A 72,089-nucleotide genomic window follows, 5' to 3' on the forward strand; every position below is an offset into this window, starting at 1 on the left:
ATGAATTTTATTGCACTATCTGCCGCTTACAATGTTTTCTGATGTTCTCTCACAAATTCTAAGTGAGAAAGAATTCAAAGGTATAGGGTATGAGACTAACACTATGTATGATCATCTCATTTTCCTCATATCTCAGGGACAACATAAGGGATCGGGCAAAACTGCTCTGTGAAAGACATTCTTTGAAGATGGAAACAACTGCGCAATGTGTGACATTAAAAGACCTTGATGCTCCCCCCATCCCCACCAAAATAAACTGCAGCCTGTGCAGTGACATGGGGAGTCCAGCAGATAGTGGCATTGTATCACTTTAAACAGAAGATGGAGAGAGAGAGAGAGAGGGGGGTGGGGGGTGGGGGGTGGGGGGGGGGGGGGGTAGACAGACAGACAGATAGAGAGGTTTCACCCCCAAAACAATAGAGACCCCAATTGGGCAGAGACACAGACATACACAGAAACATAGATACATGGAGATATTCTCAGGCTGACGCAAACTCCTGAGGCAGGGTATGACCCTCATGGGAGACAGTGAGTGACAGAAACCATCGAGGGTGCTGGGACCAACTGGAATACTGAGTATCACTCCTTCAGTCTGTCCGTGTATAAACTTGTGTTTGTTTCCGTCTGACTGTTCCCCTTCTCTCTCTGTTCTTCTCTCACTCCCCTTGTCTCTCTCTCTCCCCCACCTTTCTCCATTCCCACTCTTCATCTCTCTCTCCCTTACTCCGTCTCCCTTTCTCCCTCACCCTCCCTTTCTCCTCTTCCTTTTCCCCATTTCAAATCTGTAAGTGCCCACCACATTTTGTATCCTCTCAAAAATATTTGATCCCTCATTTCACTCTGCTCCCAAACTTAGGCAGTTTCCACAAATATTTGCCTCACCAAATGTGCACCCCAAATATTTTGCTGACCCCAATACTGCACTGAGCCCCATTCTCTGGGGCAGAGGTAAATAAGTCTGTGTGGATTGACTGGCCTGTGACTGACAGCAAGATCCTTGTGCCAGAATTACAGAAGTTTTACATCACAGAGGGAGTTCCTTCAGCCTGTCATGCCTGCACTCCCCCACAACATTCCCCCCATACTAAGATGGCCCATGTCCTGTCCAGCTCCTCAGGATTTGCCCAAATGGCATAATTGACTACTCTTCATGTTGAGACTGCTCCCCTGCTCTGTCTCACACTCTGCCTCTTGTGCTGCCCCTCCTCCATCTGTCTCTCCTACCACAACCCCTCCCTCTTCTCCACTCAAAAAAAACGTAAAACACTCCCCCCTCTCTCAGGATCTCCTGGCACCTCCTTTTTAACCACTCTTCCGCTCAGGAATTTTAGGGCATCGCCACTGTCTCTTCCCCTCCCCTCGCAGACTCACAGACCCTAGGCTGAAGGACATGGTGCAGAAAATAACTGGCTTTTTGACTGACTCCTGTAATACACGGCAAGATCCCAGCTTGTAGATATCCCCTGGCCACACAATCAATGAGAAACATATTTCATGTGCCTTCCACTCCCCACATCAATGTATTACCGACGCGAAACAAGACTCAGACAAGTATTTGAATTGTCCAAAACCAAACTTTATTTAATCACACATGGGGAGAGGTACTATGAACAAATATAGGACGCATCTCCAAACTTATCCAAATTACAGTCTTTTATAACAAAAACCATGAGAAAGCCTATACATGACTTATTCACTTTAGTAACAAGCACAGTTATAATATAATGCCACGCTTATAAAAAGGAATGAAGCTACATTTTTACAGTTTCAGAGTTAGTATAGTACAAGTCACAGCTTGTTCAGATCACAGACACTGTGTGTTCCTTCCCAAGGATTCGAGCCAAAAAGGCCTAAACTTATTCAGGCTCTTTGATTATGACTACAATATATCTGCTTGATTAACAAGTTATTTGCTATAAAATGGTTACTGCTTTATGATTTTAGCTAAATGTCTCTAGTGTTAATAATAATACATTTTAATCCTTAACTATTTTGTCATAGAGTCATAGAGACGTATAGCACGGGAATAGATCCTTCGGTCCAACTTGTCCATGCCGACCAGATATCCCAAACCAATCTAATCCCACCTGCCAGCACCCGGCCCAAATCCCTCCAAACGCTTCCTGTTCATATACCCATCCAGATGGCTTTTAAATGTTGCAATTGTGTTAGCCTCCACCACTTCCTCTGGCAACTCATTCCAAACTCTGAGTGGGAAAGCCGCCTCTTAGGACTCTTTTATATATTTCCCCTCTCACCCTAAACCTATGCCCTCTCATTCTAGACTCTCCCACCCCAGGGAAAAGGCTTTGTCTATTTATCCTATCCATGCCCCTCATGATTTTGTAAACCTTTATATAGTCACCCCTCATCCTCTGACGGTCCAGGTATAACAGCTCTAGCCTATTCAACCTCTCCCTACAGCTAAAATACTCCAACCCTGGCAACATCCTTGTAAATCCTTTCTGAAACCTGTCAAGTTTCACAACATCTTTCCGATAGTAAGGAGACCAGAATATCCTTGCAATTTTCCAACAGTGGCCTAACCAATGTCCTGCAACATGACCTCCCAACTCCTGTACTCAGTACTCTGACCAAATGCCTTCTTCATTATCCTATTGACTTGTGACTCCACTTTCAATGAGCTATGAACCTGCATTCCAAGGTCTCTTTGTTCAGCAACACTCCCTAGGACCTTACCATTAAGTGTATAAGTCCTGCTGTGAATTGCTCTTCCTAAATACGGCACCTCATATATATCTAAATTAAACTCCATCTGCCACTTCTCAGCCCATTGGCCCATCTGAGATCCCATTATAATCTGAGGTAAACTTCTTCGCTGTCCACTACACCTCCAATTTTGGTGTAATCAGCAAACTTACTAACTATACCTCTGATGCTCACATCCAAATCATTTATTTCAATGATAAAAAGTAGTGCACCCAGCACCGATCCTTTTGGCACTCCACTGGTCACAGGCCTCCAGTTTGAAAGACAACCCTCCACCTCCACACTGTGTCTTCCAAGTTTGAGCCAGTTCTGTTTTCAAATGGCTAGTTCTCCCTGTATTCCATGAGATCCAACCTTGCTCGCTGGTATCCCATGCGGAACCTTGTCAAATGCTTACTGAAATCCGTATAGGTCACATCTGCCACTCTGCCCTCATCAATCCACTTTGTTACTTCTTCAGAAAACTCCATCAATGTTGTGAAACACGATTTCCCATGCACAAAGCCATTCCTAATCAGTCCTTGCCTTCCCAAATACATGCACATCCTGTCCCTCAGGATTCCCTCCAACAGCTTGCCCACCATCAAGGTCAGGCTCACCGGTCTATAGTTCCCTGGCTTGTCTTTGCCACTATTTAAGAAGAGCGGTAATGTGTTAGCCAACCTCCAGTCTCACCTGTGACTTTTAATGATACAAATATCTCAGCAAGAGGCCCCGCAACCACCACCTTAGATTCCCACAGAGATCTAGGGTACACCTGATTGGGTCCTGGAGACTTATCCACTTTTATGCATTTCAAGACATCCAGCACTTCCTCCTCTGTAATATGGACATTTTTCAAGATGTCACTATCTATTTCTCTACATTTTATATCTTTTCCACAGTAAATACTGATGCAAAATACTCGTTTAGTATCTCCCCCAACTCCTGCGGCTCCTCACAAAGGTCGCCTTGCTGATCTTTGAGGGGCTCTATTCTCTCACTCATTACCCTTTGTACTTGATGCATTTGTAATTTGGATTCTCGTTAACTCTATTTGCCAAAGTTATCTCATGTCTCCTTTTTGCCCTCCTGATTTCTCTCTTAAGTATACTCCTACTGACTTTATAGTCTTCTAAGGATTCACTCGATCTATCCTGTCTATACCTTACATATGCTTCCTTCTTTTTCTTAACCAAACTCTCAATTTCTTTAGTCATCCAGCATTCCCTATACCTACCAGCCTTTCCTTTCACCCTAACAGGAATATATTTCTCTGGATTCTCGTTATCACATTTCTGAAGGCTTCCCATTTTCCAGCCTTCCCTTTACCTGCGAACATCTATCCCCAATCAGCTTTTGAAACTTTTTCATAAAAGCGTGAAAATTGGCCTTTCTCCAACTTAGAACTTCAACTTTTAGTTCTGATCTATCCTTTTCCATTACTATTTTAAAACTAATAAAATTATGGTCGCTGGCCCCAAAGTGCTCCCCCATTGACATCTCAGTCACCTGCCCTGCCTTATTTCCCAAGAGTAGATCAAGGTTTGCACCTTCTCTAGTGGGTACATCGACATACTGAATCAGAAAATGTTCTTGTGCACATTTAACAAACTCCTCTCCATCTAAACCAGTAACACTAAGGCAGTCCCAGTCCATGTTTGGAAAGTGAAATCCCCTCCCAGAACCACTCTATTATTCTTCCGTTAACTGAGATCTCCTTCCAAATTTGTTTCTCGATTTCCCTCTGACTGTTAGGGTGTCTATAATACAATCCCAATAAGGTGATCATCCCTTTCTTATTTCTCAGTTCCACCCAAATAAATTCCCTGGGTGTATTTCCGGCAATATCCTGCCTATGTTCAGCTGTAATGTGTCCCTTATCAAAAATGCCACTCCCCCTCCTCTCTTACCTCCCTTTCTGTCCTACCTGTAGCATTTGTATCCTGGAAATTAAGCTGCCAGTCCTGTCCATCCCTGAGTCATGTTTCTCTAATTGCTATGATATCCAAGTCCCATGTTCCTAACTATTCCCTGAGTTCATCTGCCTTCCCTGTTACACCTCTTGCATTGAAATAAATGCAGTTTAAGTTATCAGTCCTACCTTGTTCTCTGCTTTGTCCCTCTCTGTCCTGACTGTTTGATTTGCCCTTGTTCTTAACTGTACCAATCTCAGATTGACATCTTCCCTCACAATATCGCTGAGTCCCACCCACCCACCTTACCAGTTTAAATCCTCCTGAGCAGCTCGAGCAAACCTCGCTGCCAGTATATTAGTCCCCTTCCAATTTAGGAGCAATCCGTACTGATTATTTCTACCCCAAAAGAGATTCGAATGATCCAAAAATGTGAATCCTTCTCCCGAACACCAGCTCCTCAGCCATGCATTCATCTGCTCTATCTTTCTATTCCTGCCCTCACTAGCTCGTAGCACCAGGAGAAATCCAGATTTTACTACTCTCGAAGACCTCCTTTTTTATTTCCTGCCTACCTCTCTGTAATCTCCCTTCAAAATCTCAACCTTTTGCCTTCATATGTCATTGGTTTCAATGTGTAAAATGACTTCCTGCTGGTCCCTCTCCCCCTTGAGAACATTCTGCACCGTCTCTGAGACATTCTTGATCCTGGCACCAAGGAAGCAACACACCATTCTGATTTTTCGCTGCTGGCCACAGAAACGTCTGTCTGTATGTCGGACTAGACAGTCCCCTAACACAACTGATCGCTTGGAACCCAACATACGTCTCATTACACAGAGCCAGTCTCAATACCAGAATCTTGGCTGTTCCTGTTACGTACCCGAGTGTCCATCATCCCAGACATTTTCCAAAACAGCATACTTGTTTGAAATGAGCCACAGAAGACTCCTGCACTACCTGCCTCCTTCTCTTACTTTTCCTGGAGTTAACCCATTTGTGTGACTGAATCTGAGACTTCCCCCCTTCCTATAAATGCCATCCATCACATCCCCTTGCTCTTGTAAAGTCTTCATTGCCTCTACCTGCCTCTCCAACCAATCCATTCTATCTGATAGGATTCGCAACCAGCAGAAGGAAAGGTCAGTCAGAAGAAGGAAAACGAGGAGGAATGGCTAGAAAGAGAGTCAGGAGATGGGAAAAGAGGTCATTTGAAGTTGCAGAACTCAATGTTGAGTCCTTAAGGGTGTAGGCTGCCCAGGCGGAAGATGAGATGTTGTGGTCTGATTCACTGTGGCAACAGAGGAGGGTCATGTCAAAGAGGGAATGGGAAATTGTAGTGAGCGGTGATTGGGAGGTCAGGTCAGCCCTTGTGGGCCTGGCTGAGATGTTCAGTGAAATATACCCTTAGTTTACTTTTGGTCTCACCAATGTAGAGAAGACTACATCAGGAGCACCAGATACAGTAAACTAGGTTGGACGAGAGGTAGGTGAACCTCTGTCCCAGGCAGGACCGTTCAGGGCCCTGGATAGAGATGAGGTGGGTGGTGTGCCAGCAGACTTTGCATCTCTTACTGTTGCAGGGGAAGGTACCAGGGATTTGGGGTGTTAGTGGCGAGAGTGGCAGAAACCAAGAACTGTCGAAGGGAATGGTCCTTGCGAAAGGCAGACAGAGGTGTGGAGTGGAAGATATTCTTGGTGGTGGGGTCTAGATGGAGTTTGTGGAAGTGTTTAAGGATGATGTATTGGATACAGAGAGTGGTGAGGTGGAAGGTGAGGACAAGGGAGACCCCGTCTTGTTGCTTTTTGGGTAAGGGGGAAATGTGTTTCGAGCAGTGGAGTGAGGAATTTTCCTGAACCCCTGCAACCGTAAAAGATGCTAAACCTGCCGGCACATTACCCTACTCCTCATTTCCATCCAGGGCCCCAAATAGTCCTTCCAGATGAGAGGTTCATCTGCCTCTCCTCCGACCTAGTTTCCTGTATCCAGTGCTGCCAAAATGGTCTTCTCTGTATCAATGAGACCAAATGTAAACGAAAGGCACGTTTTGCCGAGCCTCTCAGTCAGACCAACAAGGACCAACTTGAACTCCCACTCACTGCCCACTACAATTCACCTTCCAATTTCATCTACAGCTTGACCATCCTTGGCCTCGCCCATTGCCACAGCGGATCAGACTGCAAAGTGGAGGAACTGCACCTCATCTTCCGCCCGAGCAGCCAAACGCCAGGAGGACTTAACATTGAGTTCTCTAATTTCAAATAACCTCCAAGCCCATCCCCCGATTCCCTTTCCAGCACCCTCCTCTTCCCTTCCATATCTCTGACCGAGCCTGCCTTCCAGCTGCCGACTGGATTCATTCCTCCCATCAACCAAACAGGCCGTACCCTCCATTTGTGGTCACTACTTACCCACTCCGCCCATCTCACCACCCACCCTTTATCTGAAGCTCCCCTTCCCCAACACCCTGCCCCCAGCCCTGAAGAAGGGTTATACCTGAAAAGCTGCCTTTTCCACCTCCTGATGCTGCCCGGCTTGCTGTGTCCTTCCAGCCTCCAGCCCGTCTGCCTTGAATTCCAGCATTTGTAGTTTTTTTTCACTCTAACAAAGAAATAGCTCAGGCAAATCAAGTGAACTGTCAGATGAACCGACCAAGTCTGGAAGATTTTCTCCAGTGGAACAGTGGATCACAAGAAGACCATAAACACCACAAGATGTAGTAGCAGAAGTAAGTTAAAAATCCCACAACACCAGGTTATAGTCCAACATGTTTAATTGAAAGCACTAGCTTTCGGAGCTCCGCTCCTTCATCAGGTGGTTGTGGTGCTCCAAAAGCTAGTGTACTTCCAATTAATCCTGTTTGACTGTAACCTGGTGATTTTTAACTTTGTACACCCCAATCCAACACCACCATCTCTAAATCAGCAGAGGTAAGTCTGCTCCAGCATTCAATCAGATCATGACTGATGTGATCATTCTCAATCCAACTTTCCTGCCTTTAGCCCGTACCCCCCTCCCCCCATTACTGAAGATGAACCTGTCCTTCACCTTGGAAGATCACATTCCCAGCTCTTATACACAAGTTGTGACCAACCGTGAGATCACTTGCTTGGAATAGTCAAAGTAAAATGTCCATATAATGTCCTCGCAATAAGCATAAAATAAATAAAGTTGGTAGCTTTGCCTAGTTATTATCATTGAATCTGAAACGTTACCTTTGCTTTATCTCCACAGATGCTCCCAAACCCGCCGAGTTTCTCCAGCGATTCCTCCTTGCGTCACTGGGCGGGGCCTCACGTCCTATTGGATGGAAACACGGGATTGACGGGCATTCTGACCAATCGGAGCTAGACAGGAGCTAAGGCCCGCCCTAAGGGGGGGAAGGACGCTCGCGGTGTCTCGAGGCCCGCGGCCGTTTAACGGACTCGGCGTGAACGAGCGGCGCGGCACCGAGTGTTGGCGCTGCTCACTGTTTATACCCGGAACCGAGAAATGGCCTGTGGTTTCGGCAAGAGCGGAGTGAGTGCTTTTTTAATCCTTCCAGGTGGAAAAGAAGATCGGCAGGTAGGACAGGTCACGGGGACAGGGCTCAGCCGGACCCACACTCCCCTGTGCTGTGTGCACGCCCCTCCTCACCGGGCCCGCTCTCCCCTGTGCTGTGTGTACACCCCTCCTCACCGGGCCCGCTCTCCCCTGTGCTGTGTGTACACCCCTCCTCACCGGGCCCGCTCTCCCCTGTGCCGTGTGTACACCCCTCCTCACCGGGCCCGCTCTCCCCTGTGCCGTGTGTACACCCCTCCTCACCGGGCCCGCTCTCCCCTGTGCTGTGTGTACACCCCTCCTCACCGGGCCCGCTCTCCCCTGTGCTGTGTGTACACCCCTCCTCACCGGGCCCGCTCTCCCCTGTGCTGTGTGTACACCCCTCCTCACCGGGCCCGCTCTCCCCTGGGCTGTGTGCACACCCCTCCTCACCGGGCCCACTCTCCCCTGTGCTGTGTGTACACCCCTCCTCACCGGGCCCGCTCTCCCCTGTGCTGTGTGTACACCCCTCCTCACCGGGCCCGCTCTCCCCTGTGCTGTGTGTACACCCCTCCTCACCGGGCCCGCTCTCCCCTGTGCTGTGTGTACACCCCTCCTCACCGGGCCCGCTCTCCCCTGGGCTGTGTGCACACCCCTCCTCACCGGGCCCGCTCTCCCCTGTGCTGTGTGTACACCCCTCCTCACCGGGCCCGCTCTCCCCTGTGCTGTGTGTACACCCCTCCTCACCGGGCCCGCTCTCCCCTGTGCTGTGTGTACACCCCTCCTCACCGGGCCCGCTCTCCCCTGTGCTGTGTGCACACCCCTCCTCACCGGGCCCGCTCTCCCCTGTGCTGTGTGTACACCCCTCCTCACCGGGCCCGCTCTCCCCTGTGCTGTGTGTACACCCCTCCTCACCGGGCCCGCTCTCCCCTGTGCTGTGTGCACACCCCTCCTCACCGGGCCCGCTCTCCCCTGTGCTGTGTGCACACCCCTCCTCACCGGGCCCGCTCTCCCCTGTGCTGTGTGCACACCCCTCCTCACCGGGCCCGCTCTCCCCTGTGCTGTGTGCACACCCCTCCTCACCGGGCCCGCTCTCCCCTGTGCTGTGTGCACACCCCTCCTCACCGGGCCCGCTCTCCCCTGTGCTGTGTGCACACCCCTCCTCACCGGGCCCGCTCTCCCCTGTGCTGTGTGCACACCCCTCCTCACCGGGCCCGCTCTCCCCTGTGCTGTGTGCACACCCCTCCTCACCGGGCCCGCTCTCCCCTGTGCTGTGTGCACACCCCTCCTCACCGGGCCCGCTCTCCCCTGTGCTGTGTGTACACCCCTCCTCACCGGGCCCGCTCTCCCCTGTGCTGTGTGCACACCCCTCCTCACCGGGCCCGCTCTCCCCTGTGCTGTGTGCACACCCCTCCTCACCGGGCCCGCTCTCCCCTGTGCTGTGTGCACACCCCTCCTCACCGGGCCCGCTCTCCCCTGTGCTGTGTGCACACCCCTCCTCACCGGGCCCGCTCTCCCCTGTGCTGTGTGCACACCCCTCCTCACCGGGCCCGCTCTCCCCTGTGCTGTGTGCACACCCCTCCTCACCGGGCCCGCTCTCCCCTGTGCTGTGTGCACACCCCTCCTCACCGGGCCCGCTCTCCCCTGTGCTGTGTGCACACCCCTCCTCACCGGGCCCGCTCTCCCCTGTGCTGTGTGCACACCCCTCCTCACCGGGCCCGCTCTCCCCTGTGCTGTGTGCACACCCCTCCTCACCGGGCCCGCTCTCCCCTGTGCTGTGTGCACACCCCTCCTCACCGGGCCCGCTCTCCCCTGTGCTGTGTGCACACCCCTCCTCACCGGGCCCGCTCTCCCCTGTGCTGTGTGCACACCCCTCCTCACCGGGCCCGCTCTCCCCTGTGCTGTGTGCACACCCCTCCTCACCGGGCCCGCTCTCCCCTGTGCTGTGTGCACACCCCTCCTCACCGGGCACACTCTCCCCTGTGTTGTGTGTACACCCCTCCTCACCGGGCACACTCTACCCTGTGCTGGGCGTACAATCTGCCCTCACCGGGCACTCTCTATCCTGTGCTGGTTGTATACTCATCGTCACTGAGCTCACTCTCCCGGTGCTGGGTGTACACTCCCCCCTCACTAGGCCCATTTTCCCCTGTGCTGGATGTTCACTCCCCCTGACCGGGCCCACTCTCCCCTGTGCTGGGCATACATGTCCCCTCACCGGGCCCACACTCACCTGTGCTGGGTGTACACTCCTCCTCACCGGGCCCACTCTCCCCTGTGCTGGATGTACACTCCCCCTCACCGGGCCCACTGTCCCTTGAGCTGGGTGTACGCTCCTCCTCACCGGGCCCACTCTCCCCTCTGCTGGGTGTACATTTCCTCTCACAGGGCCCACTCACCCTTGTGCTGGGTTATAATCTTCCTCACCGGGTCCACTCTCTCCTGTGCTGGGTGTTCATTCCCCCACACAGGGCCCACATTCCCCTCTGCTGGGTGTACACTCCCACACACCGGGCCCACTTTCCCCTGTGCTGGGCAAACTTTCTCCCTCACCAGGCCCACTCTCCCCTGTGCTGGGTGTACACTTCCCCTCACCAGGCCCACTCTCCCCTGTGCTGGGTGTACACTTCCCCTCCTCTGTGCTAGGTGTACACACCCCTCACTGGGCCCACTCTTCCCCTGTGCTGGGTTTACACTCCCCCCTCACCAGGCCCACTCTCCCCTGTGCTGTGTGTACACCCCTCCTCACCGGGCCCACTCTCCCTTGTGCTGGGTGTGCGCTCACCCTCACCGGGTCCACTCTCCCCTGTGCTGGGTGTACACCCTGGCTCACTGGGCCCACTCTCCCCGTGCTAGGTGTGCACTCCCCCTCACCGGGCCCACTCTCCCCTGTGCTGGGTGTACATCCCTTCTCACCCGGCCCATTCTCCCCTGTGCTAGGTGTACACTCCTCCTCACCGGGCCCACTCTCCTCTGTGTAAAGTATAGGGTTAAAATTGTGCAGCATAAGGGAAGAGGTGTAAGCTTTTGCAGAAGCAACATGATAAAATTGGACTGCACATGCAAATACTAAACAGTGAGAAGTGAAAACAGGTAGAATTATCAATGACTAATAGGGTAGAGGAACCATGCATCAGAGTGTACCAGTAACAGGAGAATTATGTGCCAATCGCAGGAGGGATGTACTCAATGGACGGAATTTAGTTTGGCAGGATGATCACACGAAGACAGGAAACTATGCCAGGATAGTCACAAATAAGGAATTAGATAAATAAGAGTAAGGGGCGACAGGCTTAGAATAATGGGAAACAGAAGCGGAGTGAAGCTTGAGCTTATGATGGGCTGCGTGCTACAGCAAAAGTATCCAATGGGGTAAAGGGGGAGGACAGAGAGATGCAGCTGAACTGCATAAATCAGAATATAACCCTCAGATCGGGGGGCCTATTCATTAGACACCCGTCTTGCAAGTATGTTTCAATCAAATTCGCTGCTTCAGAATTTGACTGGAACGGAAATTTATTGATATGTGAGCTTTGTTTTTTACAATTATTAGCCGAGTGGTTCTATAAAGGGCCTGTACTGCACTGCAATGTTCTGCGTTATATGAGTCTAACATCCTTTATTAGACGAGCGTTTCCATTACGGGCCTGTACTGCGCTGTCATGGTCTATGTGTCTAACTTCCTTTATTAGCTCAGTAGTTCCATAAAGGGCCTGTACTGCGCTGTAATGTTCTATGTACAATGAATCTAACATCCAAAATTAGCCAAGTGGTTCCATAAAAGGCCTATATTGTCCTATTATGTTCTCTATTCTATGAGTCTAACATTGAGTATTAGCGGAGCGGTGCCAGAAAGGGCCTGTACTGTGCTGTAATGTTCTATGTTGTAGTAGTCTAACTTCCGTTAATAGCCGAGCAGTTCCATAAAGGCCATGTACTGCGCTGTCATACTCTATGTTGTAATAGTCTAACTTCCTTTTTTAGCTGAGTGGTTCCATGAAGGGCCTGTACTGCGCTGTAATGTTCTATGTTCTTTGAGTGTAATGGGCATAATTAGCTAAGTAGTGGCAAAAAGGGCCTGCACTCTAATGTTCCATATTTTGTGTTAGTCTAACTTCCTTTATTAGCCAAGCGGTTCCATAAAAAGTTATACTGCGCTGTAATGTTCTGTTATATTAGTCTAATTTCCTTTATCCAAGCGGTTCCATAAAAGCCCTGTACTGCGCTGTAATGCTCTATGTTGTATTAGTCTAACGTCTGTTATTAGCCAAGCGAATCCATAAAGGGCCTGTACTACACTGTCATGTTCTATGTTGGATTAGTCTAACTTTCTTTATTAGTAGAGTGGTTCCATGAAGGGCCTGTACTTGTGAGATGTGATTTCCCATGCACTAAGCCATGTTGACAATCCCTAATTAGTCATTGCCTTTCCAAATACATGTACATCCTGGCCCTCCGCATTCCCTCCTACTACTTGCCCACCACCAATGTCAGGCTCACTGGTCTATAGTTCCCTGGCTTGTCCTTACCACCCTTCTTAAACAGTGGCACCAAGTTAGGCAACCTCCATTCTTCTGGCACCTCACCTGTGCGATCAATGATACAAATACCTCAGCAAGAAGCCCAGCAATCACTTCCCTGGCTTCCCACAGACTTTTTGGGTACACCTGATCAGGTACTGGGGATTTATCCACTTATGCATTTCAAGACATTCCGTACTTACTCCTCTGTAATATGGACATTTTTCGAGATGTCACCATCTATTTCCCTACATTCCATGTCCTTTTCCACAGTAAATACTGATACAAAATACTCATTTAATATCTCCCCCCTCTCCTGTGGCTCCACACAAAGGCCACCTTGCTGATCTTTGAGGGGCCCTATTCTCTCCCTAGTTACCCCTTCGACCTTAATGTATTTGCAAAAACCTTTTGGATTCTCCTTAATTCTATTTGCCAAAGCTCTCTCACGTCCCCTTTGTGTCCTCCTGATTTCCCTCTTAAGTATACTCCTACTTAAGTGAAATGTTATAGTGTTCTCGTTTTTTTATTTCAGCCATGTCATCAGTCTCCATATGATACTCTCTACCTTGTTCCCACTCTTTCCGATAATTGCCCGTGTACTATTTAAAGATATTTTCGAAGTAACTTGTTCAGAGGTGTTACTATGCATCTGAGGAACTGGTAGACCTTGAACCAGTGCCTTCTGACTCAGAGGTAAGGACACTACAACTGTGCCAAAATAGCTCCTTCTTTTCCTAAGTGAAGGTTAACCATAAATCTAATCTCATGTGCTCTCTTCACTCCTCTTCTGACCACCTCCATGCTTTCCACCTACAGTTCAGGGTTAATGAAGTAAAGAAAAAAACCTAAAACTGACATGAGAAGTAAATTTTATTAAATATGTTTACATAACATGAGTCTGAATTCCATTTAAAAGCACAGGGGAATGTTCAGTCAACTGCTGCAGTCAGGTATTTTGCAAGCAGCTGTTTTTAGCCCAATAAAGGGAATAGAACCTTGTGAATCCGTAGTTCAACTCTTCCAGCTCAGCAGTCATGCAGTAATCAACCGTAAAGTTCTCAACCGCTCCTATCATACCTGCCTGCACCACTACACCTCACAGTGAGTTCTAGACACCTACCACTCAGTGTAAAAAAAAAAAAAAAACTTGCCCCTCACATCTCCTTTGAACTTACCCTCTCTCATGTTAACTGCATGCCCCCTGGTATTGGGCATATTAACTTTGGGGAAAAGGATTCTCACTGTCAACTCTATCTCAATTGAACAGACTTCTATCAAGCCTCCCCTCCACATCCACTGCACGACAGAAAACAACCCAAGTTTTTTAATTCGCTCCTTATAGCTCATATCCTCTAATCCAAGCAGCATCCTGGTCACTCTCTTCTGCACCCTTTCCAAAGCCTCCTTATTCTTCTTATGTGGCAACCAGAAGTGAACACAATGCTTTAACAGAGGAACAACATTATCTACTCGCCAGGCCTCGCGACCTCTCCAGTGACTAAGGAGGATACCAAGACCATGGTCAAGACCCCAGCAATTTCTTGGCTCACTCAATAACCTGGGTTAGATACCATGAGAACCTGGGGACTTATTCACCTTTACACTCTTCAGGTGACCCAGCACTACTACTTTCTTGATCTCAAAATGCTGCAGCATATTAGCATGCTCCACATAAATCTCACTATTCCCCACACCCTTCCCCTGGATGAATATTGATGCAAAATACTCATTTAAGATCTCACCCACATTCTCTGCCTCCAAGCACACATTTCCTCCTTTATCCTTGAGTGGTCATTGGTTATACTTATCCGGAGTTATCCTCTTATTTTTAATGTATGTATAGAATTCCTTGGGATTCTCTTTAACTCTAAGGGGTCATTTCAAGGCCCCTTCTTGCTCTCCTAAATTCCCTGTTTGAGTTTTTGTTCTTTTCTTTCTTTTCCTCACAGGCCCTGTTCAATTTTAGCTTCTTAAAACTTTACATATGCTTCTGTTTTCCCTTTTGATGAAATTCAAAACCTCCCTGTTATCCACGGTCCCCCTTACCTTGCCATCCTTATCCTTCCTCCTTTCTGGAACATGCTGGTCTCAATATAGAAACCCTGCGAACTTCACTGCAAACATTGCTCCAGCTAGATAAATATCCATTGGTCATTGCTTTCTCTTTCCTCACACTCAAGTCAATTTTGTCTCCAAGTTGCCACAGCTGCTTGTACTATGACCTGTAACCATCCTCACTAATCTTATGGAAACGCATGTGTATTACATCAGTAACACTGCCCTCATCTACTCTTTCCGTTAATTCAAAATCGTTCAGCAAGTTACCAATGCACAATTTCCCGTTGGTGTTTCCTAACCACCTCACCTTTTCCCACGTGACCACAAGCTTTTCCCTAAATAAAGGTTGCTAATACTTCTCCCATTACCAGAGTCAAACTGACAGGGATGGAACTGCCAGGAATGATCTCACAACCCTCTTCAAAACAAGCCTGCAATATCAATCCTCCAGTCTCCTGACACCTCCTCCCAGTCCAGGGGAGGCTGTGATATTGGGGCCAGTAGCTCCACAGTTTCTCCTTTCACTTCACTCGGAATTCTCGGATGTCTCTCATCCTGTCCCGGCTTCCCGCTAACCCCGAGTGCCAACACAATTCGGACGGGGACATTCACAGATCAATGTGGACTTCAACAGTTTCCTCATTTCCCCATGCCCCACCTCACCCTAGTTCCAAACTTCCAGCTCAGCACTGTCCACATGACCTGTCCTACCTGCCTATCTTCTTTTACACCTATCCATCTCACCCCCCCCCCCCCCCCGACCTATCACCTTCATCCCCTCCCCCACTCACCTATTGTACTCTATGCTACTTTCTCCCCACCCTCACCCTCCTCTCACTGATCTCTCCACCCTTCAGGCTCTCTGCCTCTATTCCTGATGAAGGGCTTTTGCCCGAAACGTCAATTTTACTGCTCCTTGGATGCTGCCTGAACTGCTGTGCTCTTCCAGCACCACTAATCCAGAATCTGGTTTCCAGCATCTGCAGTCATTGTTTTTACCTCGTTGATTTTAACCTTAGTGCAAATCCTCTTGCAAGGATGCCTGCCTTGAAGTTTTCCTCCTCTCTCTACAAGAATCTCAGGCAGTCCCTCTCCCACTCCTAGGTCATTTCCTCTGCCCTGAAGCTCTTCAATCAAATAAACTCACTACCACAGCCACATTTGCTTCCTCAGTGCCGGCCTTCGTAACCAACTCATCCCACACGGACTCCGGACCACCTTTAAACCAGCAGAGTTCGGACCCGAACAGGACAAACAGTACAGACTACAGATTCAAAAACACCAGCAACGGTTCTCCTTCAAGATCCTCCATTCCACGCTCACAGCAATGCGCCAGCACCTAACCTCTCTACTGTCAGTCCTGCCTCAGCTGAGGGCCACACTCTCAATTACAAAGGACCCACTCTGTACTACATCCTCAGGAGAATTCATACTCTCAACAGTATTTCAACTCCATCTCAAACATCAAAAACTGTAAGTACAACAAACTTTTATGTATCCATCTCCATAACCAGCGCTCCTCAAACATTCCCGTATATTCACCTGGCCTCTGGAACTGCTCGGACGCCATTAGCCATGCGGCTGGTGCAGCTGCCACCCCCACACTGATTGATGTCACGTCCGCCCCCATCATGGCCGCTCCCACAGCCACTTCTGCCCCTCACAATTCCTCGTGCACCACACGTGACATCACTTCTGCCCCTCACATCATCGTTGATGTCACACGCTCAGTGACTTCCGCCCCCTCCCCACTGCTGTGTTTGCCACCACTTCCAACCCCAACAAGGCCACTCACCTGCATTCTGCTGACACACCTCCCCCACAGATCCCACTGTCACCATCCCCGCCCCCCAGAACCCTGAGGGGAACACCACTCCTGCTCATGACTCCATCCCCATTCCCCCCACCACCATACCCACTTCAGTTACAGGTTCCGCCCCCACTCCCAGGTCCACACCTACACCAGATCCCAGATCTGCCGAGTTTTCACCATCCCTCCAGACCTTCCCCTCACTGAAGATGAACAATCAGTCCTCAGCAAAGGACTCACCTTCATCCCCCTCCATCCACACATCAAAGAATTTAGTACATGCCGTGATGTCGAACACTTCTTCCGCTGCCTCCGCCTCCGAGCTTACTTTCACAATCAGAACTCCCGTCCACCTTCGGAGGACCCCTTCGCCCACCTCCAACACACTGCATCCACCTGGACACCCCGCGCTGGCCTATTACCCACCCTTGACCTCCATTGTCCACTGCCGCCTGGACATTAACAGCCTCAACCTGCCTACCTCCCCTCCCCCACTCCAAACTCTCACCCTCAACGCGCAGCCCTCCAATCCCGACCTCCCCATCAAGCCAGCAGATAAAGGAGGCGCGTGGTAGTCTGGCGCACTGACCTCTACACCGCTGAAGCCAAACGCCAACTCGAGGACACCTCTTCCTACCACCCCCTCGACCATGATCCCACTCCCCCCATCACCAAACCATCACCTCCCGGACCATTCAGAACCTCATCACTTCAGGAGATCTCCCACCCACAGCTTCCAACCTCATAGTCCGGGAAACCCGCACTGCCCGGTTCTACCTCCTTCCCAAGATCCACAAGCCTGACCACCCTGGCCGACCCATTGTCTCAGCATGCTCCTGCCCCACTGAACTCATTTCTACCTACATCGACACTGTCCTATTTCCCCCCTAGTCCAGGAACTCCCCACATACGTTCGAGACACCATCCACACCCTCCACCTCCTCCAAGACTTCCGTTTCCCCGGCCCCCAACGCCTCATCTTCCCCATGGATATCCAATCCCTCTACACTTCCATCCACCATGACCAGGGCCTCCAAGCCCTCCACTTCTTCCTCTCGCAACATCCCCAAAAGTACCCTTCCACCGACACTCATTCGTTTGGCAGAACTGTTCCTCACCATTAACAATTTCTCCTTCGAATCCTCCCACTTCCTCCAGACCAAAGAGGTAACCATGGGCACCTGTATTGGCCCCATCTATGCCTGATTCTTTGACTATGTAGAACAGTCGATCTTCCGTAATTACACCGGCACCACTCCCCACCTCTTCCTCTGCAACATTGATGACTGCATTGGCGCCACCTCGTGCTCTCGCGAGGAGGTTGAGCAATTCATCAACTTCACCAACACATTCCACCCTGACCTTAACATTTATCTGGAACATCTCCGACACTTCCCTTCCCTTCCTGGACCTCTCCATCTCCATTAATGACGACCGACTTGATACCGACATTTTTTACAGACCCACCGACTCCCACAACTGTCTGGATTACACCTCTTCCCACCCTACCTCCTGCAAAAATGCCATCCTGTATTCTCAATTCCTCCGCCTCTGCTCCCAGGAGGACCAGTTCCACCACAGAACATACCAGATGGCCTCCTCCTTTAGAGACCGCAATTTCCCTTCTCACATGGTTAAAGATGCCCTCCAACGTATCTCATCCACATCCCACACCTCCGCTCTCAGATCCCACCCCTCCAACCGTAACAAGGACAGAACACCCCTAGTGCTCACCTTCCACCCTACCAACCTATGCATAAATCAAATAATTTCCGCCACCTCCAAACAAACCCCACCACCAGGGATATATTTCCCTCTGCACCCCTTTCCGCCTTCCGCAAAGACCCTTCCCTCCCTGACTACCTGGTCAGGTCCACACGTCCCTTCAACCCACCCTCCCGTCCTGGCACTTTCCCCTGCCACCGCAGGAATTGCAAAACCTGCGCCCACACCTCCATCCGAGGCCTGAAAGGAGCCTTCCACATCCAAAGTTTTACCTGCACGTCCGCCAATATCATTTATTGTATCCGTTGCTCTCAATGCGGTCTCCTCTACATTTGGGAGACTGGGCACCTCCTCACAGAGTGCTTTAGGGAACATCTCTGGGACACCCGCACCAATCAACCACACGTGTCCGAATATTTCAATTCTCCCTCCCACTCTGCAGAGGACATGAATGTCCTGGGCCTCCTTCACCGCCTCCTCCCTTACCACCAGACGCCTGGAGGAAGAACGCCTCATCTTCCGCCTTGGAACACTACAGCCCCAGGGCATCAATGTGGACTTCAACAGTTTTCTCATTTCCCCTTCCCCCACCTCACTCCAGTTCCAAACTTCCGGCTCAGCCCTGTCCCCATGACCTGTCCTACCTGCCTATCTCCTTTTCCACCTATCCACCCCCCCCCCCCCCCCCCCCCGACCTATCACCTCCATCCCCTCCCCCACTCGCCTATTGTACTCTATGCTACTTTCTCCCCACCCGCACCCTCCTCTCACTTATCTCTCCACCTTCAGGCTCTCTGGCTTTATTCCTGATGAAGGGCATGACCACAATGAGAGCCTGGATAGCTACCTCAGCCCAGCGAGGGTCCAGCAGTTTGTGCTCACCATGGGGATGCAGACAGCTTCCCCAGAGACAGGACAGTCAAATGGACAACGATAACCCCATAAACTGGGATTAAAAAAGGTTCATTTGCTATAGTATAACAGGGCACCCACTCCGTAGGTGGGTTCTGCTGAAGCCACAGCGAAATAATAAGAGACTGGATGGTTAATAAAGGGAACTGTAAATAGGATAACTGTAAATTCGAGTAATTCAATCTGTTCTTTGCAATGTTAAGACATGCAATGTATATATCTATGAACGACATGACAAATTGTACAAGTACCAAAGATTTATTTCTATGAATAAAGTATATTTTGAAATTTAAAAAATGATGAAGGGCTTTTGCCCGAAATGTCGATTTTACTGCTCCTCGGATGCTGCCCGCACTGCTGTGCTCTTCCAGCACCGCTAATCCAGAATTTAGAGGGCTATGGGCCAAACACCGCCAAATGGTCCTGGTTCAATGCCGGAAATCCGGTCAGTCCGAATGGGGTCGGGTCAAAGAGCCTGTTTCCACGCTGTGTGTGATTTATCTCTCATTCGGTTTGATTCCACTCACTCCGCCCTTCTCCGGGTCAAACGTGCGTGACCTCCTCCTCAGTATATCTGCACGTTAGCAGTTTGTTGACTCATACCGAAACTGTTTTCTCAGCCTCAGTGGAAGGATTTTAGTAAAACCCTCTCACTGTGTCCAGGCGAAACCCCACAGCGATAGCGCCATGGCCCCGCCTCGCGGTGACCGATTCAAACGATGACGCCCCGCCCCCTCCCACCGCGAGCTCGCGCAGAGGCGGTTAAACGGCCGCGTCTCGCGGCTGCGCGTGAGCACTCAGGACGGGCCTCAGCTCAACACCCAACTCCGATTGGTCACAATGTCCATCAATCACACGGTTTCAGCCAATAAGGAATGCAGACCCGCGCGTGGAATGTCGTTTGGAGGTGAATGTGGACAAAAGAGAATTCGCTGGAGAAACTCGGCGGCCGGTTTGGCGGGATCCGTGCAGGTAAAGCAGAGGCAATTTTTCTGATCCAGTGCTCCTTCATCAGAATTGATAGTAACTAGGAAAGGTACAGATAGCGGGGTGAGGGCTGTCACTCCCGCAGTAGGTGGAGCTGGAGCTCAGGAAGAGAGAGAAGAGCAGTCAGACAGAGAAAGAGCTGGCTCACTGTGAGGCAGGGAGAGAGAAAAGCTGCCTGAAGCAGCCCGTGTCATGGCAAGGGCCTGGACTCTGGGGAAAGGACATTGCACAAGGTGCTCAGCCTCTAACATGGTTGAGCCTGATATTGCCTCCCTGGTACCAGGATCAAGGATATCTGAGTGAGCAATATCCCCAACATGGAATTGGACCAGCAGGACGACATTGTACACGTTGGAGCTAATGACAGAGGAAGGAAAAAGGATGATATTCTGTACGTAGAAAGTTAGGCAGGAATTTTTAAAAAGGAAATCCTCAATGGTAGCAATATCTGGGTTACTCCCGGTGTGATGAGCTCGTGAGGGGATGAATAGGAGGATAGAGCAGATGAACGTGTGGCTGAGGAACTGGTGCAGGAGAGCATGGTTCACATTTTTGGATCATTGGAATCTCTTCTGGGGTAGGAGTGACATGTAGAAGAAGGAGGGATTGCACCTGAATTAGAAGGACACTAATATACTGGCAGGGAGAGCCAGGAGCTGCTCAGGAGGATTTACATTCGTACGGTGGCGGTGAGACTGGGGGATAGGGATCTGCCTGAGACTGGTGCAGTTTGGAAAAGGTAAAAGTCAAACAGTCAGGGCAGGCAGGGAATGAGGTAGGAGTGATAAGTGAACCTGCATGTATTTCAATGCAAGGGGCCTAATGGAGAAGTCAGATGAACTCAGGGCATGGTTAGAAACATAAGACTGGGATATCATAGAAATTACAGAAACATTGCTCAGGGATGGACAGGACTGGCAGCTTAATGGTCCAGGATACAAATGCTATATGATGGATAGATAGTGGTGTTTTTGATAAGGGGGTACCATTATGGCTGTATTTTGGGTGGATATTACTGGAAATACATCCATGGAAGTTATTTGGGTGGAACTGAGAAGCAAGAAAGGGATGATCACCTTTATTGTGATTGTACTTTCGATCCCACAGTCAAGGGGAAATTGAGAAACAAGTTTGTAAAGAGATGGTTTAAAGGTGACAAATGTTTTTCCTTTTTTGAGACAGGGAATAGGAGTAATACTGGGAATTACAGATCTGTCTTACTTTGTGGTGTGCAAATTATTGGAGAGGATTCTGTGAGACAGGATTTATAATTACTTAAATACCATATTTTGATTAGAGATAGCCAACATGGCTTTGTGAGGGGCAGGTCATGCATCATAAGAGGAATCGCTAGAGAGACTCGGCAGGTTTGGGACGATCTGTGGAGATAAAGTGAAGGTAATTCCAAGTGTGGTCTAACCAGAGCTGTACAGAGCTGCAGCATAACCTTGCAGCCCTTTGCTAATGAAAGCCAACACACCAGATGCCTTCTTAACAATCCTACAATTCCACACTTATGGAATCTTTGAGGATGTGACAAAGCACTCTCTGATAAAGATGGACCAGTGAATATGGTGTTTATGGATTTTAGCCAGGCATTTGATAAGGTTCCCCATAGTAGGCTCATCCAGAAAGTAAGGAGAATGCGTGGTGGTGCATTACTTAATAGTCAGGTCTTGGGAAATGTTGCTGAACAGAGACCTTGGAGTCCAGGTTCATAGTTCCTTGAAAATGGAGTCGCAGGTCGATAGGTTAGTGAAGAAGGCATTTGGTGTGCTTTCTTTTATTAGTCAGAGCATTGAGTATAGGAGGTTGTCGGTTATGTTGCAGCTGTTAGGCAGCTTTTGGAATATTGTGGGCAATTCCAGCCTCCCTCCTAAAGGAGGAATGTTGTGAACTTGAAAGGGTTCAGAAAAGATATTTATAAGGCTGTTGCCAGGGTTAGAGAGTTTGAGCTGTAGCGAGAGACTGAATAGGCTTGGGCTGTTTTCCCTGCAGTGTCAGTGGCTGAAAGGTGACCTTTATAAGACTTATAAAATCATGAGGGGCATGGACAGACAGGGGCTTTTCCTTTGGGTATGGAGTCTGGAACCAGAGCGTGCAGGTTTAGGGTGAAAGGAGAAATATTTAAAGGGGTCCTGAGGGGCAATGTTTTCATGCGAAAGGTGGTGCATGTATGGATTGAGCTGCCAGAGAAAGGCTGGTACAATTACAACAAGTAAAAGGCATTTAGATGGCTAAATAAATTGGAAGCATTTAGAGGGATATGGGCCAAGCGCTGACAATTGGGCCTAGATTAATTTAGAATATCTAGGTGGCATGGAGGAATTGGCCTTTCCTCACAAGACCTTCCCTCCTTACCAGGCAACATCCTAGTAAATTCCTCTGAACACCTTCCTTCCCAAGTTTCCGCATCCTTCCTATTACGCGGCGACCACAACTGTATGCAATACTCCGAGAGGCTGCACCAGAATTTTGTATCTCTGCAGCATGACCTCGTGGCTCCAAAACTCAATCTCTCTATCAATAAAAGCTAACACACCGCATGCCGTAACAACCCTATCAACCTGGGTGACAACTTTCAGGAATCTATTTACATGGACACTGAGATCTCTTGGCTCACGTACACTGCCAAAAACTTACCATTAGCCAGTACTCTTTATTCCTGTTGCTCCTTCCAAAGTGAATCACCTCAGACTTTTCCACATTAAACTCCATTTGCCACCTCTCAGCCCAGCTCTGCAACTTATCTGTGTCCCTCAGTAAACTGCAACATCCTTCGGCACTATTCACAACTCCACCGCCTTACTGCCTTGCTGTCATCCGCAAACTTACTAACCCATCCTTCCAAGCCCTCGTGGAGGTCATTTATAAAATGACAAACGTCAGTGGACTCAAAACAGATCCTTGTGGAACACCACCAGCAACTGAACTCCAGGATGAACATTTCCCATCAACCACCACTCTCTGTCTTCTTTCAGCTAGTCAATTTCTGATCCAAATTGCTAAACCACCCTCAATCCCATGTCTTTGTACTTTGTGCACTAGACTACCGTGGTGAACCTTATCACCCACCTTACTGAAATTCATGTACATCACATCAACCGCTTTACCCTCATCCACCTGTTTGGTCACCATTTCAAAGAGGTAAAAACAAGGATTGTAGATGCTGGAAGCAAGAGTCTAGATTAGAGTGGTGCTGGAAAAGCACAGCAGGCCAGGCAGCATCTGAGGAACAGAATCCTGATGAAGGGCATTTGCCCGAAATGTCAATTTTCTTGCTCCTCGGATGCTGCCTGACCTGCTGTGCTTTTTCAGCACCACTCTAATGTAGACACCATTTCAAAGAACTCAGTAAGGTTTGTGAGGCACTATGCACCCTTCACAAAACTGTATTGACTATCTCCAATCAACGGATTCCTTTCTCGATGATTATAAATTTTATCTCTTTATAACCCTTCCCAACACTTTACCCACAACTGAAGTAAGGCTCACTGCTCCATAATTACCAGGGTTGTCTCTACTCCCCTTCTTGCGAAGGGGACAACATTTGCTATCCTCCAGTCTTCTGGCGCTATTCCTGTAGACTATGTCGACCTAAAGATCAAAGTCAAAGGCTCTGCAATATCCTCCCTGGCTTCCCAGAGAATCCTAGGATAAATCCCATCTGACCCAGGGGGCTTATCTATTTTCACACTTTCCAGAATTGCTAACACCTCCTCCTTGTGAACCTCAATCCTGTCTAGTCTAGTAGCCTCCATCTCAGTATTTCCCTTGACAACATTGTCTCTTTCCAGTGTGAATACTGACAAAAAAAATTCATTAAACACTTTTCCTATCTCCTCAAACTCCATGCACAACTTCCCACTACCATTCTTGTTTGGCCCTAATCTATCTCTAGTCATTTATTCCTGATTATACCTATCAAAAGCTTTAGGGCTTTCCTTGATCATATCTACCAACAACTTCTCATGTCGCCTGCGGCCTCCTCTTAGTTCTCTATTCAGGTGTTTTCTGGCTAGATTGTAACCCTCGAGCGCCCTTTTTCTCCCCATAACAACTTCCCTGTTACGCTTGCTCAGTTCCAGAATCAGATTTGCAATCCTTTCCTCTCCCTCTGGAACTAATCCGTAGGCCGATTGAAAACTCTCAAAAGGGTGACTTCTCCTTTCCTATTTCTAATCTCAGTCCATACTACCTCAGTGGACGAGTCTTCAAATATCCTTTCTGCCACAGTAATACAGCCCTTGACTAACAATGCCACACCTCCCCCTTTTTGGCCATCTTCTCTGTTCTGACTGAAACATCTAAATCCCAGAACCTACATCACGAACTTTGGCACCTGAGAGGCAACACCCCAAATGTAAGTCTCTTTCATTCCCTTTCTGACCACTTAATTCGGGAGTCCCTGGTGACTAATGCTCTGCTTATTCCCCTCCCCCCCAGCTAACTTCCCTTCTGAGCAATAAAGACAGACACTGTGCCAGAGACATGTACTCTATGACTTACCCCGGTAAGTCATTTCACCACCACCGGCACCCCCCAACCCCAACACTATCCATAACAATATACCCTTTGAGGGGAATGGCTACAGGGATCCCTGCACTGTTTTCTGGTTCCCTTTCCATCCTCTTACTAACCCACCTGCCTCTTTGTTGTACCTGTGGTGTGACTACCTCCTTGTAAAGCCTCAATAACCCCCTCCACCCACCTGAATGATCTGAAGATTATTAGATGTATTATTATACTTCTGAATGGGCCATTGAATTTAATTTTAATATGGATCTCGCTCTCTGTGCACCTTCTCTCTGCATTGTAGTCTTTGCTTTGTTGTATTACCTAATGCACTTTGTACAGTATAATCTGCCTGTACTGCAGGCAAATAGAACTTTTCACTGTATCTAGGTATATGTGACAATAATCAAATCAAAGATGCTGGTGGGTGGAAAGTGTAGACTGGTGGAATCGTCACTTGAGGCACTTACTGGGATAGACATGGTCCTTAGACATGTCCCAACCATTTCCCACACTTCTGCCATCACCACCCCTGCTCTTCCCTCCCACAACACTGACAAGATCCCTTTGTTCCTTGCTTTCTATCCCACAAGCACCTGCATCCCAAGGTTTATAAGCTGCTATTTCCAGTAGTTCCAATGCAGCTGCCCCATGACCACTGGCCAAAAGTGTTCAGACAATTGATTGACATAGTATAAAGGACATGCCCCTGGAAATATGATTGAATAATGTGTTGGGGCAGAGAGAAGTTCTGAGGGTACTTCTCAACAAGCAGATGTCGTCGATAGCAGATCTCCTTAGTCTGTCCCCAGAAAGCAGTCTTCATTGAGCAGTCCTCATCAGGCAGATGAAAGATGGAGCAGAAGAAGAGGAGGAAGGTCACGGGAAGAATTCGCTGTCATCTCCATGAGAGATGCAACCCCACCACTTTAACAAGTGCCGTCTGTCTGTTTGTCCTCTGGTATCAGTCGCTGATACCAATTGTCACTTTGTTGTATACTTTGTTTATCCAGTTAACTAATGTGACATATCTAAACTGATGCTTCTTTGCAAACTCAATAAACCATGAGAAAATTACTTGGGCATTGTTGACTGCCTTTTTTTTCAAACATCTCCCTAGCCAAGGGAACTCTCTTCCTCCTCACAACAGTACACTGGCAAAAGACATCAATGATGGTGAACAATTTGGAAGAATTGTGTGAGATGTCAAATGAGGCCTTTCTTGTCGTTGCGATTTACAGGTCAAATTTACCAAGCAAATCTTGGAGGCAAAGATGAGATTATTACAAGTTAATGGCAAGGAACACATTCAGGCTCATTATTACTTATCTCGCCTCATTTAATATATATGTTCCTATTCTACCCCCTGCCAAAAAGCAATGAGGGGCTGCGAACTCTGAACACAAAAGTAAGTGAGTATCTGCGACATTAGGTGGCTGTTTGCTCTTCCACACATCTATCTTGGACACATGGCATTAACATCTCAGGGCATGCCCAATGGGCGACAGCTACTTGCACCCAATGCATGTAGATACTGGCATTCAACCTGTAGCATCTGACACATGCCAACATTTATGCTTTGTAAAATCATGGGGGGCAACTTTTTGTTATACAAGAGAGATGTTCATACATTACCATCAACTGGCGAACTGCTGTTGGATTGGTGATTCACCCCAATCAAACCTGTGCTGTACCAGGTAGGACCTGAGGGATGGCCGCATCAGCCTGAGCCAGGGGAAGGCCTTTGACAGGATATTGCACTCCTCCATGTGGGGTGTGGTATCCAAAATGGCTTGGGGGGGAAGGAAATTTGTAATTAGATCTGACTGCTCTCCACCAACATCGTTAGCTCAGTCTCAATCAATGGGTGGGAATCAGAAAGCTTTCCCGATCAGATCCAGAGTCAGGCAGTACTGCCCATTCTCTTGTGCCTTGTCTGTATGTTTAGATTAGATTACTTAGTGTGGAAACAGGCCCTTCGGCCCAACAAGTCCACACCAACCCACCCAGACCCATTCCCCTATATTTACCCCTTCATCTAACACTACGGGCAATTTAGCATGGCCAATTCACTTAACCTTCACATTTTTGGATTGTGAGAGGAAACTGGAGCACCCGGAGGAAACCCACGCAGACACGCAGGGAGAATGTGCAAACTCCACACAGAGAGTGGCCTGAGGCAGGAATTCAACCCGGGTCTCTGGTGCCGTGAGGCAACAGTGCTAACCACTGTGCCACCGTTCTCTAGAGCCTTTTGCTGAGTCATTGAGGAAGGATGTGAGTGAGAGGGGAACTCTTCCAGGCAGCCAGGGCCTGCAGGTCAAAGCCTCTCTGTATACAGATGACATGCAAATCTTAAATAAAGTACATCCCTCCTCTGCACTCTGTATTATATTCTCTCTCTCTCTCTCTCTTTCTCTCTCTCTCTCTCTCCCTCTCTCTCTCTCTCTCTCTCTCTCTCTCTCTCTTTCACACACACACATAAAAATGTATAATAATATCCTCTCTGCTTTACTTTCTCTCTATCACACACTCGTTCAGACAATAATATTTCATTATCTCTCCCCTGCTGGACTATCTCTGTATCACTCTGTCTCATTCTGACAAATCTTTAATAAATTGCTCTCTGCTGTACTTTCTCTGTGTCACACACAAATCCTAAATGAATTGTGTCTCCCCATCCCTCGATGTACTGTGTATCGTGTTGTCTCTCTCACACTGGCATTTTTCTAATTCCCCCTCTGCTGCACTCATATGCACAAATCTTTAGCAATGTACCCTTTGCTGCACTTTCTGTCTATCGCTCACACACAAATATTTAATATTCTCTCCTCTCCTCTTCTCACTCTGTATCACTCTCTCACATACAGAAACCATTCATAATATACCACCTGCTAGACGCTCTCACTGTTTCAAAGTAAGGAATTTTCCAGTCCCTCAGGATCCTCCCCGAGTCCAGTGATACCTGAAAGATCACTACTAAAACCTTCATTAGCTCTTCAACTACCTCTTTGAGAACTCTGGGCTGTAGCCCCTCTGATCCTGGTGATTTATCCACTTTCAGACCTGTCCATTTTTCTAGCACCTTCACCTTGGTGATGGCTACCATACTCATCTCTTCCCCTGACTCTCTTGAATTTTTGGGATATGATTTGTGTCTTCTCTATGAAGACTGACACAAAGTACTTATTCAGTTCCGCTGCCATTTCCTTGCTCCCCACTACAATTTCTCCAGATAATTTTGCCAGGGGCCCAGAGTCCACTTATCTCTCTCTTCTGCCCTTTATATATCTGAAGAAACTCTTGCAAAGTTTCATAATATTACCAGCGAGCTTACCCTCATATTTAATCTTGTCCCTCCTTATTTCTTTCTGCATTGTCCTCTGTTGGTCTATGTAGGCTTCCCAATCCTCTGGCTTCCCATTATCATTTGCCACATTTTATGTTTTCTCTTTTGCTTTTATACTGTCCCTGATTTCCCTGGTCAGCCAGGTTGCCTCATCCTTCTTTCAGTATGCTTCTTGTTCCTTCGGATGAATTGTTGCTGTGTTTCTCAAATTACTCTCAGAAACTCCTGCCATTGCTGTTTCATTGTGTGTCCTGTTAGGCTCCTCTCCCAGTCCTTCCGGTCAGCTTCTCCCTCATGCCTCTGTAGTTGCCTTTATTCAACTGTAATATAGTTACTAATACAGTTACATCTGATTCCTCCTTCTCCCTCTTAAACTGCAGGGTAAATACATTCATATTATGGTCACTGCCTCCTCAGGGCCCCTTCACCGTAAGCTCCCTTATCAAGTCTGCCTCATTGCACAACACTAAATCCAGTATTGACTGTCCCCTAGTGGGCTCCACCTAAAGTTGCTCCAGAAAGCCATCTCGTACACGTTCCACAAATTCCTTTTCTTGCAATCTATGACCACCTGTTTTTTTCCCAATCTATCTGCATATTAAAATCCCCTACGATCACTGTAACCTTACCTTTCTTACATGCCTTTTCTATCTCTTGCTGTATCTTGTGTCCCAAATCCTGATTATTGTTTGAAGGCCTGTCGATAACTCCCGTTATGATTTTTTTTTAACCTTTGTATTTCTTCAACCCTATCCACACAGATTCTACATCATCCCAACTGTACTTTGTTTATCGCTGTTGTCTTACTTTCATTTTTTTACAAACAAGGCAACCCTATTCCCTCTGCCCACCTGCCTTTTTGATAGGATGCATATCCCTGGATATTTAGCTCCCAGTGCTGATCCCCTTTCATCCATGTCTCCATTGATGTGCCTGCCACACAGTGTATTATAATCCTTATATTCAGTAAAAGAACTGAGAGTCGGCTTTTACAGAAAATAATATTCATTTATTGTACACAATTGAGATTAGAACAGTAAAGTATAGTACAAATTAATTTTAAAAATCTGATAGGTATTTCACTCATTTTCCTGTCCCTCCCTGTTTCGGTTGTCCTGCTCCTCTAGTAACGATATAAAATGATTCGGGAGCCTGTCTGCCTTTCCTCTCTTTCATGCACTACATCGTTTGGGTTTGTCTTTCTGTATTCAGTCATAACAGGAATGAATGATTTTGTAGGCACAGTGAACCGAGTGTCTTGATTTCCTACAGCATCACGAACAATAAAGTGGGTTTTGAATTGTTTTGACAATAAAATCAATCAAAATCAATTCAAAACCGATGTTAATGTCAGAGATGCTTCAGAAAATCAAGAACTGTTTGTCCTGCAAAATCAGACCTGAGGCTAATCAAGCTGCTCCAGTTTCGCTCCAACATTGGGAGAGTTAAGAGGAAAATATCAAGAGGTAAATATTTGCAACAACTGACTAAACACACTCTGAGTTCGAGTCCACTGGATCCACAGAGGTCCAGAACTCAATGCAGTCTGAAAGGATAATTGGGGTCTCTCTCCCCTCCATTACACACATTTACATCACACGGTGCATCCAAAAGGCTAAGAGCATTGTGGAAGACCACACACACCCCTCATTCAAATTCTTCTCCCACCTGCCATCTGACAGAAGGTACCAGGACGCACGATCTCTCACAGCCAGACTGTGCAATAGTTTCCTTCCCCAAGCCATCAGGCTCCTGAATGATTAGACTCTTTCTAATCTGAAATTCTTACATATTGCTGCTAGAAAAGTGTCTATTATCCATCATGCATCTGTTACACTGTAACTTGTGTGTTTTGCATTTCTTATGCCATGTACAATTGTGTAGTTTGTGCTGTTCATGTAGCGCCCTCTGTACTGGAGGAACACTATCTAGTTTTTACTGGATCAGTTGTATATGGTAGAAATGACAAATAAAAGTTACTCTATTCTACTGTACTGTTACATCAGAGTATGGACAAATAAACTGAACAGGAAAGGCGAGAGAGAGTGAGAGCTCTTTACAGCATTTGGTCTTATATAGCTGGATGAGCGTCTGGGACAGAAGTCAATGGGAATGAAGGAATACATTCTCCACTGGTTAGTTATCCATACCACAAAGGGAAATGTTTCTGGTGACCACAAGCCTATCATCTACAAATCTTCGCACAAACCTATCATCTCAGCATGACACCTTTTCCATGGGGGTTCCTCACAATCATCTCCAACACCTCACCATGGCCAACGCTTGGTTTGGTCAATCATTTTCTATCTACCATGAGACCTGAAGTGTGGGTGTACCCAATCGGTTGCATCACGTGCAACATAATTTCCAGCTACTCAGACACTGAAGCAATCGGTTGCATCACGTGCAACATAATTTCCAGCTACTCAGACACTGAAGCAATCCATGACAACATTCAAAGAAGTTCAGGCTTGGGGTGAAAAGTGGCAAAGGTTATAAAAGTCATAACCCTGCCTGGCAGTGCGCATCCCGAGTAAGAAAGAATCCAAATGATCCCACTTGCTATTCAGATACATTTCTGTTAATCCACTTCTATCAATATCAAAGAAGCAAGACTTGACCATAAACTGAATTGGACAATTTTCATTAATACTATAAGGAGTAGAGCAGGTGAGGAAGCTCTTTGATTTATTTTGCATTTTAGACTTTGCATTCTGATTGCAAAGATAATATTAAACTAATTATTTTAATAATGTGCTGTCTGCACCATAACAACAATATAGTTCTGCTGAGCCTGATGTCAGTGATAAGTAAGTTATTGGAGGGTATGTTGAGGATCAGGATTTACGTGCACTTGGAAAAGCAAGGACTGATTAGGGATAGTTAACATGGCTTTTTGTGTGGGAAATTATCTCTCATTTACTTGATTGAGGTTTTTGAAGAGGTGACAATGAGGATTGATGAAGGCAGAGCAGCAGACGTTGTCCACATGGACTTCAGCAAGATGGGTGACAATGTACTGTATGGGGTGTTGAAGGCTGAGGGGTGACCTTATAGACATTTATAAAATCATGAGGGGTATTTTTTCCCCAGGGTAGGGGAGTTCATCAGAAGAGGCCACAGGTTTAGTTTGAGAGAAGATAGATTTAAAAGGGACCTGAGGGGCAACCTTTTTGTCATGCAGAGGATGGTGTATGTATGGAATGAGTTGCCAGAGGAGGTGGTGGTGTAGAGTACAATTACAACATTTGAAAAGCATCTGGATGGGTATATGAATAGGAAGGATTCAGAGGGATTTTGGCTAAATGCTGGCAAGTGGGACTAGATTTATTGAAGTTATCTGATGGATGTCAGTCACTTAAACAAAGAGTCTATTTCTGTGCTGTACAACTCCATGACTCTGTGAATCTTGATTTGCAATTCTAAGGTAGCAAATTGCAATTGGATTATTTGGAGACAAAGCCAAATCATTTGTGGCTGATTCACTCGATCGAACTTCAGGTCCACCATGGTTCTGTTCATTTCAATTGGCAGGGTTGGCAGAGTTTCATGGTTTGGAGATCAGAGTTCACATAATACAAAATGGAAGGATTAGTCTAAGGATTTCCGTTCAGAAGTCACCTAATATTTCCAGTGATGGTACTCGATCAGAATTAGAACCCGTTTCATTTCTACTGTCATAAGTAGAATGGATGGCTTTGAGGTATGTAGAGAAGAGGTGTTGGAAATCCTGGAAAAGGTGAAAATAGATAAGTCCCCTGGGCCTGATGGCATTTATCCTAGGATTCTCTGGGAAGCAAGGGAGGAGATTGCAGAGCCATTGGCCTTGATTTTTATGTCCTCTTTGTCTACAGGAGTAGTGCCAGAAGACTGGAGGATAGCAAATGTGGTTCCCTTGTTCAAAAAGGGGAGTAGGGATAACCCTAGTAACTATAGGCCGGTGAGTCTCACTTCTGTTGTGGGCAAAGTCTTAGAGAGAATTGTAAGGGATAGGATTTATGCACATCTGGATAGGAATAATGTGATCAAGGATAGTCAGCATGGTTTTGTGAAGGGCAGGTCGTGCCTCACAAACCTTATTGAATTCTTTGAAAAGGTGACGAAGGAGGTTGATGAGGGGAAAGCGGTAGATGTGGTATATATGGATTTTAGTAAGGCGTTTGATAAGGTTCCCCATGGTAGGCTACTGCAGAAAATACGGAGATATGGCATTGAGGGTGAGTTGGAGGTTTGGATTAGGAATTGGCTGGATGGAAGAAGACAGAGGGTAGTAGTTGATGGCAAAGTTTCTTCATGGAGTGCCGTCACTAGCGGTGTTCCGCAAGGATCTGTTTTGGGACCATTGCTGTTTGTCATTTTTATAAATGACCTGGAAGAGGGGTTAGAAGGTTGGGTGAGCAAGTTTGCGGATGATACGAAAGTCGGAGGAGTTGTTGACAGTGAGGAAGGATGTGGCAGGTTACAGCAGGATATAGAGAAGCTGCAGAGCTGGGCAGAAAGGTGGCAAATGGAATTCAATGTAGCTAAATGTGAGGTGATTCACTTTGGGAAGAATAACAAAAAGATGGGGTACTGGGCTAATGGTCGGATACTTGGTAGTGTGGATGAGCAGAGGGATCTTGGTGTCCATGTACACAGATCTCTGAAAGTTGCCACCCAGGTAAATAGTGCGGTGAGGAAGGCATATGGCGTACTGGCTTTTATTGGTAGAGGAATTGAGTTCCGGAGTCCTGAGGTCATGATGCAGTTGTATAAAACTTGGTCGCCATACTATAGGAAGGATGTGGAGGCACTGGAACGGGTGCAGAGGAGGTTTACCAGGATGTTGCCTGGTATGGAAGGAAGATCGTATGAGGATAGACTGAGACACTTGGGACTGTTTTCATTAGAGAAAAGAAGGTTTAGGGGTGACTTGATTGAGGTGTACAAGATGATTAGGGGGTTAGATAGGGTTGACAGTGTGAACCTTTTCCCGCGTATGGAGTCGGGTATTACAAGGGGGCATAGCTTTAAATTAGGGGGGGTAGATATAGGACTGAAGTTAGGGGTAGGTTCTTCACTCAGCGAGTCGTAAGTTCATGGAATGCCCTGCCAGCAGCAGTGGTGGACTCTCCCTCTTTATGGGCATTTAAGCGGGCATTGGATAGGTATATGGAGGATAGTGGGTTAGTATAGGTTAGGTGGGCTTGGATCGGCGCAACATCGAGGGCCAAAGGGCCTGTACTGCGCTGTATTCTTCTATGTTCTATGATTTGCCTTGTGGAGAAGCAGGAATTGTTAGCATTGTTAACAGTTTAGTTTGTTTAGACCAGAGAATGGAACAGCACAAACTCCAGGCAATTGCATGTACCAAGGGAATACATGGAGGTGAGGGCGGGGGTAGGGGTTATTTGTTTTAAACGAAGTGTCATTTCATCAAGGTATTCCATCTTCATTGAGTGGTTACTATTGGTTGTGCACTGCCTGAGGGGACACTAGAGCCAGATTCAATCATGCATGGGGAAAACCATGGCGAGTGGGACTAAGGAAGGAACCCATAGAGACAGACAGCTGATGCAGACAATGAGAGGCTGCAGTGCCTCCCTCCGTGCTGCACCATTCTCTGTGTACAGCTCTATCCCAGTGGGTTGCTGCAATCTCATTCACACTCTGTCAGAGACAGACTACCGGCTTGTTAGTGACGTTCCTCAGCCCCAGCGCATCTGATTGGTATATTACTGCTCCTCTACGTTCACTATCAAGCAGGGTCACAGAAAAGATTAGATGAAGCCACCTGGCTGAACGGATCGTTTCCTCTGGTTCGAAAATCTGGAAACGACGGAGCAGCAATGAAATTGTCAGCCGTGAGCTATAAGTCTTTAGTCACAGTCAGGCTGACAGAAAATATAGGAAGCGGCTGGGTTCTGAGGTTGTCAGGCCCGAGTCGCCTATCGCTTCTCGGCCTTTTGGCTAAGATCATGTGTAGTTCTGTTCTTGTCAGTTTTAATATCTGATATGTCTCTTATTTAGGGACTCAATATTAATCTGATTTTTGCAGGCAGGAGTTGTGCTAGGAGCTTGCTCCGCCAACTTCGCGCATCGTCCTAGTATTGCAGTGTTTCTGGGAATGGTGCACTCCACATTAAAAAATCTGAAAAGCAGCTTTGTTGATTCTGTTTTGGATACGTTTTGTGTCTTATTTCTTATGTTCTGTACTTAAATAGCATTTGGTTAGTCTTTGCTTTCGTGCAATTCCGATTGGTTTTTGTCTCAGGCGGTGCTGAGTCCGAGGGTTGGGACTGAGATAAGGTGGGGAGAGGGGAAATGAAGTAGCTGGAGAAATCTGCATTCATCCCTTATGCAGCGAAAGTCTGGAGAGGAATGCAGTGGTGTTTGTAGAGTTTCGTCCAGAGCAGCGCCGTGACGTAGGACTCCGTGCTCTTCAGCCTGTTCCCCGGGATGCACACAGAGACGAACAGCTACTGTGCCTAGAGGATCATCTGTGAAGGATGCTCTCTGGGCGGTCCGAAATCTGTTGATCTTCCAGCTGAAGCAGTTGACCCCGACTGAGTGTTGCAGTATGGCGCATTCCAAGTTCCAGAACTACATGTTGAGGGACACGCTGAAGCTTGGTGCAGCTGCCACCAAGGCGCGGTGGGGAAAGACCACCGTGTATCGTCTGCCTGCCTAAGCACAGGGGGCTGACGCAGTAAGGGGGCTCGGCTGACCTCCCAGCTAAATATGTGGAGAGTAATCATACAGACCTGTATATATGAACGATTACTCTGTCTCAGTATGCAAAGAAATGGAATGTTTACATATGTATGGCATGACCAATTGTACAGATCATCAAAATATTTTATGAATAAAGTATATTTTTGAAATAAAAAATAATTCCCTGGGGCAGGCTATTTCGACGTCACCTTCAAGAGCGTGAAGAATTGCGAGCAGCTCCTGAAGATCTTCAAAGAGAAGGAAGGGGAACCTCTGTTCTCCATCTTGTCGGCGCAGAGGAGTCGGGTTGTAACAATCCAGATGTGCAACCCTCACGTCCCAGTAGCAGATGTCCTGACCTTCTTGAGAAGATACGTCCAGGTCGAGGGAAAGAGTACCGATGTGGTCGATCCTTTTGGGATCTGGACCAGCAAACAACAGGTCAGGGTAACCCTGAGGGTCAATGCCAGTGGGAACATCCTCCACCCACCCTCCAGCTTTGCCATCGGAGGAAGCAGAGGTTACCTGACCTATGCAGGGCAGCCGAAAGTGTGCCGAACCTGCGGGAGGTCAGGCCACATGGCGGCGGATTGTAAGGTGACTGTCTGCCGAAACTGCAAGCAGGAAGACCACCCGACCAATGAATGTAAGGAGGCCAAGATCTGTAATCTGTGCGGAGAGGCGGGCCACATGTACAAGGCCTGCCCAAGACGAGGGGTCGCCACCTACGCACAGATGGCCGGAGGTGGCAACATGAGCCGTGGACCGCCTAAGACCAACAAGGTACCACATAACAGCACGGGAACGGTGTCTGGAGGCACCCAGAAGGAAGGGCAGGCTGTAGCAGAGCAGACGGCAGACAGCGGGGAGATGCAGCAGCTGATCCAAGCTCCTTCAAGATAGACGGAGGAAATGGAAGAGGATGGATCAAAGGAGGCAGAGGATTGGATTACTGTCAAAAGAAGGAAGAGGAAACCTCCCAAAGCCACCCAGCAAAGGTGGAAGCGACACCTACATGACGAGGATACAGGCAGCTCTTCCAACGGTGAGGACGGGTGCAAGGAGGGTCGTCACCAGAGGAAGAGACAGAGTGCCGTGGGGAAAAAGGCGGGCAGCACCGCCCAAGCAGGAAAAGACAATCCCTCTGAGGGGATGGGTAAAGGCCTCCCCCCACTCGGTGAGAACCAAGAGGTACCCACCTCCCTACAGCTCCAGGTAACTGGGAGCAGCGGTCCTGTGATAGCCCCGCTGTCAGATGGAGAACTGGACTATGCGGACCCTGGGCCCGACCCGAAGACACTAGAGCGGGGAAATGGCCCCAGCGTGGAGCCGGACAGCTACCTCAGCCCTGGGAGGGTCCAGCAGTTTGCCATCACCACGGGGATGCACACAGCTACCCCAGAGAGGCAAGACCAGCAGCAAATGGACAGTGTCAACCTTGTAAACTGTTAAAATGGGGTTAAAATTGCCAGCATCAATGTGCGTAGCATCAAATCGGCTATGCGATGTGTTTCTACGATGGCCTTCCTGGCCAACGTTAAAGCCGACGTCCTGTTTCTGTAGGAGTGTGGGATACCGCACCTCAGCAGCTACAGGATATGGTCGAGCTTGTGGACCCATGGGCCGTCAGTTTGGTTGGGGGGTAACGATAGCTGCGCCTCTGGCCTGGGTATCCTGTTGCAAGGAGGCAACTTCACCATCTCCGAGGTTAAGGAGGTGGTGGGCGGGCGCCTCCTCATCGCCGACGTCATGTACAGGAATGCTCCCTTGAGACTGATTAATGTGTACGCCCCAGTGGGTAAGAGTGAACGGTTGGCTGTCCTGCAGCAGCTTCCACTGTTGCTGGCTACGTCCAGGCCGGTCATTTTGGCTGGAGACTTCAACTGTATCATTGATACAGATGGACGATCCGGCGGGGGGTCAGTAATCTGGACGCCACGTCCAGAGCCCTGATGGACATGGTAAAAGATGCCAAGCTGCACAACATCTTCAGCACCCCTGCAGACAGAGCGCAGCGTAGATACACCTGGTCACGGGCAACCGGATCTATCCCCTCAAGGATAGATTACCTGTTTGTGTCCCGAACGCTCTCGGTCAGATCCACCGACGTCAAGCCGGTGTTCTTCTCTGACCACTGCCTCCTGCTGGCCGACTGTCACCTACAGGACGAGCAGTGGGCTGGTAAGGGAACGTGGAAGCTGAACACAAAGCTGTTGACCCCGGGAAACATTGAGGAGCTCAAGAGGGACTACGCAGGTTGGAGAACCGTGAAGCCCCTCTTTGAGTCCCCAGCAGACTGGTGGGAAACAGTAAAAGGGAGCATCAAGAGGTTCTTCATCCTCAAAGGTGTTCAGGAGGCGAGAGAGAGGCGGGGAAAACTGTCCCAGCTCCAGGAAAGTATGCAGAACCTGCTCCTGCTGCAGACAATGGCGGTGGATGTCACTGAGGACCTCAAGGAGGTGAAGGGCCAGCAAGCCTCGCTCTTTGCTTTGGAGGCCTCCAAGATAATCTTCCGGTCCAAGGTCCGCTCGGTGGAGCAGGACAAGACGTGCTCACGTTTCTTCTTCCAGAAGGTGCACAAAGAGAGCTCCGTGCTCAGCAGCCTGAAGGAAGAAGATGGCTCGATAACGTCATCTCAGGCTGACGTCATGAGGATCAGTAAATCCTTCTATGCCAGTCTGTATGACGCGAAGCCGACCGACAGCACGGCCTCCCAGTCGTTCCTGTCCTCTCTCACGGAGGTCTTAGACGACAGAACATGGGAGAGGCTGGACCAGCCGCTATCTCTGGACGAGCTGACCAAGGCCCTCGAGTCCTTCGAAAAGAGCAAAACTCCCGGAAGCGACGGCTTACCGGTCGAGCTCTATTCCGCTCTGTGGGACTTGATTGGCCAGGACCTGCTGGAGGTGTATGTCAGTATGCTTCGGGCAGGTACCATGAGTGAATCCATGGGGAAAGGCATCATCACCCTCATCTACAAGCAGAGGGGGAGAGGGAGGAACACAAAAATTGGAAACCAATCTCACTGTTGAATGCGGATTACAAAATTCTGTCAAAGGTAATCGCCAACTGGGTCAGGTCTGCTCTGGGGTCGGTGATTCACCCTGACCAAACCTGTGCTGTGCCGGGCAGGAAGATCGCTGAGAGTCTCGCACTCCTCAGAGATACGATCGCCCATGTGCAGGACAGAGGGTTGGACACCTGCCTGATCAGCCTGGACCAGGAGAAAGCCTTTGACAGGATATCACACAGGTATATGAGAGATGTTCTCTCCAAAATGGGCTTTGGGGAGGGAATCTGCAATTGGATCAGACTGATCTACACCAACATTGTCAGTGCAGTCTCAATCAATGGGTGGGAATCAGATAGCTTCCCAGTCAGATCTGGAGTCAGGCAGGGCTGCCCCCTCTCTCCTGCCTTGTTTGTGTGCTGCATAGTGCCATTTGCCGAGTCCATCAGGAAGGATGCAAGCCTGAGAGGGGTGACTATTCCTGGCAGCGGGGGCCTGCAGGTTCAGGCCTCCCTGTACATGGATGACGTCGCCGTTTTCTGCTCGGATCCGCTGTCCGTGCGCAGATTCATGTGCATTTGTGACCTGTTCGAACGGGCCTCGGGGGCCAAGGTAAACCGAGGCAAGAGCGAGGCCATGCTCTTCGGGAAATGGGACGACCAATCCTCGATCCCCTTCACCGTCAGGACCGACCACCTGAAGGTGCTGGGTATTTGGTTCGGAGGGGCTGGGGCGTGCGCCAAGTCTTGGATGGAGCGTATCAGCAAAGTGAGGCAGATTCTGGGCAGATGGAAGCTACGGTCGCTCTCCATCGCGGGAAAAAACCTGGTCATCAGGTGTGAGGCACTGTCATTGCTTTTATACATGCACAGGTCTGACCTATTCCCAGAACCTGTGCTGCTGCAGTCACCCAGGCCATCTTCCAGTTTATATGGAGGTCAAAGATGGACCGGGTCCGAAGGGACTCACTGTATAAAGATCTGGGCAACGGGGGAAAAAATACACCCAATGGCACCCTCACCCTGATGGCCTCCTTTGTGTGTGGCTGCATCAAGCTGTGCGTGGATCCCCGGTACGCAAACACCAAGTGTCACTACGTACTGTAAATATATGACTTACTTATGGCTGGCTGCGAGTATAAATACACTCGGCATTCGGAAGCCTTTTGGGGTGCTCCGTTATGCGTGCGCGCAGAACAAGGTCACGTGGTGCTGTGCTCCGTTGCAAAGCGGGGTCACGTGATGTTCTGTTTCACGCGGCGGAGGCGCGCGGGGATCACGTGATCCTCCGTTTCGCAGGCAAAAGAAGGTCACGTGAGGTCGGACATCTGGGAATGCGAGGAGGCGGGGAATGGAGTCAGATCAACAGCCAATCAGAAGATAATTCTACCTCAGTGATTGTATGACGTTTTTTATTGTATAAAAAGACTGGGTCAGGGACATAACAGGGTCTTACATTTTGAACTGGCACACTTTGTAGTTTGTCAGGGACAAAGAGATTTAGACCCAGAGCTCTGAATGCTTTATCCACTTACTGTTTAAAATAAATTAAGAGTGTGAGACCGAATATCTTCTCCTATTGCTTCATTTAAAAGAACACGCAGGACTTGGCTCACACATAGAAGAAAGTAAGTTTGTAGATTGAGCCAAAGTCCAACAAATTGGTGACCCCGACGTGATGAAGACAGAGAAGTGACGGAAAGAGAGAAAAATAGAAACAACGGACAGCTGACGTTTGATGACAACAACAAGCGGCGCCGCATAAAAAAAGGTGAGCCGACGCCTGTTTATATCGAAGTTCTGCAACTGGAGATACTAAATTGATTGTTGTCATTATACTGCAAGTGTCCTTGTAATAGTAAGTGGATAAAGTATTGATATAGTACGTACAGGTTTAAAGTCCCGTGGGGTTAGAGTCCCCACAAAAGCAACAAGGTACGTGCGGGTTTAAAGTCCCATGGGGTTAGAGTCCCCAGAAAAGCAACAAAGTTTAATACGTACAGGTTTAAAGTCCCTTGGGGTTAGAGTCCCCATAAAAGCAACATGGTACGTAAGTGTGAGGAGGTTTAAAGTCCATTGAGCAGGATCTCATAAAAGCAACGCTCACAAATTGTGGTGTATGATTGTGTTGTATGTTTTAAAACTTACATTGGGGACTGTACGGAGGGTGTCAGAAAAGCCAGTAGCGTTTTGAAGACAGAGACGGTGGTGTTTCAGTGAGAGAGAGTCGGTAGTGGAAACCTAACGGTGACAACGAAACTGCTGATAAACCTCGCTGAAATAGTCCGTTGTTCGGGTGTACTCCATCCAAACTGACTACCCACCGGATTTGTCTCTGATTGGGTTGGTTGCTCGGTTATATTTATATCCAAACCAACTGACTGAATAAAAATAAAAATACATAAAATGGAAGGGGAGTTTGATAAAGAGTGTGAAGAATACGGAGGATGTTATTCCGATTTAATGTTGCCCGTAAAACAGCAGTGGGGTAAAGCCAGAAGTCAATTAGTCAGTGGGCTTGCAAAGAACAAACAAAAAACAATGATGGAGAAATATGATAAGATTTGGGAGGAATTACAGAAACAGGGCAAAGTCCCTAAAGATGAGGAGAGGAAGAAATTGTCACTGTTTTTAGGAAAAGCAGAAGAGCAAGCTAAATTAGAAGTAGAAGGACACATGAAGGGAAAGAAAGGGTCAATATTAGTTAGAAGAAAGTGGACAAAAGAAGGCGGGGAGAATGAAGAGAGGAGGATTCATTTGCATAACATGACGTTGGCCTGTATGGCGGTAGAAACATTACAAAAGAAAGTAGGTGGTACCTCTACAATAGAACTGACAAAGGAGACAGAAAATGCAGGACCATCCGCACCATTATATCCTAAATTGCCTGTGATACAATCACCGCCTCCATATCCTGTAATGCAAATGCCACTTATGTCTGTTCAAGAAGGGGTGTTAGATGTGCAAGAAGTAGGAACAAGAGAGTACAATGTAGTAAAACAGAGACTGGCGGAAGCTGTAGAAGAAAGTATCAGAAAAGTAGAAAAACTAACACTAGAAGCTGAACAGAAAGTTAAGGAAGTGGAGTAAGCAAGCACGGTGATAATGACGTACAGTAGAAACAAAGAGCAGCCAAAACAGGGGAGATATTTAGCAGTGCAGGAGGCAGATGCTTATTCGACACCGTATAGTTTTGAGAATAAAAAGAGGTGAAGATTACATGATTCAGGTCAGTTTTTGGATGATGGGTTCTCAGACAGAAGAAGGAGAGATTTGAGGGAAGAACGGGATAGAGAGAAATTGGATGGGGAGGAGTCTAAAAGTAGTACAGACTTTGAGGACGAAGGATCCCTGACAGACGATGATCCAAACACCTACCCAGTCACTTTTTAAGGCTCACTCACAATGCATACCGAACATGGCCCTCCAATGAAGCCCCTACCTGAACCAAGTTACAACCTGCATCAAAGAGACACATTACGACAACCGATAAAGTATCAGCACCACCAAATGCCATTAATTTACAGAGGCTCTTATCTGGGGGATATTTATCAGCCCTTCACATATACTGATATGAATTGCATCCTGGATAAAATGCCCCCATCCATGGAGGGAGGTGGGCCTTGAATGACTAAATTTTGCCAATATACACTAGGGCACAAGTTAGCTATGGGTAATTGGAGAGCATTGTTGGGCAAGCAATTGAATATGTGGGAAATACAGCAGATTGAAGTGTCTGCGGGGACCAACTTATTACCTGATTCGGACCCGTTTACGCAGTATGCCACCTGTGTGGGAAGGAAATGAGGGAGAGATTCCCGATTCCACCGGGAGCGATGCACTCACTCACCTTCACAATGAAGGAGGGTGAGGATATGTCTGCCTTTTTGGCTAGGTGTAAGGTCACGTGGACAGATACTGCGGGGAGCCATCCAGAGTCGGGTCAGCTACAGACTACGTTATTTAGGAATGCCATTATGGCAGGGATGCCTAAGGAAGTAAAAGAGGCAATGGAGAGTAATCCTGATATCCCAGGTTGTTGTGCAGAACAGTGGGAAAAACATTTGATGCACCACATGAAACGTTACAGGACAAAACAGGATGAGGATAAACAGAGCAATGAGTCAGCTCAAGTGCAGTTGCTGAAGTTACAGCTCAATGAGGCTAGGAAGAGGGCTAATGATACAAAGAAGGCCTCCCAAAAGACGACTAATCAGATGGTTCAGCGGCCATTGCCACAAAACAACCCGCTGAGATTAGACCCAACACCTGATTGGATGCCACCCTACCCCCAATATGGGGACAGGCATATAGGTATTTCTGGAGGAATGCGTGGTAGAGGAAGGGGCCGCAGAGGATTCAGAGGTCAGCCACCCAGCACCTGTTTTGAATGTGGCCAACCCGGGCATTGGAGAAGGAATTGTCCCATGTTGTGGGGAACCCAGGGAGGCCAGGTATTGATCCGAGGACAGTATGTCCGCGCAAGTCAGCCTCCTGTTCAACAGGCTGTTCAGCCTTACCAAGTCCCAAATGCAACTGCAGCCCAGGTGCAAGGACAGTACCCCCAAACTATGCCAGAAGGGCAGGGGTACGAATATTGACAGGGCCCGAGAACCCAGGGGCATGTGGGATTGGCAGACCCCTATATGCAAATGAGGGTCATGGACAAGAATCTGTATTTTTTTGGTTGACACGGGTGCAAGATTTTCTACCATTACTTGTGATATACCTCGGTCAAGCATGTCATCCTCTAGCGTCCAGTTAGTAGGGTTCTCGGGTAAACCAGAAAATCTGCCTTTGACATCGCTACTGATCACATCAGTGGCCGGACAGACCTTTTGTGACCAGTATATTTCATCACCTGCATGCCCTGTGAATCTGATGGGACGTGACTTGCTGGTGAGATGTGGGGTCTCGGTTCTGTGCGGGCCAGATGGACTGGTAGTGACCTTTCCAAATGGCCATTCCTTCAACTGTTCTATGACAATGATTCTCTCTGGATCCCAAATGATGTTATCACCGGACACATCACCAATGGCAGAAGGACAGTGGGCAGATATATACTGGGGACTCCTCGAACCCGAAAACGGGCAGAACAACGGCATACAGTCTTCATACAACCAATGGCGACCCTGGGATCAGATGCTGCATCCCTGAGGTTGTTTTTCTTGGAGCAACGGAGGCTGAGGGGAAATTCTGTAGAAGTCTATAAAATTATGAGATGCATAAATAGAGTTGACAGTCAGAATCTCGTTCACAGAATTGTAGTGTCTTGAACTATGGAGCATACATTGAAGGTGAAAGTTCAAACAAGATGTGAGAGCAAGGATATTTTCCACAGAGAGTAGTAGGTGTCTGGAACGTAATATCAGGGATGGTAATGGATGCAGATACGACAGGGGTATCTCAGGGGCTTTTAGCACCATAATCATATGGATGTGCAAGGAATGGAGGGATATGGAACAAGTGACCATCAACCAGCTGGAACTGCAAGTTGCTAAATAAATGAAGACAGAGGTGAATGTATTTGCAGGAATGGTGGGCAGCAAACTCATAGAAAGTATAGGCTAGAAATCATCCAATGTAATGGTTGTTATATTGATCAGGAGATCTGTCACTGCCATGGAGACCAGGGAAAGTTCTGAAGAGACTGCATTTCCCCCTGGACAGCATCACAACGCTCACCAGGGTAGAGACAGATCAGGAAAATGTAAGCAATGATATAGCACAGGACTCGTGTCAAACTTTGTTTGGAGTTAAAACTTTCCTATGATTGTTATCCACAAATTGAAAGGTTATATTGTTTCCAATAGACAAATGTACATTCAGAAATTGAAATGTGTGTAGAAGTGTAATAGGAACTGTAATTGTAAAGGTGTGCAGAAGTATTAACCATGCGCTGATTAATGTATAAAAAGTCACATGATCTGAGTGCAATTTCCCCAATTAGAGAGCATTCCACACTAAATGTTAACAATTCAGTGTGCTCAACAAAAGACTGAGTCTATCCCCCTTATTTAGAGTGATGGATGCATGGAAGTGAGTTACAGATTCAAATCTCATCGAGAGATTTATAGATAGAATAACAGATACCCTGGAGTGAATTGCAGACTGGAATCTAATCCAGGAGTTTGGGGTGGTTCATTTACAGAGTCACAGAGATATGGGAATGAATTACAAATTGGAATCGAATTGAGCTGTTCAGGGTGCTTTATACATGGAATAGCACAGACCCAAGAGTAAGTAACGGACTGGAATTTAATTGAGAGGATTTGGGGTGGCTTACCTGTAGAATGACAGATCCTCAGGAGTGAGTTACAGACTAGAATCTAATTTAGGGATTTGGGGTGGTTTATATATATGGAATAATAGATACCCAGGAGTGTGCTACAGGCTGGAATCTAATTTTGAGTTCGGGTTGGTTTATATATGGAATAACAAATATACATGAATGAGTTACAGATTGGAATCTAATTGATGAATCGGGGGGTTATTTATATAAAAGTAAAATACCCAAGTATGAGTTGCAAACTGGAAACTAACTGAGGGACTGGAGATGGTATTGGTACAGAATAACAGATACCTGGGAGCGAGTTACAAACTGGAATCTAATTGAAATGTCTGAGGTGGGTTATATGTTGAAGAACAGATACCTGAAATGAGTTGCAGATTGGAATCTGATCGAGGAGATTGAGTTGGTTTATATATATGGAATAGCAGATACTCAGGAGTAAGTTCCAGACTGGAATCTGATCGAGGAGGTTGTGTTTGTTTCAATGTGGAATAACAGATACTCAGGAGTGAGTTACAGACTAGAATTTGATCAAGGATGTTGTGTTGGATTATATATGGAATATATATGAGTGAGTTGCAGATTGGAATCTAATTGGTGTATCAAGGCGTTTATTTACATTAAAATAAAATCCAAGCATAAGTTTCAAAATGGAACCTATTGAAGGGTTTGAGGTGGGTTATGTATAGAATAACAGATTCCCGGGAAGAAGTTACAGACTGGTTTCTAATTGAGGGTTTTGGGATGGCTTGTGAATGGAAGAACAGATACCCAGGAGTGATTTACAGACCTAAATCTAATCAACAGGTTCGGTGTGGTGCATACATGGATTAACAGATACTGAGGCGTGAGTTACAGAGTGAAATCTAAGCAAGCTTTCGATGTGGTTTATATATGGAGTAACAGATGTAAGTGAGTTGGCAACAGGTTAGAATCTAATTGATTGATCGGGGTTAATTTATTTTAAAAAAACCAAGTGTGAGTTACAAACTGAGATCTAATTGAGGGGTTTGGGGGATTATGTCCGAATAATTGATACCCAGGAGTGAGGTACAGTCTGGAATCTAATCAAGGGGTTTCAGGTGGTGAACATAAACAGCCACAGATGTATGGGAGTGAGTTACAGACTGGAATCCTATCGAGGCATTTGAGGTGGGTTTGATATGTAGAATAACAGAGACCGGGAGTGAGTTACAGACTGGAATCTAATCAAGGATTTTAAGGTGGTTTGTATATAGAATAACAGATAGCTGTTTCAGTTTTTATACATTGGAAACTTTCAGAAGTTTGCAAAGTGAGGCAAATATTGCTGGAATGTGACATTGGCTCAGGCATTTACAGCAAACAGCTTCTGGAATCTGCATTTTAATCACCTTCAAAGAACTCTCTCCAATTCCTACATCTACAAAGAGAATTCATATTTTTTAGAATGCAATAATGTGGGACAGGAAACAGCTTTAGAGAGTTTGCCCACAGGGACAGTATTTCACCCCGAACTGAAACTTGGAAATGTGTAAAAATTAACCAGCAGCTTTCTGTGTTCCTGCTTCCAATTTAACATTTGACAGCTTAATTTATCCTGCCTCCAACAAGCATCACTTCACATCTCACATTGTTTCAGTTCGACTGCCAATTCATCAGACTCCCCATATCTAAACCAGTCCCATCTAAAACACCAGAGCAGTTAGAGAATGGCTTAGTTTCAGAGTAAAGCTCTCTCTATACTGTAACTTCTCAAATTCCCAGCCCAGTGTAGGGTTAGATACTGATTGAGTAATCCACTTTCCCATTCTATCCCCATCAAATACTCAGGGCAGCTCCATCATTGGGTTAGATACAGAGTATGTGTCCCTCTACACTTCCTCCATCTGAATCTCCCAGAGTCTGGGAGAATGGGACTGCGTGCAGAGTAAAGGTCCCTTGAGACTTTCCCAATCAATCAGTCCCAGGACATGGACAGCATGGGATTAGGTGAAGTTAATCTCCCTCTACACTGTTCCCATCCAAAACTCCCAGGGCAGGTACAACATGGGGCTGGATGCAGGGTAAAACTTCCTCAATACCGTTCCTGACACCCACTCCCAGGATAGCAATGCATGGGATTAGGTACAAAGTTAGGCAGCGTTTCGACAGTGCAGATAATACCTTGGAATTGCAAAGGGATGTTGATAGACTGGGTTAAGGGGAAAATCTCTGTCAGTGCAAGCAAGTGGATGGATACAAAGAGGGAGCACAAAGGAGGTTTACAAGAATGACCCTAGACTTCATAGGTTACATTCTGGGGAGAGATTATACAAAGGAGGCCTGTTTCCTCTAGAATGGAGAAGGTAAAGGGGTGATCTGATCTTCAAGATATAAACAGGATGAGACAGGCTAGATCAAGATGAATGATCCCTGCTGGTTGTAGATTTCAGAACAAGAGGGAACAAAGTCCGAGAATTCGGGCACAGAGCATTCAGGAGAGATGTTAGGAAGCGCTTGGTTACACAAAGGATAGGAAAGGTTTGGAACTCTCTTCCACAAACAGCAGTCAATGCTGGATCATCTGCAATGGATAAATATTTGTTCAGTGAAGGTATTGAGGGAATGGGCCAAAGGAAGGAAGATGGGGTTAGGCCACAGATCGGCCATCATCCGATTGAATGATGGGAAAGGACTGAGAGGCCGAATGGTCTACTCCTGTTCCAATGCTACAAAATAAAGATCCTGCTACACTACCCGCATCAAACACTCTCAGGAAAGGGACAGAATGGGGTGAGATACTCAATAAAGCTGCCTTTCCTGAATCCCCATCAACCACCCCCAGGAAGGGACACCACAGGGTTAGATAAAGAGTGAAGCTCCCTCAATGATATCCAAATCAAAAATTTAAAGAGGCAGATATAATCAGACAAGAGATACTAATTTAAACTAAATATCTACCCCCCCCCCCCACCTCCCATCTTACACACAGACCCAACAAGAATGGAACTATTGCACAAATTCAACACCAAGGTCTTTGTTTGATTCTCTCTGTTCTGTTCTGATTCCGTTAGATTGCTGGTTGTGAACATCCCCATGGACAGTCGTTCTAATCCCATGTGCCATATCCTGCTCCCAAACACAGCATCTGATTCCAATCCGGAGTGTGAGACAGGAGCCTCTCAGACTTGACATGTCGGTGAATATCCTGTGTTCATTTAACACCCAGGAATTGTTTAGTGGAGCTTTAATATTTGACAATTCCAACGTTATTTTGCCATTTCATGTCCCTGTGTAACTGTGTGACCAACTGTGTGTGTGCCCGTGTGAGTGAGTGTTTGTGTGTGTGTGAGAGAGAGAGAGATTGTGTGTGCGTTCACGTAACTATATGTGTGTGTGAGAGAGTGAGAGTGTGCGTGTGTGTGAGAGAGAGTGTGTGCATCTGTGTGTGTGTGAGAGAGAGAGTGCATCTGTGTGTCTGTATGTGCGTGTTTGTGTGTGTGTCTGTCAGTCTATCTGCCTGTTACCAGGGCCCTGTAATATTGAGTCAAGTCCTCCTTCACTCCACGACTTAGGTATTCAACATTATTTTCCGCATCCTTGTTCACTAATCACAGTAACCTAATGTGCTTGTGTCACCAAGTATGATGCTTGTTTGCCAATTATTCCCAGGGCATGGGACTACGGAAGTGAGGAAGAGTGCAGCGAGTGATTTTTTTCATTTCAAAAATAGACTTTATTCATAAAAATATTTTGATATCTATACAATTGGTGATCCCATTCATATGTATACATTGTATTTCTTTATGGACAGAGATCGGACTTAATCATTTGTCTATACACATCTATATGTTAACCATCCAGGTGGTTAGCTGAGGCGTCAGTGGGGCCCAATTACTGAGTGGGCCCCTTGTTCTTCTTAGGCAGGCAGATCTTACACGGTGGTCTTTCCCCAAGCTTCAGCGCGTCCCTCAACAAGTAACCCTGGACCTTGGAATGTGCTAGTCTGCAACACTCAGTCAGGGTCAACTCCTTCAGCTGGAAGACCAACAAGTTTCAGACAGGTTTCTTTCACCGAGTTGATGATCCTCCAGGCACAGTTGATGTTCGTCTCAGTGTGCGTCCCAGGGAACAGGCCACAGAGCACAGCATCCCACATCACGCCGCTGCTCGGGACGAACCTCAACAAACACCACTGCATTCCTCTCCAGACTTCTTCTGCATAGGTACATTCCAGAAGGAGGTGTGTGACAGTCCCGACCTCTCCGCAGCCGCTTCAAGGGCAGCATACGGTGGGGCAGACAGTCCGGGCATGCATGGAGGATATGACAGACAGAGCCCTTCTCACCACCTGCCAAGCCATGTCTTCGTGCTTGTTGGAAAGTTCTGGCGATGAGGCATTTTGCCAAATGACTTTGACAGTCTGCTCAGGGAACCACTCAATAGGATCCACCCTCTCCTTTTCCCAAAGGGTCTCAAGGACACTATGTGCTGACCACTTCCGGATGGACTTGTGGTCAAATCTGCTTTTCTTCATAAATTTCTCCACGAAGGACAGGTGATACGGAACGGTCCAACTACTTGGAGTGTTCTGCGGTATCGAGGCCAGGCCCATCCGTTGCAACACCGGGGACAGGTAGAACATAGTGACACTTCGTGTTTGCGTACCGGGGATCCACGCACAGCTTGATGCAGCCACATGCAAGGGTGACCATCAGGGTGAGGGTGGCATTGGAGGTGTTTTTTCCCCCGTTGCCCAGATCTTTATACATGGTGTCCCTTCGGACCATATGCAGTGGAAGATGGCCCGGGTGACTGCAGTGGCACACGTTCTGGGAATAGGCCAGGCCTGTGCCACATATAACAACAATGACAGTACCTCACACCTGATGACGAGGTTTTCACCCACGTTGGAGAGTGACCGTTGCTCCCATCTGCCCAGTTTCTGCCTCACTTTCCTGATACGCTCCTGCCAAGACTTGGTACACACCCCAGCCCGTCCAAATCAAACACCCAGCACCTTCAGGTGGTCAGTCCTGATGGTGAAGGGGATGGAGAATTGGTCGGCCTTGTTATAGAGTCATAGAGATGTACAGCATGGAAACAGTCCCTTCGGTCCAACCTGTTCACGCCAACCAGATATCCCAACCCAAACTAGTCCCACCTGCCAGCACCCGGCCCATATCCCTCCAAACCTTTCCTATTCATATACCAATCCAAATGCCTCTTAAATGTTGCAATTGTACCAGCCTCCACCACATTCTCTGACAGCTCATTCCATACACGTACCACCCTCTGCGTGAAAAGGTTGCCACTTAGGTCTCTTCTATAGCTTTCCTCTCTCACCCTAAACCTATGCACTCTAGTTCTGGACTCCCCGACCAAAGGGAAAAGACTTTGTCTATTTGTCCTATCCATGCCCTTCATAATTTTGTAAAACTCTATAAAGTCACCCCTCAGCCTCCGACGCTCCAGGGAAAACAGCCTCAGCCTGTCCAGCCTTTCCCTGTAGCTCAGATCCGCCAACCCTGGCAACACCCTTGTAAATCTTTTCTGAAACCTTTCAAGTTTCACAACATCTTTCCGATAGGAAGGAGACCAGAATTGCACGAAATATTCCAACAGTGGCTTAACCAATGTCCTGTACAGCTGCAACATGACCTTCCAACTCCTGTACTCAATACTCTGACCAATAAAGGAAAGCATACCAAACGCCCTCTTCACTATCCTATCTACCTGCGATTCCACTTTCAAGAAGCTATGAACCTGCACTCCAAGGTCTCTTTGTTCAGCAACACACCCCAGGACCTTTCCATTAAGTGTATAAGTCCTGCTAAGATTTACTTTCCCAAAATACAGCACCTCGCATTTATCTGAATTAAACTCCATCTGCCACTTCTCAGCCCATTGGCCCATCTGGTCAAGATCCTGTTTTAATCTGAGGTAACCCTCTTCACTGTCCACTACATCTCCAATTTTGGTGTCATCTGCAAACTTACTAACTGTACCTCTTATGCTCGCATCCAAATCATTTATGTAAATGACAATAAGTAGAGGACCCAGCACCGATCCTTGTGGCACTCCACTGGTCACAGGCCTCCAGTCTGAAAAACAACCCTCCACCATCACACTCTGTCTTCTACCTTTGAGCCAGTTCTGTATGCAAATGGCTAGTTCTCCCTATTCCATGAGATCTAACCTTGCTAATCAGTCTCCCATGGGGAACCTTATCGAACGCCTTACTGAAGACCATATAGATCACATCTACTGCTCTGCCCTCATCAATCTTCTTTGTTACTTTTTCAAAAAACTCAATCAAGTTTGTGAGACATGATTTTCCACGCACAAAGCCATGTTGACTATCCCAAATCAGTCCTTGCCTTTCCAAATACATGTACATCCTGTCCCTCAGGATTCCCTCCAACAACTTGCCCACCACCGAGGTCAGGCTCATTGGTCTATCATTCCCCAGTTTGTCTTTACCGCCCTTCTTAAACAGTGGCATCACGTTTGCCAACCTCCAGTCTTCCAGCACCTCACCTGTGACTATCAATGATTCAAATATCTCAGCAAGAGACCCAACAGTCACTTCTCTAGATTCCCACAGACTTCTCGGGTACACCTGATCAGGTCCTGGGATTTATCCACTTTTAACCATTTCAAGATACCGAGCACTTCCTCCTCTGTAATCTGGACATTTTGCAAGATGTCACCATCTATTTCCCTACAGTCTATATCTTCCATATCCTTTTCCACAGTAAATACTGATGCAAAATATTCATTTAGTATCTCCTGCATTTTCTGTCGCTCCACACAAAGGCCTCCTTGCTGATCTTTGAGGGGGCCCTATTCTCTCCCTAGTTACCCTTTTGTCCTTCATATATTTGTAAAACCCTTTTGGATTCTATTTAATTCTATTTGCCAAAGCTATCTCATGTCCCTGTTTTGCCCTCCTGATTTCCCTCTTAAGCATACTCCTACTTTCTTTTTACTCTTCTAAGAATTCACTCGATTTACCCTGTCTATACCTGACATATGTTCCTTCTTTTTTTCTCGAAGAGCATGACCTCACTCATGCTTCGGTTTACCCTGGCCCCGGAGACCTGTTTGAACTGGTCACAGATGCACATGTTTCTGTGCAGGATCAGCGGATCCGAGCAGAAAATGGCGGCGGCGTCCATCAGCGAGTGATTAACAAAGCAAAAGGATTGATCAATTTCATTGGTTCATGGGATGTGGGCATCACTGGCTGGGTCCATTCCCATTAGCCCTTGACAAGGTGGCAGGGAGCTGCCTTTTTGAACCACTGCACTTTATCAAATATTTTTGGAGAATCAGAATCTGGTAAAAATTAAATTTGAGCTTTCTTTGTTTCTGCTCCCAATGTAATATTCAACTGTTTAGTTTATACTGAGTTAGGGACTGGAATCTCATCGATGGTCTCAGTGAGCTTATGCATTGTAGACAATAGACAATAGGTGCAGGAGTAGGCCATTCTGCCCTTCGAGCCTGCACCATCATTCAAAATGATCATGGCTGATCATCCTTAATCAGTATGCTGTTCCTATCTTATCTCCAAAACCCTTGATTCCCCTATCCTTGAGAGCTCTATCCAACTCTTTCTTAAATGAATCCAGAGACTGGGCCTCCACTGCCGTCAGGGGCAGAGCATTCCACACAGCCACCACTCTCTGGGTGAAGAAGTTTCTCCTCATTTCTGTCCTAAATGATCTCCCCCGTATTTTGAAGCTGTGTCTTCTGGTTCAGCACTCACCCATCAGCGGAAACATGTTTTCTGCCGCTAGAGCGTCCAATCCTTTAATAATCTTATATGTCTCAATCAAATCCCCTCTCAGTGTTCTAAACTCAAGGATATACAAGCCCAGTCGCTCCAGTCTTTCAGTGTAAGGTAATCCCGCCATTTCAGGAATTGACCTCATGAACTTACGCTGCACTCCCTCAATAGCCAGAATGTCTTTCCTCAAATTTGGAGACCAGAACTGCACACAGTATTCCAGATGTTGTCTCACCAGCGCCCTGTACAGCTGAGAAGAACTTCTTTGCTTCTATACTCAATCCCTCTTGTTATGAAGGCCAGCATGCTATTAGCCTTCTCCACTACCTGCTGTACCTGCATGCTTACCTTCATTGACTGGTGTACAAGAACACGCAGATCTCTTTGTACTGCCCCTTTCCTAAATTGATTCCATTTAGATAGTAATCTGCCTTCCTGTTCTTGCCACCAAAGTGGATAACCATACATGTATCCACATTAAACTGCATCTGCCATGCATCTGACCACTCACCTAACTTGTCCAGGTCACCCTGTAATCTCCTAACATGCTCCTCACATTTCACCCTGCCACCCAGCTGAGTATCATCAGCAAATTTGCTAATGTTATTGCTAATACCATCTTCTATATCATTAACATATTGTACAAAGCTGCAGTCCCAGTTCTGATCCCTGTGGTACCCCACTGGTCACTGCCTGCCATTCTGAAGTGGAGCCGTTTATCACTACTCTTTGTTTCCTATCAGCCAACCAACTTTCAATCCAAGTTAGTACTTTGTCCCCAATACCATGCGCCCTCATTTTGCTGACTAACCTCCTATGTGGAACTTTATCAAAAGCTTTCTGAAAGTCCAGGTACACTACATCTACTGGATCTCCCTCGTCCATCTTCAGAGTTACATCCTCAAAAAATTCCAGAAGATTAGTCAAGCATGATTTCCCCTTCATAAATCCATGCTGACTCTGACCTATCCTGTTATTACTATCCAGATGTGTCGTAATTTCATCCTTTTTAATATACTCCAGCATCTTTCCCACCACTGAGGTCAGACTAACTGGTCTATAATTTCTTGTTTCCTCTCTCCTTTCTCATCTTTCGTAAAAAGTGGTATAACGTTAGCCACCCTCCAATCCGCAGGAACTGATCCTGAATCTGTCGAACTCTGGAAAATAATCACCAAAGCATTCCACGATTTCTAGAGCCACCTCCTTCAGTACCCTGTGATGTAGACCATCAGGCCCCAGGGACTTAGCAGTCTTCAGACCTAACAGTCTCTTCAACATCAATTCCTGGCAAATATAAATTCCCTTCAGTTCAGGTCCTTCAGCCACTGTTACCTCAGGGACATTGCTTGTGTCTTCCCCAGTGAACACATATCTAAAGTACCAAATCAATTCTTCTGCCATTTCTTTGTTCCCCGTAATATATTCCCCTCTTTCTGTCTTCAAGGGCCCAATTTTAGTCTTAACCAATTTTTTTGCCTTTCACATACCTGAAAAAGCTTTTACTATCCTCCTTTATATTATTGGCCAGTTTACCTTCATACCTCATTTTTTCTTTGCGTATTTCCTTCTTAGTACTCCTCTGTTGTTCTTTAAAGGCTTCCCAGTCCTCTGTTTTCCCACTTATCTTTCCTACGTTATACTTTTTCTCTTTTGACTTTATATGTTTCTTAACTTCCCTCGTCAGCCACGGCCACCCATGCCTCCTCCTAGGATCTTTCTTCCTTTTTGGAATGAACTGATCCTGCAACTACTGCATTATACACAGAAATATCCGCCATTGTTCCTCCACTGTCATCCCTGCTAAGGTATTGCACCATTGAACTTTGGCCAGCTCCTCCCTCATAGCTCCATAGTTCCCTTTAACAAACCGCAGAGTGAGTTTCAGTCTGTAATCTATTTGAGGGATTGGGGATTAATATACAGAGTAACAGGTACCAGGGATTAAGTTACAGACAGGAGTATAGTCAAGGGGGACAGTGTTGTTCACAATTGATTAACCAAATATGGGGAGTGAGAGGCAGACTTGAATCTAAGTCAGCAGTTTAGGGTGTTTACATATGGAATCACAGATGCTCAGGAGAGAGATATGGGCTGGAATTTAATAGAGAGTTTGGGAGATTGGTTTTATGTATAAAATAACAGGTATATGGAGCAAACATTATAGAATAACCGACCCAGGAGTGAGATCCAGGCTGCAATCTTATCGAAGGTATCTAGGAAGTTTATATATTGAATAACAGATGCCCAGAAGTGAGATACTGACTGAAATGAGTATCTTTTAGAATGGATTGCAGGTATTGGTTCATTAATATGTAACTCCCAGAGCTTCTTCTAAGTCACATTCTTGAAATAACTTTAAAAGATGAAAGATTTAACAGCCAATTCCGTTTGTTCAATGTATCATTTCGGTTGCATTACATTGTAATATTTTGCAAAACATCCTGCTCCACAGCTACCTGATGAAGGAGCAGCGTTCTGAAAGCTAATGCTTCCAAATAAACCTGTTGTACTATAACCTGGGGTTGTGTAATTTTTAACCTTGTCCACCCAGTCCAACACCAGCTCCCCGACATCAGAGTCGATTTAGAGAAGGGATTACGCAGCAGGATGAGTCAGATAAATAATCGCCTGTCTGGAAAGATAATAGGTCGTTCAGAGTTCTCGTGTGGCTATTTCTCTCTCAAACTGACATTCCATTTTGAATTGAATTGAATTTGAATTGAATTTGTTTATTGTCACATGTACTGAGGTATAGTGAAAAAGCTTTGCCTTGTGAGTTATACAGGTAGATCACAGAGTTAAGTAGCATAGATAAGTAAATAATAGGTAAACAGCGGCAAAAAAACAAAAACACAGGGACAGGCGCATGTTCAGAGTTTGTGAGTCCATTCAGTATTCTAAAAACATTAGAGTAGAAACTGCTTCGAAACCAGCTGATGCATGTGTACCTTCTCCCTGAAAGTAGAGATAGTGAAAAACATTTCCAGGGTGGGATGAATCTTTGAGAAGTCTAGCAGCCTTTCCTTGACAGCGGACCTGGTAGATGGATTCTATACATAGGAGATTGGCCTTTGTGATTGTCTGGGCCAAATTCACCACTCTCAATAACCGTCTCCGATCCTGAATGGAACAGTTGGATACATCCAGACAGAAAGTTCTCAATGGTGCACGTATAAAGTTGGCAAGGGTATTCAAGTCTCTCAGAGGCAAGCAGAAGTAGGAGTCAGATCTTGGGCACCAAGAATGAATCATGTTAAACAGGTTTGTCTACATTAAAAAGAACAATTGTTACAGGAGACTGTCCTGTCAGCGGCACAGAAAAGAGATTTAGCAGCAGTAGACGTGAACCCTAGTGTGGTCTGTTGCTTTCTTAGTGCCAAGGTGAAGGACATCTCAAAAGATTTGAAGCAGATTGTCAAAGGGGAGAGTGAGAAGCCGGAAGTTGTTGAATACATTGGGAGGAATGACATCGTCAGGGGATGGGGTTAAGGCTTTGCAGAGTGAGTCTAAGAGCTTGGATAGAAGGTTAACGAAACAGACCATCACGTGTAGTAATTTCTGGTTTACTTCCGGTCTCAATTTCAAATGAGGGAAGAACAGGACAGATAAATCAATGGCTGAAAAGGTGGTGCAATGTGCAGGGATTCCGTTCCTAGGATCATCAGGATCTCTTCTGGGACAGAAAAGGCCTGTTCAAAAAGAGAGAGTTTCACCTGAACTGGGAAGGGACATATATCCTGTTGGGTTCTATTTCGAGAGGCTGTAAACACTTTGTTTTGGGGGAAGGGTGGGGCTTCCCTATGTAACAGTGCAAATGGACAGAAAGATGAGGATGATTTTGAATCGAAAAAAACCCAAGTTATTTAGAAAAGGTAGACAACAGCAATTCAGACCCCAAAGTAACTCTGAAGAATTAATCTGCATTTATTTCTGCATAGATAAGGCTGATGGACTCAGGGTGTGTATGGCATCATAGAACCCGCCTGTTAGAGCGATTACAGAAATGTGGCTGAGGCAACGACAGGACAGACTGATCAATGTTCTGAGTTTTAGATGCTATAGGAAGGACAGAAAGAGAGGTAAGAGAGGAGGGAGAGGAGCAGTTTTGATTGAGGAAGAGTGATGGGGAATTAATATATAGAGTAACAGGTACCAGGGAGTGAGTTACAGATTGCAGTATAGTTGAGGGGTACAGTGTGGTTCACAATTGATTAACCAGTACTGCGGAGTGAACTACAGACTGGAATCTAACTGAGGAGTTTAGGGTGTTTACACATGAAATCACGGATATTCAATTACTACTGTCCTTAGTGCAGCTATTACTGAGGGACTACTTAGTGAAAATCTATGGTTTGAAATGAGAAATAAGAAAGGGATGATCAGCTTGATAAGATTGGACTACAGGCCCCCCAGTAGTCAGAGGGAAATTGAGAAGAAAATATGTTGAGATCTCAAATGTATGCAAGAATAATAGTGTTGTAATAGCAAGGGATTTTAATTTTCCTAATCTGGCGCCATTTAGAAAAGTGTGGTAAGGAGAGTTCCGAGCATGTTGCTCCTGACAGAGGGAAAGGCAAGTCTGGTAAGATTAGAGAACAATGCGTGAATAAAGGTATTGAAATTCCAGGCAGGAATAAAAAAGAATCATATGTTAGATACAAACAATTAGGATCAAACTGAATCTCTTGAAGGGTATAAAGAGTACTGGAGCATTCTTAACAAAGAAATCAGGAAGGCAAAGAGTGATATGAGATAGTCATGGCAGATAAGGTTAAGGATAATCCAAAAAGGTTCTACAAAGACATTAAGAGCCAGACAGCAACTCCACTCAGAGAAAGACCCCTTAAAGATTAACAAGGTTATCTTTGTATTGAACCTCAGGAGATGACTATTTAGCATCAGTTTTTAATGTTGAGAAAGAAATGGAGGCTAGAGAACTCAGGGAAATAAATATTGATGCTTTGAAAACAGGGATGACATTACAGAAGAGAAAGTGCTGGAGGTCTTCGAAAACATGAAGGTCGATAAATCTCGAGGACCTGAGCAAGTGTATCCCAGGACAAGGTAGGACGTTCGGGAGGAAATTGCAGGACCCCCAGCAGTAATATTTGTATCATCTATAAACAGGGGTGAAATACCAGAGGACTGGAGGGTGGGTCATGTTGTGCCATTGTTCAAGAAGAGATGGACGGAGAAGCCAGGGAACTATAACCATGTGAGTCTGACTTTGGTAGTGGATAAGTTGTTGGAAGTGATTCTGAAAGATGGGATTATATGTATTTTGAGGGGCAAGGATTGAGTAGGGATAGTCAGCATTTGTGTGAGGAAACTCATGTCTCACAAATTTGGTCGATTTTTTTTAAGAAGTGACCAAAAAGATCGATGTGGGCAGAGCAATAAATATTGTTTACTTGGACTTCAGCAAAACCTTTGACAAGCCTCTGCATAGTAATCAAATAAGTAAAATGAGAGCACATGGGATTCAGGGTGACCTTGCCAATTGGATACAACATTGGCTTCATGGCAGGAAACAGATAGTGATGGTGGAGGTATATGTTTTTGATGGGATGCCTGTGACCAGCGGTATCCCAGGGATCGGTACTGGATCCACTTTTGTTTGTCATTTATGGAAATGGTTTGGATGAGAATATGGAAGGCATTGTGAGTAAGTTTGTGGATGATACCCAAATTGGTAGTGAAGTGGTCAGTAAAGAATGTTACCTGGATTGCAGAGATCTTGATCAATTGAGTCAATGGACTGAAGAGTAGCAGGTGGAGTTTGATTTGGAAACGTGTGAAGGATTGCATTTTGGTAAAACAAACAAGGATAGGACTAATGGCAGGGCCCCAGGCAGTGCTGTAGAACAGAGAGGCCTTGGGGTTCAGGTACATCATTCTTTGAAATGTGTGTTCTAGGTAGACAGGTTGGTTAAGAAGGCATTTAGCATGCTTGCCTTCATTGCTCAGACCATTGAATACAGCATTTGGGATGTTATACTGAGGTTTTACAGCGTGTTGGGGAAGCCTCTTCTGGATTAATGTGTGCAATTCTGGTTGCACTGTTACTGGAAGGATTAAACTGGAGAGGGCTCAGTGAAGATTTTCCAAGTTGTTGCCAGGAATGGAGGGTTTGAGATGTAAAAATAGACTGGAAAGGCGGGGACATTTCTCACTGGAACATTGGAGATGGAGGGATGACCTCATTGAGGTTTATACAACCATGACGTGCATAGAGAAGGTAAATCACAAGGTCTTTTCCCTCAGGTGGGGGAATATCAAAACAGGGGCTCATATTTAAAGGTGGCAGGAGAAAGATTTAAAAAGGACATGAGGGGCAACTTTTTTACACAGAGATTGGATTGCGTGTTGGAATGAACTGACAGAAAGTGATGAATGCAGATACAGTTACAATGTTTAAAATGCATAGAGGCATAGAGATATACAGCACGAAAGCAGACTCTTCGGTGGGGATAGAGGTGATAGGTCAGAGAGGATGCTGGACTGGATAGGTGGAAAGAAAGATAGGCATGTAAGACAGGGGATGAGGGCGGTGCTGAGCGGGAAGGCTGGGGCTGGGGTGAGGTGTGGGAAGTGCAAATGAGGAAACTGGTGAAATCCACATTGATGCCCTCGGGTTGAACTGTTCCAAGATGGAAGATGAGGCGTTCTTCCTCCATGAGTCGGGTGGTGAGGAAGCGGCGGTGGAGGAGGCCTGCACGTCCTCGGCATAGTGGGAGGGGGAGTTGAAATGTTGGGCCACAGGGCGGTGGGGTTGATTGGTGCGGGTATCCGGGAGATGTTCCCTAAAGCGTTCTGCTAGGAGGCATCCAGTCTCCCCAATGAAGAAGAGACCACATTGGGAGCAACAGATACAATAAATGATGTTGGTGGATGTGCAGGTAAAACTTTGATGGATGTGGGAGGTTCCTTTGGGGCCTTGGATGGAGGTGAGGGTGCAGGCTTTGCAATTTCTGCAGTGGCAGGGGACGGTGCCAGGAAGGGAGGGTGGGTTGTTTGGGGGTATGGACCTGACCAGGTAGTCACGGAGGGAACGGTCTTTGCGGAAAGTGGAAATGGGTGGGGAGGGGAATATTTCCCTGGTGGTGTGGTCCGTTTGGAGGTGGCGGAAAAGTCGTCGGACGATGTGGTTTATGCGAAGGTTGGGAGGATGGAAGGTGAGCACCAGGAGGGGTTCTGTCCTTGTTATGGTTGGAGGGGTGGGGTTTGAGGGTGGAGCTGCGGGATGTGGATGAGATGTGTTGGAGAGAAGGGAAATTGCGATCTCTAAATAAGGAGGCCATCTGGTGTGTTCTGTGGGAGAACTGGTCTTCCTGGGAGCAGATATAGTGGAGCTGGAGGAATTGGGAATACGGGATGGCATTTTTGCAGGAGATGGGGTGGGAAGAGGTGTAATCTCGGTAGCTGTGGGAGTCGGTGTGTTTGTAAAAATTGTATCCCCCTTCATTTGTATAATAGTCTTGTGTGAAATTTTAAATTGTGTGCTCATTTGCATAATTCATTTATCATCATTTGTATAAATTTCAAGGACATCAAGCTTGCTGACTTTACATGTTTGTCTTAGTGTGTAGTAATGCTTGTGTTCATTTGTTCAAATGTCATGTGTTAATTTCTGGGACAAACTTGTAGTAATTTGTGCAAAGATCGTGTGTTAACTTGTGCAAAGATCTTGTGTGAGTTGATGTTGTAACCGTGTGTTGTGGCTGCTCTGTGTTTGAAACTGCAGCTTTGTGTCTGTGTGCATTCCAAGAATCGGTCCAGTGGGGGTGGGGGAAGAACAGGGACAGACTGGGGAGCCCTGGGCTAAACCATTGACCTGCTGCTTTCTTCCACAGCCCTCTCTAATCGTATAACGAACATCTCATTGCTCTCACAGCATCCGTCACTATGAACAAGGTCCAGCAAACAGTGTTCTTCATGAGATGTTCTCTCAAACTTTCTTGCCAACATTGATGTCATAAGTCCATGTATGCAGATGCACCACTGCTCCCGTAAACACATTTGAGACTTGGATGTTATCATCGGGGGGATGGTTAGTACGTTTACAAATGACACCAAAATTGGTGATGCACTGGGCAGCTAATAAGGTTGCCTGAGACTACAATAGACCTTGATCAGATGGGCCGATGGGCTGAGGAGTGATCGATGAATTTTAATTCAGAGAGATGTGAGAGGTTCCATCTTTGTCAGGAAAATCGAGGCATGACTTACGCATTTAATGGGAAAGTTCTCGGGAGTGTTACTGAACAAACAGATCTTGGAGTGCAGAGTCATAGCTCCTTGAAAGTGGAGTTGCAGGTAGATAGGATAGTGAAGAAGGCATTTAGTATGCTTTCCTTTATTCATCAGAGCATTGGAGTTGGAATGTCATGTTGAGGTTCCACAGGGTACTGGTTAGGCCACTTTTGGAATGCAATGTCCAATTCTGTTCTCCCTGTTACAGGAAAGATGTTATGAAACTTGAAGGGATCAGAAAAGATTTCCAGGAATTTTGCCAGAGTTGGAAGGTTTGAGCTGTGGAGAAAGGTTAAATCGGTTGGGGTCGACTTTCCCTGGATCATCAGAGGCTGAGGGGAGGTTTCTGAGATATAGAAAACCATGAGGGGGCATTCTTAGAGTGAAGAGCCAAGGTCTTTTTTTGCCCACGATAGGGGTGTCCAAAACTAGAGAGCAGAGCTTTAAGGTGAGATGGGAAAGATTGAAAAGAGAACTGAGGGGCAAGATTTTCAGACAGAGAGTGGTGCGAGTATGGAACAAGCAGCCAGAGGAAGTGGGGAAGGTGGGTACATTACACCATGTAAAAGGCATGGGGATAGGTATCCCAATAGGAAGCGTTTAGAGGATGTTGTATGTAAAATTAATAAAAACCCAAATGTAGAGGCAAGTCAAAGAACAGTTTATTAAACAAAAGCTTTCGGTGAGTCAGCATGACTGTCACCTAACTGCGGGACTTGACCACACCATCTCTCTCAGAACAAAAGGCACTGTAGTTTTTATTCTCTTGATGACGTGTCAATGACATGGACAAAAAAGCCTGTGAAAGCCCACGTTTGATGGTTAGTTGTTTTCGTGCGCGTGCGCGTGCGCGGGGCTCGCTGTGCCAAATATTTCCTCTTCCGGCGAGAGGATCAGCACGGTCCAAAGTTCCACCTCCCCATCCGAGTTGTTGCATGCAGCAGGCGAGCCCAAGAGCACACCATTCCACACTCTGTAAGTACTAACCCTTCGTGTTCCAAACCCTTCAGTTTCTGTTTTCAGTTCACCTGTTTTCAGTAATACGGCTTGTGGACTTCAATGTAAAACATCTGCAACAGCACTACTGACAGAAACATTGGAATCCTAAAGGACATTCTGCATTGAATGCGTGTACAGTAGTTCATGAATAAACTTACAGGATGGAAGAAAACATCCTTAACCTCGCCCTTACCAATCAGTCTGCCACAGATGTCTCTGTCCATGACAGTTGAGAAAGACTGACCACCGCACAGCTTATGGAGACAATGTTCACCCTTCACTTTGATAACACCTCACATGTGCTGTATGTTGCCACCATGCTGAATGGGATGAGTTTCTCAGTAGATCTGGCAACTCAAAATTGAACTTTTACAAGGCATTGTAGTCAACAGCGGCCAAACTGTATTCGAACATAATCTGCACCCGAATGGCCTGACGGACCCTACACTTTACCTTTACCATCAAGCCAGGGTTCAATCTTGGTGGATTGAAGAGTGGAGGAGGGCCTACCAAGGGCAGCACAATGCAGAACTAAGATGCGTTGTCAATCTCGTGAAGCTGCACAACAAGATTACTTGCGAGTTAAATAGCTTAAGCAGTGGTTAATAATCAGAGCTAAGTGAATTCACGACCAAAGGTCGAAATCTCCGGTCTGCAGTTCTGTCACAACCAATCGTGAATGACCGTAGAGAATGGGACAACTCACTGGACAAGGAGTTTATGAAAGTATAAGTATCCTTAATAATGGGAAAGCCCAGCACATCAACGGTCTACTTTAATCTGCCCAGAATTCGGACAGTGTAATGTTTTCTAAAGCTTTCACTGCCTGACAGACCCTGTGAAATCCTTTGAGATGCTCATTTGGTCTTAACACTTTCATGAGGTTTTCTGTCACACTCCTGATGCCTTTTTTGGAAGTGTGTTTTTGGATTTAGCTTTATAATCAGTTATGTAAATCACCTTTGGCCGTATTATTATATTCAACATGCTCGACAAATGCTAACTGCTTTTTATTGTTGAATGGTGTAACTTTTCCAATACAATAAAGAAAAATGAAACATATCTAACAGAAGCTAACAAATTTTATTGGCTGATATCGTTGAAACTATCCGAACATTCCCACGTGCAAACAGAATTTTGCATTGAACTTCAGCAAGTCACCAGGGGAAGAGAGAATGAGAATTAACCTTTGTGCAAACAACTCCATCGTCTTCCTCTTTGAAGGAGCGATTAGTTATTAAATTATTCACTTTGCCACGTGCATGAAAGTGAAGTGTAGAATGTCATTCAACATATTGGAGAGTTGGAGATACCGAGGACTGCAGATGCTGCTCAGATCGGCCAGGGCAATCAGATTTATTAATTTTGGAGCAGAGATAGAAATGGGTGGTGCGGTGTTAAGGGAACTAAGGTTGGAGGTTACAGATGGAAGATCTCCCGAGACGATAAGGCTGTCCATGGTCTTGGAGAAGACATGTTATAGAGGCAAATAACGGAAAGCAAAACCAATCATTCAGATCCGAGTCACGCGTTGCCATGTTGTTTCTTGTATGATCCTTTTGCTTTTATCACCTGTTCCCTGTATCAACTCAAAACTACAGCCACATTTCAAAGTCAAAGTCACTTTACATAGAGAGAAAAAAACAATAAGGTAGTAACAGTTGTTTACTTCAACTAAGATAATCTTAATTGAATTACAAAGAGTGTGGAAAACTCAAAGGGCACCAAATGTTTGCAAGAACATTCAAGAGGATATTGTTTTCTCTTCATAATGTAAATAATAAGACAAATGAGAGTAGCACAGTTCTGGATTATGGATTATTTTAGGAAAAGAAGCTGGAAGATTGAATGAAATAGCAGTGAGTGACTTAACCAGATGGCAATCAGATTGCAACTAAATTTGTCATCATTATGGAAAGGGGCAAAGCTATAAGCATAGCCGAGTGTTGAACGTACAGGATTGAAGTAAAGAAGAGAATTAGGAAATCAACAAAGTGATAGAACAATGCATTGACAGGAAAAACCAAAGATATGTTATCAGTACTTCAACAAACACATTAACAAACAGCAGCAGGATAATTAAGAAACAATAGGGCTGATCTAGGATGTAAAGGGCATCGCACACTTAGATGTAGAAGATGGAGATTCTCAACGAGTGTTTGTCTCTGTGACTCTGTTTTCACAAAGAACTGGGTGATATAGGCAATCTAGTCAAAGAGGAGGAATTAATTATGAGATACAATATGCATAGTCCGAGCTGGAATATCGGAAATGTTCTCTGTGAAAGTGGATAAATTAAGAGGGTGATGGATCCTTCACCCGTTTAAAGGAAGCCAAACATGAAATAAGTGTCACATCGCAAATCATTTTCTAATGCTCACCACATACCAATGATGTATCAGAGGGTTGGAGATCTGTGAACAATGTAGCGTGCAGCATTAAAAAAGATGTGCTATTTAAGCCAGGTCTGAATTCCATAGTTTGCATTTTTTTAGAATAAATTCTGACAGGAGAAACTGCCACTTGGTATAGTCGTGGGGTTTTGTGGCCCAGCGAGGACTCGTAGTGGCGCAGGCAACATTGAAAGTGAGATGGCACTGTATGTTTTAAGATGGCGTTGGAAAGAGGCAATGCTGTACAATACTTTTCTCTGTATTTTGCAACAAAATACACCTGCCAATAAATACATCAATTCAAGGAAGGTTGAGTCATACTAAATGCCATATTTATGGACATAACATGGAGGATTTATGATGGTAATGCAGTAGATGTTGTCAATATGGAGTTTAGTAGGTCAGTTGACAAGGTCCCATTTGATAGAGTAGCCCGAGAAACAAAATTTTAAGGAACACAGGAGAATGTTGCCAGTTCAATCTAAAATTTGTTCAGTGAAAGGAAATTTGAGGTAATAATTGATAGAAATTTGAGTGAATTGAAAGTTGTTTGCAATGATATTCCACAGGGCTCAATTTTGGATACCTTTGCATTATTTGTACATATTAATGATTTGGGTGTAAAGGATGAAGGGTGGTTTGCAGACGATGTAAGTATCACTGTTGTAGTTCAGAGTAAAGGTAATGGCTATCAAATGTAGAATGTTGTCAGTTCTTCAGTTGAGTAGGTGATGGCAAATGGTTCTGAATTCAGTTGACTCTCCCCAAATGCCGAACGCACACGTGTCTCAATTCAGAACCTCGCTTTGATTGAGATAATGAAAGGGGTAGAGGAATTAAGACTTTCAACCTTAGAACATACAACATAAAGCACAGAACAGTACAGCAAACACAAACCATTCTGCCCTCGATGTTGTACCAATCTTTTGTCCTACTCCAAGATCAAACCAACCTACATACCCTTCATTTTTATATCAGTCATGTGCATATCCAAGCGTCGCTTAAATGTCCCTAATGCATCTGACTCTACTACCAACGGTGGCAGTGCATTCCACGCACGCACCACTCTCTGTGTTTAAAAAATATACAAGCTCTGACGCCTCCCCTAAATATTCCTCTAATCATGAAAAATTATGCAGCTCGTGATAGCCATTTCTGCCCGAGGAAAAAAGTCTCTGACTATTCACTCTATCTATGCCTCTCATCACCTTGTATACTTCTACCAAGTTGCCTCTCACCATTCTTCGCTTCAACAAAAAAAGACGTAGCTCCCTCAACCTTTCTTTAATCGAACATGAACTGTAGTCCAGGCAGCATCCTGGTAAATCTCTGCACCCTCTCTAAAGCATTGACATCCTTCCCCTAATGAGGCGATCAGAACTGGACACAAGGTGCCAAGTGTAGTCCAACAGGATTTTATAAAGCTGTAGCATAACCTCGCAGCTCTTAAGCTCAATTCCCCTGATAATGAATACCAACAGATCATATGCCTTCTTAACAGCCCTATCAATTTGGGAGGCACTTTTGCTTGGACACCAAGATCACACTGTTCCTCCACGCTGCCAAGAATCCTGTCTAAACATTGTATTCAGCATTCAAATTCAACCTTCCAAAATGAGTCTCTTGTCGGTTATTCAAATTGAATTTCACGTGCAAATTCTCAGCTCACCTCTACATCCTGTCAATGTAATGTTGCAGCCTGCCACAACCCTTAGCACTATCTACAACATCACTGATCTTTAGTGTCAATGGCAAACTTACTAACCCATTCTTCCACTTCTTTATCTAAGTCATTTATAAAAACTACAAAGTGCAGAGGCCCAAGAACAGACCCCTACAGAACACCACTCATCACCAACCTCCAGGCGGACTACATTACATCCACTTCTACTCGCTGTCTTGTTTTGGTCAGCCAATTCTGTATCGAGACAGCTAAATGTTCCTATAACCATCACCTCCTAACTTTCTGAATGAGCCTACCATGGGAAATATTATCAAATGCCTTGCTGAAATCATATACACCACATCCCACTGCTTGACCTTCATCAACTCGTCTTGTCACATCCTCAAAGAACTCAATAAGGTTTGTGAGGCATTACCTGCCCCTCACAAAGCCATGCTGACTATCTTTTATCAAACTATGTTTTTTCCAAATAAACATAAATCATATCTCAGTAACCTGCTTACAACAGACGTAAGACTGACTGGTCAGTAATTGCAAGGGATTTCCCTATTTCCCTTCTTGAACAGAGGAAGAATATTCGCCTCCCACAAGCCTTCCAGTACTATTCCCGTGGAGAGTGCTGATGCAGAGATCATCACCAGAGGCACCGCAATATTACTTCCCGTAATAATCTTGGATATATTTGGTCTGGCCCTGGAGACTTATATATATCTTGATGCTTCCCAGAATTTCCAGCACATCCACATTGTTCATATCAATCTGTTCAAGAATATTAACCTGGTCCAGAGTATTCTCATTATCAACAAGGAAGCAAAACCTCATTTAGAGGCTCCCCTACCTCTTCAGATTCCAGACACAAGTTCCCTCCACTATCCCTGATTGGCCCTACCCTCGTGCCGATCATTCTCTTATCTCACGTACATGTAGAAAGCCTTTGAGTTTTCCCTAATCTTTCATGCCAAGGCTTTTTTTGTCCCCTCCTAGCTCTCCTCAGTCCATTTTCAGTTCTTTCTGAGCTGCCCAGTAATCCTCTACAGTTGTGCCAGATCCCGGCTTCCTCAGCCTAAAGTACGCTTCCTTCTTCCTCTTGATGGAAGCTCCTCTGCTCTTGTCATCCAACGCTCCTTCACCTTACCATTCCTTGCCTATCTCAATGGGACAAAGTTATCCAACACTCACTACAAGTGCTCCTTAAACAGCCTCCACATTTCTGTTGTGCATTTTCTGTTGTACAATTGTTCCCAATTTATACTCCATAGCTCCTGTCTAATAGCAGTTTAATTTCCCCTCCACCAAATAAATACCTCCCCATACTGTTTGCTCCTATCCCTCTCCATTGCTATGGTAAAGGTGAGAGTTCTGACACCTGGCCTGGCCCGTGCCCCAGCACCAAATCCAATATGGCCTCACCCCAGTCGGCCTGTCCACATAACGAGTCAGGAATGTTTCCTGGACACACATCACACACCTGGCTCCATCCAGACCATCTGCACTAAGAAGGTTCCAACCATTACTGGGAAAGCTGAAGTCACCCATAACAATATCTCTGTTACATCTGCACCTTTCCAACATCTGCTGTCCGACCTGTTCTTCCACCTCTCTGCTGCTATTGGGGATCTGTAGAAAACACCCAATAAAGTGTCTGCTCCTTTCCTGTTACTGACTCCCACCCCTACTGACTCAGTAGACTAACCCTCCTCAACAGCCTCCTTTTCAGCAATTGTGATGCATTCTCTAATTAACAACGCTATTTCTCCTCCTCTTTTACATTCCTCCCTGTTCTTTTTAAAAGGTTTAAACCCTGGAATGTTCAGCAACTATTCTTGTCCATGTGAAATCAATGTATTTGTTCTATCCACAACGTGGTAGTTCCAAGTCTTCGATCCACGCTCTAAGTTCATCACTCTTATTCCTGACATGGCTTACATTGAACTTGAGGAAAGAAAGAAAGAAAGAAGACATTCTACATTTGTAGAATGTGTTTAACGATCTCAGAATGTACAACTTTATGTTATAACCGGTAAACTCTTTCTCTTGCACGAAATATTGCAGCAAATATGTGCTGTGACAAAATTCAGAATTATAATTTGATGAATAAGCAGAATATTGTTTCAGTGATTTTCAATGCAACGCAAACACTGTTGCACAGTGGCTCAGTGGTTAGCACTGCTGCCTAACAGTGCCAGGGACCTGGGTTCAATTCCCACCTCAGGTGTCTGTCTGCGTGGAGTTTGCACATTCTCCTCGTGTCTGTGTGGGTTTCCTCCAGGTGCTTTGGTTTCCTCCCACAATCCAAAAATGTGCAGGTCAGGTGAATTGGCTATCCTAAATTGCCCACAGTGTGAGGTGCATTGGTCAGGGGTAAATATAGGATAGGGGAATGGATCTGGATGGGTTACTGTTTGGAGGGTCACTGTGGACTTGTTGGGCTGTAGGACCTGTAAACATACAACACGAAATCTAATCCCCAATTTAGTCTCATCATTGGACCAGATGACGGGAGAGATTGTGGGACTCTTCACATTTCATCAAAGAGAATAGCTTGTCATGTCAACAAAGAAGCAGCAAATCAATTAGTTCAATATTCTTTCAATATAGAGAACAGTGACCTGTTGCTACTGGAGTGTGATATATACATCTCTGAAGTATGGGAACTTGGCTTATATTGAGAGAAATAGAGTGCGACACATCGACTGGCACAAATTTAAACAAAGTGACTGGAGTGCGTTTTACTGCGGTTTCCTGTTTAAAACAGCAATGAAAATGGCAAAGGGATAAATTAGGGCTTGCTTCAACTCCTCTCGGAATTTGTTCTGGGTCACAGCATAGATGAAACTATTGTTACAGGAACTGAGCATTTGGAGCATATTGGTCGTCTCTTGAAGGATGTATTGTGGATCATTGAAGTCCAGGCTGTTAAAGTAACCCACACCAGTAATTCGCACGTAGAGAAACTGTATGACATGAGTGACCCATAGGAGGAGGAAGCTGAGTGAGATAGCGAACACCAGAATAATTGATCTCCTGCGGTTCACCATCTCTGGGTCTCCATGATTCTCTGTGCTCCGGAGTCTCCTGCGAGCCCTGATACCAACTAAGATAATTCGTACTGTCAAGGTATTGAGCAGCAGAATGAGGAGGAAGGGGAGAAAAGGAGTTAATATGTGATCCAGCGAATCGAAGGCCTTCTGTGTAATAGAAGGACTTGATAATGCAGAACCAGGGCACCCCATCCACAAAGTACAAGGGCTTAAAGATGATGTAGAAAGGAGCATTTTTTTGCGATACTCAAGTAACAGACCATTCCTATGACCAGCAATGCAGATTTCTCGGTACAATATCTGGTCTTCAGGCTCTGTAAGCAGATGGCCACAAAACGGTCAAAGGTGAAGGCCACTGTCAGCCAGACCGAGCAATCCCAAGTGGCAAAGATCAGCATAATAGTGAGTTTGCATCCAGGAATAGTGGACAGGACACTATTACGAAAGTAGATTCGGCCGATCCGATTGAGGATGCACCCATTGGCAATGACAAGGAAATCAGTCACTGCGATCGCCATCAGGGAGAGTGAGATGCACCGGGACAGACCGCATCAACCCCAGCAAAGGATTAAGATTGCCACCAAGTTCGCTGTGAGAAATTAAATGAGAAATAGTATAGGAACATACAAAAGAGGACGAATACACCACTCGGGCATCCTACTATATAAAAAGGTTATGGATTTTCTACTTGAAAACCATTATTTTTCCAAGATTCGGAGATGCCGGTGTTGGACTGGGGTGTACAAAGTTAAAAATCACACAACACCAGGTTATAGTCCAACAGGTTTAATTGGAAGCAATCACCTGATGAAGGAGCGTCGCTCCGAAAGCTAGTGTGCTTCCAATTAAACCTGTTGGACTATAACCTGGTGTTGTGTGATTTTTAACATTATTTTTCCACACCATCTACATTTTTGACATATGATCTGTTGATTTATGCCATAAATGCAGTGTGGTTTGCGTCAGATGCTATAGCCATGATTAACTTTTTTGTGTGTTCTTGTTGACAGGAGACTGAAATATTATTAAAGAAGAGGAGTTTGTTGGTAATGGGCAACAAGGCAGAAAGTGGAGTCTCGGACTAGACAAATGGTTCTTCCAAAAACAACCATTTTCAGGATGGGAAAATTTGCCCCAATGTTGTGTAATTGAACCCATATGCAGGACCTATCCATCCAGAAAGGAGACACAATCAGAAGGACATGGCAATGGATTTAAGGATAAGGGAAGAAGGATACTCCTCAGGGAACGTGGGGTCACAGACTCAGCAGCTCTGAGCCACTAACCCTGTGTTTGGTTATGGTTATGGCAAGTGCGGACAGAGAGATAGGCCTTGATTTTCCCTGAACAGCTGCACAGGGAGCACAGCAGTTGTTGCGGATGATGATGGTGATTGGTGGGGCAAGATGTGAAGGTCGCGGGAGAAGGGGTGAGTGAGACATCAATGAAGTCTTTCTCCTTCTTCCTCTGGAATTCATTTTCCCACTATCCATGTTTGCCCGTCACTCAATGCTGCCACTTGCAATCACAGGCATGGAGCAATTCACCTTGATCTACATCAACCACAAACCAACAGCACTAAACACTCACCTGGAATCCCAAAATTCCACCTTGCCAAGTGAAAAAATCAAGATGAACAAAACATGTTAACTTTGCACGGGATATGTCACGTCAGGCAATGATTGAGAACAAATAATGAGGAACAAAGAAAATTACAGCACAGGAACAGGCTGTTAAGCCCTCCAAGCCTGTGCCAATCCAGATACTCTATCTAAACCTGTTGCCTATGTTCTAAGGATCGGTATCCCTCAACTCCCTGCCCATTCATGTATTGGCCTAGATACATCTTAAATGATGCTATTGTGCCCACTTCTACCACCTCCGCTGGCAATGCATTTCAGGTACCAACCAAACACTGTGTAATGAATTTTCCATGCATATCTTTCTTAATCCTTTCCCCTCTCACCTTGAACTCGTGACCTCTAGTAATTGAGTCCCCGACTCTGGGGAAAAATGCTTTTGCGATTCATCCTGTCTGGACCTCTCATGATTTTGTAGAACTCAATCAGGTCCCCCCTCAACCTTGGTCTTCCTAATGAAAGTTGTCCTAATCCACTCAAACTCTCCTCATAGCCAGCGCCCTCCATACCAGGCATCATCTTGGTGAACCTCCTTTGACCCTCTCCAAAAGCATTCACATCCTTTTGGTAATGTGGTGACCAGAACTGTATGCAGTATTCCAAATGTGGCTGAATCAATGTCTTATATAACTGTAACATGACCTACCAACTTTTGTACTTAATACCCTGTCCCATGAAGGAATGCATGCTGTATGCCTTCTTGGCCATTCTCTCATCTTGCGTTGTCACCTGGAGGGAACAAAGGACCTGAACTGGAAGATCTCTCTGTACATCAATTTTCCCCAGGATCTAACCTTATATTGTTTATACCGCTCTTGAAATTGATCTTCCAAAATGCATCACCGGATTGAACTCCACCTACCATTTCTCTGCTCCACTATCTATGGTATATCCTGCTGCATTCTCTGACAGTCCCCTTCAGTATCTGCTAATTGCATCAATCTTAGTGTCTTCTGCAAATTTGCTAATTAGACCACCTATACCTTGTTCAAGATCATTTATGTATATCACAAACAACAGTGGTCCAAACACGGATCCCTGTGGAACACCGCAAGTCATAGTTCTCCATTTTGAGAAACTCATTTCCACTATTATTGTTTGTCTCCTGTTGCCCAGCCAATTCTCTATCCATCTAGCAAGTACACTGTGGACCCCATGCAACTTCACTTTGCCCATCAGCCTACCATGGGGAACCTTATCAAATGCTTTACAGAAGTCCATGTATATGACATCTACAACCCTTCCTTCATTAATCAACTTTGTCACTTCCTCAAAGAATTCTATTAACTCGGTAAGACTTAACCTTCCCTGCACAAAACCAGGTTGCCTATCACTGAAGAGCCCATTTGTTTTCCAAATGGGAATACATCCTATCCCTTAGTACCTTCTTCAGCAGCTTCGCTACCACTGACGTCAGGCTCAGTGGTCTATAACTACCTGAATTATCCCTGCTACCTGTCTTAAGCAAGGGGACAACATTAGCAATTCTCCAATCCCCCAGGATCTCACCCGTATTCAAGGATCTGCAAAGATATCTGTTAAGGCCCCAGCTATTTCCTCTCTCACTTCCTTCAGTAACCTCTGATAGATCCCATCCGAACTTGTCCACATTAATCCCTTTTAGAATACCCAACACTTCCTCCCTTGTTATGCCGACTTGACCTAGACTAAACAACCTTCTATTCCTAACTTCAACATCCGTCATTGCCCACTCTTCGGTGAATACTAATGCAAAGTACTTATTAAGAGCCTCACCCACTTTCTCTGAATACTCCTTTGCCCTTGAGTGGGCCAACACTTTCTCTTGTTACCCTCTTGCTCCTTATATATGAAAATGCAAAGCACAGCACAAACGGAATAAACAGCACATCGTTTTCCGCTTGTACTGTGTCCTCTCCCTCAATGTCGTGTTCAACAGCTTTAGCACTTGAGCTGTCCCATGTTCTAACCCCAACGTTCACACACCAGGCCTTGTTATCACACAGTCCACTAATACAGAGTCCATTGTTAATCACTGACAGTTCCTATTCAGTTTTATTTACTCTCCTAGCCAGATCGTTACCCACTCTTTTCTTTCTGACCAACTGTTCTTCTCTGCCTTTGAGCTGCATCCCCAACCATCACTTACTGCTTCCCCTCCCCACCTTATCTTCTTCATAGAAGCCAATATTTTCTTCGCTACCATCAATTCTGAGGAATAGTTACTTCACCCGAAACCTTAAGTTTGATGTTGCTGCCAGACCTTCTCAGCTTTTCCAGCAGTTTTTGATTTACTTTCTGATACACAACATTTGTAGTTTTT

The 72,089-nt window shown here is 46.1% G+C and overlaps 1 long non-coding RNA gene and 1 other non-coding gene across 3 annotated transcripts; both read left to right on the top strand.

Annotated features, from left to right (window-relative positions):
- Positions 1–7,940: 7,940 nt before the first annotated feature.
- LOC148138440 (uncharacterized) lies at positions 7,941–19,575 on the top strand. 2 transcript variants are annotated; one of them, XR_015753938.1, is made up of 3 exons: positions 7,941–8,190; positions 13,201–13,361; positions 15,831–19,575. It is a non-coding gene; the product is annotated as an uncharacterized LOC148138440 (long non-coding RNA). The 2 variants fall into 2 exon arrangements; XR_015753939.1 differs by having other exon boundaries at positions 15,900–19,575.
- Positions 19,576–33,953: 14,378 nt separating this feature from the next.
- Positions 33,954–34,144, top strand: LOC148138441 (U2 spliceosomal RNA). The gene has a single exon (XR_015754013.1). It is a non-coding gene; the product is annotated as a U2 spliceosomal RNA (small nuclear RNA).
- The last annotated feature ends 37,945 nt before the right edge of the window (positions 34,145–72,089 follow it).

Source organism: Chiloscyllium plagiosum, unplaced genomic scaffold (genome assembly GCF_037043375.1).
Source record: "Chiloscyllium plagiosum isolate Xiang-an unplaced genomic scaffold, Cpla_swu_hap1 HiC_scaffold_40, whole genome shotgun sequence".
Classification (NCBI taxonomy): Eukaryota; Metazoa; Chordata; class Chondrichthyes; order Orectolobiformes; family Hemiscylliidae; genus Chiloscyllium; species Chiloscyllium plagiosum.